The following is a 72089-nucleotide window of genomic DNA, read 5'->3' on the forward strand; positions in this document are numbered from 1 at the left end:
CAACATGTGTTTAGAAAACTGTTGGAAGGGGTGAAAGAGCAAGGATTGGGAGAGGACGAACTAACCTTTCTCTCTGGTGCCAAGTGTCAGGACAATACCATTGCACCCAAAGGTCATGAGACTTTGGGAAACCACACTGCTGTCAAAACTGCCCCCACATCACTTTCAAAGTTTGTTACCACTGACGGGTAACAGGGTAACAAAAGTCTTCAGTTGAGAGAGTCTAGGGAAATGCATTTCTAGGGCTTCTGGTCCCTGAGATATCAGAGAGAAGAGAGAATAGGGTGGCAGTGGATGATTTCCAGCAAACTCTCCTCTGGAATGTCTGCCTGCCATTGCATTCTTCCCAGCTGTTGATGTCTTGGTCTGCGTTGGGCTTCCACACAAGCTAAGGGAGTAGATGAGACTGAATTGTTTCCTGCTGTCAAAAGAAAGGGAGCCTTAGCTTGTCAAAGATGTATGTTCATGTCCACATTAAATGGCACAACCACGGAGATTGCCTTAACTTTACAATTCACAATTTTTACATTTTTCCTACATAGTTTTCTGTCTCCCCTCCCCCACCCCACACACTTCAACAATAGACTTTTACTCATCAAATCAAATGGACTTCTACTCATCCAAGTATTGCTGAGCACTTTTTCCTTGCTATGGGCCTCAATTCATGCCAAGTACTAGACAGTGTTAAAGAAAAAAAAAAGTAAGAAGACAAGGCAAATAAGAAGATGCTGGGTGAAAATATATAACAATATAAGTTTAAATAAACTCTCCAAAGCTCTCTATAAGTAAAACAAGAGTGCAAAAAAGGAAAAGTCCACTGGAGGCTTGTGTACTCGCAGCTAAGGTTTCATAGAAAAAGAGAGATGAACTGGGTTCAGAGGGAAGATCTGGATAGAGGGAGAGAAGACAAGGTATTTGAAATGTGTCTAAGTACATGGCTATGTCTGAGTCAGTGAAGAGATCTACCATGTTGATGATGAAGGTGGTCCCCTACTATGGTGGTGCCTTTACTATGGTGGCCCATAATAAGATCCACTGGTGGTTCTTTGCTACTATTTTCTACTTCTGTATAGAGCCAACATTTTTGTTCCTTGTAAGATCAAAAAATGCCTTAAAATGATACCTAAAAGGGGGTATTAGGAATTGTCAGGAATGGAATTAGCTGTCAGTTCTACCCTTCACTACATGTAGTATTTGAGATGGAATTAGCTGTCAGCTCTATTATTTGACCTAAGTCTTACTTTCTAGATGTATGGAATATGGGGAGCTCCTCTCTCTTGTTCTCTCTTTTCCTCAAGATTGCGTTGAGAAATACATAAGGTAAAGGATGCATTTCTCATGGTGCCTACCATATAGTAGGCATTCAAAAATTGTTAACTTCAACTTTCCCCTTTTCCCCTTAGTGAGTGAAGAAACTAACCACCATCTAGATGTATGAGAATTTCTAGCTACCAGAATAATCCCAAGAACTACTGTCTTTTAGTTTCATTTAAAAAAAAAAACCCAAACTTCCAAAATGAAATACGCTGGGAAAAGTTTCCATAGTTTGGAGTTTTACAAAGCCTGCCTACATGCCAGAACTTCACATAAAGTGTCTGGGTTTTGCACTTAGGGAGTCAGTGTCTCCATGATGCACATAAAATATGAAGAGTTTGCTTCTCATCTAGCCATGGAAGAATGACTGATTGTAGAATGCCAGACGAGATAATTAGATGGTACAGACAATAGCTATTATCACAAGCACTAACACATGGTAACTTGCATGCTACTGTGCCAGAACTGTCAAGAATCCTCAAACTATATATCCCTGGAATACACTGAAGGAATCACTTCATAGCCTGAGCATCTGCTGGAGCAAATGAGGGGCAATTACTTCACCTCCAAAATAAAGAGAGTGATTTGATTGCCTTAACTTACACTTGCTTAACCTTCTTGGCTGAAAGGATAGCACAATGTAGAAGTGCCCTCTAACGTTGCTTTCGGGGCAAAAAAAAAAAATTGGCTGTGGGTGGGGAAAACCTGGCCTCTGATACTTGCAGGTGTATTTTTCTTGGGAAGCAAGATTGCTAGAGAAACAAAAGATTTGGTTCGTTTGGCTTGGCAAGTCAAAAATGCAATCCTAGAAGAAGACTTTATTTAGAAACTTTATTTTTCCCCTGTTAACTTGAATAGTTTGTGGAAGAAAAAAAAACTATAAATGGTTCATAAGTTCGCAATTATTTTTGTTTTGGTTTTAAAAACAAAATATACTATCCCCACCCAGGTAGATCTTTCTATAGATTAATTTCAAATTTAATTGGCTACTATTCAGATCCCCACAAAGCTTTAGTTTAGACTGAGAGATATGATTTTAAAGCATGTGAATACATAGAAGGGTTCTGCTCCCTCAGTATCATTACTCTGTCCTGAATCTTCAAGTCCTCTCTCACCTAAGCTTTGTCCTAAGTCTATAAGAATGTCTATCTCTCCTTTTAAATATACTCCTTCCTTGATTCTGCTTTCTTTCCATTAATCTCCAAATCACCAATTCTTGCTTTCCCCCCCACCTTCCATGCACTCTTCAACCCACCATCATCTAGGTTTTGCCCCATCACAACCATGATACTGAATTTACTGAGATCACTCGTAATTACCAAGTTTAAAAGAGACTGTATATTTAACTGATGCCTCTGAGTAATTAAATACTGTTGATCACTACCCCCTCCTTGGAACTACTTTTTCATCAACTCTTTTCTGGTTCTTCTATCACTGTGACTTCTCTTCTTCCATGTCCTTTCCTGACTTCCCTCCCACATGTATAGAGTACATTTTCTCCCTTTCTATGTTCTTGCTGGGTGATCTTATCACACCTGTGACTTCAACTTTCCCCTAAATCCTAGTGACTGCCAAAACAATATTCCTAATCCTTTTAGCTTTTCCAAGCCCTAGTCCCATATTTCTAGTTGCCTAGAGGACAAGTCATTCTGACTACCCTATAGGAACCTCCAATAGAGTGTGTTCAAAACTGAACTTACTGCATTCTCTCACAACCTGTTGCCTTCCTATATGCCAGTTCCTATATGACGTCATCCAGTTGCTTAGGCTAGAAATCTTTGAGTTGTCTATGAATGTCTTGACCCCCAATATTCAGATGCAACCAGTCACCAATTCTTATGAATTATATTTCATCAGTATATGTTGACTCTTTTATCTGTTTTTGCCACTTTAGTTCAAGCTCTCTTTCTGAACTAAGACTAGTCTACAATCAACTGTTTTTTGTTTTTTTTTTTTTCTATCACTACCTACCCTCTCTGCAATCCATTCTATATGTCATAGAATAATTAACCCTTTAGGACACATTTTTTAAAATGTCTCTCTGCTACAAAATGTATAAATAAAACCAGACAGTAGATCCTGATGTACATGACATAAATTCTAAAATTCTTAATTTACAGAAGACAGCAGAAAAATCTGTTCATAATCTGGTGATGCCCAATGCTTCAATTCCCTTTTAGCATCCTCTATTTACATCCCCATTCACTCCACGCTTCAGCCACAACTTTGCCATATCACATTCAATTCATTCATGTGTATGCTTTTCTTTCATGCCCTTCTCTTCAGAAGAACAGGCACGCTTCCCCTTCCATCTGGTGAACTCCTGTTTATTTCTCAAATTATAACTCAAATGTTGACACTTCTGAAAAATGATCTGACACTTCTGAACTGAACTGGTAGTGACTTCCTTTGAATTTCCTTTTAATTTTCTATTCTACAATTACCTATTTTTGCCATCTGATTGTTGTATTAAATTGCTTACATGTAAATGTCCCAGCTAAGTTCTTTAAGTCCTGGAATGAGGGACTGTGTCTGATTTCATTTATACCTCTAGTGTTTACCACAATGCCTGCCATTTGGGAGTCGGGTGAGTCTGGTGAGTCTGCGGAATGAATGAATGAATACATTCTATAAAAGTGCAACACTACAATCTTTGGTTAGGCCTATAAAAAAACAAAACAACAACAACAAAAAAGCAACTCAAGACTTCTAGTGTTCCAAATCATAGGTCTTCATTCTTTCCCTGTTGGAATGGTCTTCTCCAGTGGCTTTTTCTTTCTTTAAGTATGCAAATGACTACCTTGTGGTACTTGTATTTAATCTATTTATCTGGCTTTATTTAAATAGTGAATAGAGGCTCTACATTCTATAGTTCTAGTACAGCATAGTGGGAAATAATTTTATATGAGTGAAAAGAGACAATTACTTAAAAAATCTCCATAAGAAGGTGAAATTAAGCTTCCTTAGCCCTTGTTTGAGAGAGATATCCCCCATTGGCTGCTCTGTAGGCCCAAACCTTTTCTACCTACCTCCATCCTTTCCATGAATCCAATTTCTTTAGAACACATTTCTTTTCCTCACCTTCTTGAACTCATTCCCAAATTTATTAACTTAGTTAATGAGATCACTTATTAATCAATCATTATATGAACATTTCCAAAGCCCACTTTTACATATGGCATGGTTTTTTTTTTTTTTTTCCCACCTATTGGGAAGCATGGGATTACCATTCTATATAAAAATAAGGGGGAGAGAATTTCCTTTATTCCATTATTTTATTGTTTTTCCCCAAAATCTTATGAACTAAATCCCATGTCACTGATAAAGCAGCTACACAGCTAATAGGGGCTAATGGATTCCATTTGACTCAAAATTGCAGGGCTGAGAAAGTAATTTAAAGATCCAGAGCTGAATTACTGACCAGTCTTCAATGGCATCCTTAAAGGGCCTCGGGAATTGAAAAAAAAAAAAATCCTCACAGATCTAATTAACCTGTGAAAGTGAAGGTAAGGGGAGAGTCATAGCAAGGAAACCTCTTGAGCGTGGCTTGTAACTATAGGGAATGAGCCAAGAAAGATTTGAGATTGCATTCAGATATGTTATCAAGAAATAATTCATGCTTTTAATAAAGATTTGGGGCATATTTTTTTTTATGATAGGAAATAATATCTAGCCAGGGAATGTAATCTGTGACATCTCTTTTAAAAAGTCTCTGCCTGTCCTACACAAAATATGAGTTGTGTTATGGTAGCCAGAAGACATTTTTTTGTGCCAACCCAGTAAAATGGCAGAATTCAATAAAAGAATGTTCTAGGCTGCGTTCTTTACCAGCTGCTATCAGTGACTGAGTGGGCTCAGGTCAGCTTACAGTTTTCCTTTCCCTCTCACCCTGAGCCAACTCCTTCTGTACTTTATCCAATTCTGAGCCCTCAATTGGTTTTCCCTTCCTTCCTTCCCTTCCTTGTTTTAATCTAGAGAATTTTCCCCAGCTTAAGCACTACTCCCAAACAGGTTCACTTAAGTCCTTCTTTTTTCCTGCCCATGCAGAAATAGAAATCTTTTCATCAGCACAATTACCTTTGCCAACAGAATATCTAATCCTACAGAGAGGAAAGAGGCAATATGAAAAGGGATGCAGAGACAAACTCATCAAAAATGACCAATAAGAAAGAAAAACATATGGGACCCCTGGGTGTCTCATTCAGTTAAGCATGACTCTTGATTTCAGCTCAGGTTAGGTCTCATGGTTCATGAGTGTAAGCCCTGCATCAGGTTCTGTACTGGTAGTGTGGATCCTGCTTGGGATTCTCTGTATCTCCCTCTCTCTCTGCCATCCCCTACCCCCAAAATAAATAAATAAACTAAAAAAAAAAGAAAGGAAAACATATACTGACAATAGTCCATTTTCCTCTTAGAAAAGAATAAAAACTAAAATGGTATTTTTACACTCATGTTAACAGTGTTTCCTTTGTTTTTCAAACATGTAGTGGAGCAAGGCAAGGGGCAGCAGGGGTGGTTACTGAATCTTATCAGTAAGCAGTGTGGAAGGCTGGGCATAGAGGATGTGACCTGAGCAGTTTCCACCCCCCAGGACAGTGAGCATTTGGAAGAGACCCTAAGGCTTTTTCTGCACTCTTCATTAGCTCTAAGAATCCTTGTCTGCAGAAAGATGGTTTGTTCACAAGGCCAATTTTACTCCAAGTTAGTTCATGGGCATCTTGTCCTTACAAAGAAGGAAGGGGTGGTCATGCAAATAATCCTAAAGACAGCTGATTTCTACTGGAAAATGAAGTGAAAGGGATGATTTGACTCCTTAGCATAAGTGTGTGCAAAGTGCTTTGAGTGAGAAAGGCACTGCAGGGATTTTCAAGGACATTCAGCACAGCAGGACATCTTTCCCAGGCCTGGTCTGAATGATTTTCCTCCCTTCTTCCTGTATTCTTTTCCCACCTTTCCCATTTCTTTCCTCCAATCTTTGACAATTATGAGGATGACAAGCTGATTAAAATTTTTTCCATGAAAGACTAGATAATGGTTACAAAGGTTATTGAATTCTCATTTGCAGAGTTTTATGTGTTATCTATTGAATCCTCACCCACGCTCTTTGAACTATTTTTATTATACCCATTTATGGATGAAGAAACAAGGCTCAGAGAGAGTAATGCTGCCTTCTATCAGCAGACTCCTTCAATTGGATGAGCCAGGAGTCAAACTCCAGTGTGTCTGTCACCCAAGGCGATGCATTCCCTACTATGTTATACGTTGTCTGAACTTGACCCTTCTGTTTTATCAACCATACATTCGGTATTTGGAATGATATCATTTGCTTTGTATTGTTTTATGTTGGACAATATCATTTGCTCATTGTGTAGAAAAATAGAAACAAACTCATTATTTTGAGAGGGAAAATAGAGATGTTTTGCAGTACCCAAGATAAAAAATGCACAGCTCTCAGAAGGAGAGAGAACCAAGGACTGGAGAACTTGGATCTCTTTCTACCTCTCAGCTCTTAGATGTTAGCTTCATCCTTACCATTCTCTGCAGACACATTTTCTCTGCATTCCAGTCCAACAATTAGTGAACAGGTCTGATCACTATGCCTGGCTGACACCAATTAAAACTAAGTGCCAAATCCTATCATTCCATTTCAAAATTTTTAGAGAAGGGATTCTTATTGGCTTATCTTAGGTGTGGACTCATATTCTAGACCAATCAACTATGGTTAAGGGGCTAGGGTCATATTGTACAAATGGATGCTTTCAGAGGCTCACTGTCTTTACGTGTATTTTTATAGGAGACCATTAGGATACCCACCCAGTATATGGCAGACAGGTATTAGGTCTCCACTAAGAGTTGAGAACACATGCATGAATGGTAATGAATCACCCAGTATCTTAGAAACTCAAGATGCTTTGGCTGTGGAGTACAAACGTTCAAAAGTCAGCAGTGTAGATAGGAGTACCTTATTTGTCTGTTGTCTTACCTTAAGCCTCAACTTAGTTCAGCCAAAACTGGTAAATAAACCACTTTTCTTCCTTCACATGCCCCTGAATTCTTGGGTCAACTCTTGAAAACTTAATGGCAATTTTAAAATACCAGTATATTTCAATTCACTATTATAAGCAAGGGCATTGAAGACCCTCATCATTCAGGGAGCTTGAGTGGCTCTATCAGTTGAGCATCTGACTTCAGCTCAGGTCATGATCTTATGGTTTATGAGTTCAAGCCCCACATTGGGCTCTCTACTGTCAGTGCAGAGCCTGTTTCAGATCTTCTGTCCCCCTTTCCCTCTGCCCTTAACCCACTCATGCTTTCTCTCTCTTAAAAATAAATAAATATTTTTTTAAAACTTTAAAAAAAAAGGAAAATTCTCATCATTAGGCATGATTCAGACTAATAAATGGTGGGGTTTTTTTTGCCAAAAATAAAAGGAGCCTAACCAAATTGTTCATTGACATGTTTCAAAAAATTGAAATAATACTATGCACAGATTTTCCCACATTTGTATTCTCTGAAATACTTTAGTTAGATGAGAAATTCTGTATAATACATCCCCTTTTTGGATACTGACAAAGGGTATTTTTAAGTTTCAGAGAAGTCTCTCAGTAATGAAACTTATTTAACTTTGTGTAATCTAACATCTGTCTACTGATTTAATGAAGGAATATCTTATGAGTATTAGTATTATCATGAACACGGTTTGGAAAACACCACTGCAAAGGCTATGAAATAATTTCATGGAAAGATAGATTTCCTGTAGTTGAATACAGTTGAAAACAAATCCCATTTTACTGAACAGAATTTCATCAGAATTCCAGGAAGATCAGTTAAGGTAGAGATGACCATCTCTATTTTTAAAGATAAAGCTGTCAAAGAAAGTAAATAATTTTCCTAATGTTCTATTACATAATAAGTCTAAAAGGTCTCTAACTCTTAAGCTGGTGTTCTTTCTACGTGTCAACACATGGAACAAGAGCTTGTTTGAGATCTAGCAAAAGGAAAATAGTCAATTCAAATGGCCTTTAATGTTTTCCACAAAGCTCATCAGTGATTTCATAACACAAAGGGTCAACTCTTCAGAGGTTGATTTCTACAGAAACCATGATTACTCCAAAATATAAACTCACCAGCTGACCAAACTCTAGCAATGTTTCAGATACCAAGACTATTTGAAAATAACAAACATAATAATAATAAAAATAGGGTTAGATTTGTTTTTGTGTTTTACCTGTAGAAGAAATGTTAGGTAATTAGAGAATTTATCTGTTCACCTGGTACTATAGTAATTTCACCCTCCTGAACTTCCACATTCACCCCCCTGAATTCTGGGAGTTCCCTAGATGATTCCCACAAATACCCTTGGTACTTCAACATTTGTATCCACTTATTCCCCAGTCTGATGCCACAATAAAAGTGACAACTAAGCTACTAAATGCCAAGTGGAGGCATATGTATTTGCTGCTGCTATCTGCATTGACAACATCGATGCCTAAAACCGAAACAACTGATGTCTGCAAGTAGGTGCTTGCGATCTGGTCAACACCCCACATACTACCATTGCCACAGTGGGCAACCCACTGCCATGGAGGCTGCCAAAGCCAGTTTTTCTGACATCCCTGCCATTTTCACCTTGAATTATCAGTATCTCACAGAGACAGTGGAGAAAAAGATTTTTAAGTTTCACTGGACCTTTGGTATGGTCCATTCACCCAGTGACTCAAATGGAAGACAACAGCAACAAGGCCACAGGCAAAATTCTCTCTCCCAGTCCTGGTTTCTGCAACTTGATCCAAATCAGGGCATGTTGGATTCTTTTTGCCTTGGAATGATGTCTTTCCTGAGTGGCTACTCAGTCTTCTGTGGCTTTGCCAATCAGTTATTTAATTTTCTCAGATGCGGGACAGAATCCTCGGATGGACATAGCAGAGCATCTGGCTAGAGCCCTGGCTGTAATAGCCTACACCCAGCTGTTCTCATCTAAAGGAAGACGGGATCTCTCCTTCAGTGACTCTATTAAACAGTGTGCAACCGTTATGGGTTGGGCAAGCCCAGCTGCAATGAGAGTATCATTTTCCTAAATAAACATCAGTGTTTAAAGTAAGAGCTCCATGAAGTGGTGAAAAGGCCCTGGCCTGAGAAGAGGACATCTGGACTCTGCTTCTTATTAGCTGTTTGGCCTCAGTTGAGTCCTTTAATCTCTCCGGACTTCAGCTTCCTAGCTTCTAAAACCCAGTGCTCATTCTGGTCGCTAAAGCTTCTATCTAGCCCTGACATTTGCTACTTGAATAGGTGAATCCAGGTCATCTCATTTCCACAAAGGCCCCTAATGCATTTATTTGTCTTGTTGAATAAAACATTTATTATTACTGTTCCATCTTAGTGATTATTATTCACCTTGTTTAATAGATAAACAAATTGAAGTCAAAAGTCTTATGTTAACATATACACAATGCTAGTATAAGGTTTTTTTTTTTCGGGAAATTAAAGAGTTATGCCAATTTGCAGCTGATTTTTTCTTCTTTTCCATATATTTATTAGTGATTCTTTATCGCCCTTGTCTTTCACAACCAAGTTATGTCAATATTTCTCGACAGCAGCACATTTTGCATTCTCATTGCTAACTGCCTGATTTGCACCTTCTTTGTCTCAGCCCTCGAGCAGCTCATTGCTGAAGTACCTTCTTAAATGCCTTCTATTCTTCTAACCTCTTCAGCACCCCCCATATACCCTCCATCGCCCTGGTAGATAATTTTATTGAGTACAGACCCATTCACATTCCTACTGTTCATAAACCTCCAGAGAACCTTTATCAATCACAGAATAACATCTACACTCTTTAACCTGACATTTAACCTGACATTTAACTCTCACAATGTGGCTTCAACACACTTGTCAATTTTTATTTTTCTAATCACCTTCCCTTATATTAAGCAAATGGATTTACTTCCAGTTCCTCTAAACACTTTGGAATACTCACACCTTGCGCCTCTGTTCATGCTGTCTGTACCTCTATCTGAGACAACATTCCCTTTTACTTAATACATCCAAATCCTCTCTGTCTTCAAAAACTGAGCTCCAATGAACTCTTTTTAAAAGCATTCCTCTATACCATTGGAAGTAGTCTTTCTCTTTGAATCATCTAGCACTTTATAAGTATCTCTAGTTTGAAGTCTTTATACATCTTTGATTTTTCATTTATTCAATCTTTCTTCTCCCTCTAGCAATAAGCTTCTAAAGGGCAAGAATCATGTCTATTTTTGCTTATCATTCTGTTCCTCAGGCCTAGTACAGTAGACAATTATCAAACAATTAGTTGAATGAACATCTTAAGACTCATTTTCTAACTCATGAGGATAAGTATTTGTATCCATGTCTTGTCTTCTACAATCAACTCTTAGCTCCTTGAAAACAGTATTTATGTCTGATTCTGTTTGGGTATCTCTTAAAGAAAACTGGCTTACATGTTGAAAATATTTATTTATAAAGATTATTAAATATTACTTATAAATATTTGTTAATTTATAGTTGACTAACAAAGAAAATTTAGGGGGAAAAAACTTTGAGGTCATAGAGCTCTATGTTCAAATCCTGGCTTTATAAACTCAGATGAAAATGTTCCAGGATATTTTCCAATTAACATATTGTTTTTACAATCTGCAAAGAACTTTCATATATATCTCAGATGATTGCCAAACAATGTTAGATAGTATTATCCCTAATTTATAGATGAGGAAACAGAGAAGTAAAAATAAGACAATTCAGGCTTTAAGAGGCTAATGGTCACTCAGGTATTAAATGGAGGAACAGAGAGTCAAACTAAGGTTTTTGGAGACAAAAACCAATGTCTTTTTTTTAAGCTTATTTATTTATTTTTAGAGACAGAGAGAGCATAAGCAGGGGAGGGGCAGAGAGAGGGAGAGAGAGAGAATCCCAAGCAGACTCCATGCTGTCAGCATGGAGCCCAGAGCCCAATCAGGCTCCAACTCACAAACCCTGAGATCGTGACCTGGGCTGAAGTCAAGAGTCGGACACTTAACTGACTGAGGCACCCGGGTGGCCCTATGTCTTTTCCATTCTCATGAATATATTGACAGTACATAGATGCTGACAAGTGGATCTGTGCCTTTGGATAACAATGTTATAACAACATTGTTTCTAGAATTCAGGCCTCTTTAAGTCCTTATCCACTGTTCTGACCTCTGAAGACACAAGAAGGAGCTTATTTGGAATTTCTGGTCTCAGGATAGAAAGATAGTCCCCCCACACCTGCCCTTATCTGTGGTTTTACTTTCCATGGGTTCAGTTACCCTTGCTCAACTTCAGTCTGGAAGCAGATGACCCTCCTTCTGATATGTTGTCAGAAGGTCAAAAGTAACCTAACAGTACATCACAATGCCTATGTCCTTCACCTCACTCCATCTTATCATGTAGGCATTTTATCATCACACATCATCACAGGAAGAAGAGTGAGTTCAGTATAAGACACTATTATGATAAAGAGAGAGACACCATATCCACACAACTTTTATTACAACATATTTTAATAATTAGTTATTGTATAATCATATAATAATTTATAATTATATAAATAATACTATCTATTTTGTTATTACTTATTTTTGTTAATCTCTTAATGTGCCTAATTTATAAATTAAACTTTATCATAGGTATGAATGTATGGGACATAGTATATATAGGGTTCGTTACTATCTCTGGTTTCAGGCTGGGGGTCTTGGAACACATCCCCTGAAGATAACAGGAGATTACTGTATGTGATACATTTTGGAGAAAGAGCATAAATAGGCCTATTTTCATACTTGACACAGAAATTACAGAAGAACTTCAAGAATTTTTTTTTTCTGACTGAAGCCATCTTCACTAAATAGGTACAAAATGGAAACTCATCACTTTTATTTAAACCAGAGACCCTTCTTTTCTTTTTGTAAAACATCTCTATCTCTATATTGAAGCTCAAATCCAAGTCAAGAGAAAAACAAGCTATTATTTATTATGCAGTTTGCTCTCATTATGTTCTTCCCAGAAATGAATCTCCATCCCTCTCAGACTTCCTTTCACAGGACGCTCTGATCTGGCTCACCCTCACAGCACTGGGCAAGTTGTTTTGCCTGGCTTATCCCACCCATCAATAGAAGGCTCAGCTGCCTTTTCTCACACTCAGAATCCAGCAGACCATTTTCCTTGGTCATCAGCAGAGAAACGGGGAGTCTCTTCTCTTAATGGGCTGAGCTCCTGCCAAGTTCCAAAGTGCTCTCGCCCTTTCTTAAAGATGCTGAATATTTGCTCCTCACTCAAGACATCTGGACACCTTGTGTGAATAGCCCCCTCCTAAGGGTGGTGGGTTTTTTGAAAGCTGATCGTTCCAGTAAAAAATATTCAGGCACTTTCATACAATTCTGATAGAACTTGGAAACTTAAACAAAACAAAACAAAAACCTTCCCAGTTGTAGTTTCTACTCAATAGCAGGTGAAACAATAAAAAAAATTATTGAGCAAGCAAAATTAATCCGCATCCAGAGAATTTTAATAAATTTTAAAACAAATAAATCCACATAGATCCTCTGGGGTTTTGCCAGCAAGTCTTTAACAATCTGTTTTTAATAGCCAGGCAGTATCCTACAACAGCAGACATGGAAGAGTAACGAAGTACTTTGTAAAAAATAAATAAATAAAAGTGATAATGCTGAACACAATTTCAAAAGAGAAACAAAATGTTTTGACTGAAACACAAGGAGTACTAGAAGTTATGCTGGTTAAATACCTATCAGCTGGATAATTGAGTTCAATGGTCCTTAAATTCTTACTTCAGAGAAGTGTGACAGGTATGTGGCTTGACTAGAGGGCATATACTACTTACAAGCCAGCCAGCCAAAAGTCAATACAGATCTTATTAACAGTCACATGGGAATCATGAGATTTGGTCTGTTTTTCCTTTTATTTTTTCACAGCCTGAAATTTGCCTCCAAACTTCAGAAAGAAAAAAATAATTTTTAAAAAGACACTTTTTTGGTAACTGTTATTCCTCTAAAGTAACACCTCATTTGTCCATCATCAATGAGGGAATGCATATTCTTCACAAATTCATTTTCCAATAAAAGAAAGCAAGTTTAGTGTTCAAAGGAGTAAATTTCCTTGAGATATTTTTGCTGGAACTCTTTCTAAAAGATATTACATATTGAACAGGATTTGACCTTTTCTGGTGATTCAGAGTTATCATCATGAGCATCAATCACTATGAATCGCCACCACCTCCTTCCTCCCAGAGTGCAAATATACTGGAATCTCTCACAAGCTAAAAGAAATGCTCCTTTTGACCCTATCTACCTTTAACTATTCCCTTTACTTTTTTAAAACAGCTGTATCAAGATATAATATACATACCATATAATTCACCCATTTAGAGTGTACAGTTAATAGCTTTCATGTATTCACAGGTATATGCAACTATTACCATAGTCAATTTTAGACTATTTGCAGAAAGAAACTTGTACCCATTAGCTATCATCCTCTCCATTCTTTGCTACCACTCCCACCCCCTCCAGCCCAAAGAAATAATGCTCTGCTTTCCATCTCTAGACTTCCCTCTTCTGGACTTTCATATCAATGGCATCATATCCTGCAAGGTGTTTTGTGACTGGTTTCTTTCACTTAGCATGACTTTTTCAATTTACATCCACATTATTGTATATATCAGTACTTCATTCTGTTTTATGGCCAAATAGTACTCCATTGTGTAGATGGATATACCAGATTTTTTTTAAGTTTATTTATTTTGTGAGAAACAGAGACAGCACAAGTAGGGGAGGGTAAGAAAGAGAATCCCAATAGGCTCTGTACTGTTAGTGCAGAACCTGACGTGGGGCTCAATCCCACACACTGTGAGACAGATCATGACCTGAGCTGAAATCTAGAGTCAGATGCTCAACAAACTGAGCCACCCAGGTGCCCCAGATATACCAGATATTTTGGTTCACTTTTCTATTGATGGACATTTGGGTTGTTTCTACCCTTGACTCTTGAAGAATGCCACCATAAACATTTGTGCACAAGTTTTTGTGTGGACGTATGCTTTTATTTCTCTTGAGTATATACCTAGGAATGAAGTTGCTGGGTCATATGGAAATTCTATATTTAATCATTTAAGGAACAGCCTGACTGTCTCCCAAAGTGGCTGCAACATTCTACCTCCCTTCCAACAGTATATGGGAGCTCTAATTTCTCCACATTCTTGTCAAAGCTTATCTGATTTTTGATTCCAGCCATTCTAGTGAATGTGAAGTGGTATCTCATTGTGATTTTGATTTGCATTTCCCTGATGACTAATGATATTAAGTATCTTTTCATGTGCTGATTGGCCATTTGTGTATCTTCTTTGGAGAAATGTCTATGCAGATTCTTTGCCCACTTTTAATTAGGTTGTCTTTTTACTATTGAGTTGTAATCGTTCTTTATATATTTTATATATGTCTGACAAGTCCTTTATTGGAGGTATGGTTTGCAAATATTTTCTCCCACTCTGTGGGTTGCCCTTGTACTTTTTGGTGATCTTTTCCCTTTTCTTCTGTTGTTGCCCAGCTACTTGAAAGAAGTTCCTTGTAGTCCACTATGTCTTGCTTCCCATTTATTCCTAAAAACTACCACAGTGTGGTTCCCACACCCTCCATTCCTTTGAAACCCTCTTACTAAGGCCAAATTGCTCTTATTAGAGCCAGTGAGGGATTTCTCCCTGTTAAATCCAAAGGCTTTTCCTTAATGGCCTCTATTTGTCATTTGACATTTGGCAATGCTCAATCTTCATTTCTTTGAAAAATTCTCCTCCTTAGCTTTTATGATACCATTTTCTTCAGATTTTACTCCTATTATAATAACAATTCCTCAGTTTCCTCTTCTTCTCTTTTCCTACTTACACTCAAATGTTGATGTTCCTCAGTTTAATCTGCAATCATCTTTTCAGAGTACATATTCTTCTAGAATGATCTCACTTATTTCCATGCCTTTGACTCTATTGATAACTTCCCAAATAAATCACCAGACTGTACCTTGTTCTAGAGTCCAGAACTGTATCTTTAACTGACTGTAAGTAATCCCTCTTAATCACTTGGAGGCAGTTAAACCATTTCTTTTGCAAAATCCAAAATAATCTTTCTCTGTAATTGTTTATCTTCTCTTATTCTTATGTCATGGGGGCAAGGAAGTCTGGAATCATTCCCCATTAATCTTTTTCTTTCATGTTGGTTTCATGTTGGTCATGTCTGTCTTACCTTCTAAATATTTTTCTAATCTTTTTCTTTCACTTATTCACTACTGTCATTGTATTTTGATAAACTTACATAAACACTTATTAGGATTATTTCAGTACAGGCTGAGTCCGTTATTCCATCATCTCTCCTGTTCAATCCATCTTTATCATTTTGGCCAGCATTAACTTTCTAAAACATAAATCTGGTCCTGGTACCCTTTACATTATCTACTTTTAATGACTCCCTGTAAACCACATGATAAATTTAGACTTCTTTTCATTATATATCAGACTCTTAGTTTTTCTCTTGTCTACATTTCTCTTGCTGTCTTGTTTATCTACCCCACAATCCTGAAATCTTAAACTTCTCTTCCCCCAAATGCTGTATCCATTTCTTTTTTATTGGCATGAAACAAATTACCAGACATTTAGCAGTTTAAAATGACATAAATTTATTATCTCGCATTTTCTGTGAATCAGAACTCTGGCACATTTTAGTTGGGTTCTCCACCAAGGTCTCACTAAGGTGAAATCAAGGTGTCAGACACCTATGTCCTCATATGGAAGCTTAACCAGGGAGAGATCCATCTCCAATCTCTTTCAGGCTCTTTGTAGAATTTATTTACTTGCAGCCATATGACTGAGGTGGCTGTTTTATTACTAGCTGTTGTAGGGCCCCCACCAGTAGGGGCCACTCACAGCACCTAGAGATGACTCTTGGATCCCTATCACAGACTCTATCTACAATGCAGAGCCTGTGGATATATCCTTCAAGGCCAGGAGAGTATCTCTCTCTTTGAATCTCTTAACTTCTTTTAAGGGTGCACTTTTAAGTCAGACCACCCAAGATAATCTCAATGTTTTATTACCTCAAAGTCAACTGGTTAGAAACCTTAATTCCATCTGTAAAATCCCTTTTGACCATTCATACAACATAATCATGTGAGTGATATCCCCTCATGTTCACAGGCTGACCTGCTCACACTCAAGGGGAAGGGGCTATACAAAGCATGTTCAGCAGGGGTGGGAATCTTGGGGACCAAATTAAAAGTCTGCCTGCCATACACATGCTCTTTCACTACTCTATGCCTGTGTTCATACTGTCATTTCTTTCTATTATATCCAGTCCTCCATTATTAGTTTGGAAAGACCCTGATTGATTTTTAAAACCAGTTTCAAATATTACTTATCCATTAAGCCTTCAAGACAAATCAGTTTTTCCCTTCCTTATGCTCCTATTGCACTTGCTCTTTCTATCATAATTCTTATGTCTCTGATTTCCCAGCTGAACTGTAATATTTTCAAGTACATGAACTACCTTTTACTTGTGTTTGCTTCCCCAACCCCAGCTATGTATTAAGTTCTTAACAAATGTATATTGAATGAATTAACCCACCTCTTTGCTGTGCAGTAAGGCCATGATATCTCATTGGCTGTTCACGTGAATAGAGCTTTGAACCACATAGCAAATGTCCTCAGTTTGACACTGAGGACCAGTTAAGCTGGTTTTTTGTTTTGTTTTGTTTGGGTTTGGGTTTGGGTTTGTTCTCCCTCTCTCATTGTATTATCAGATTGTCAAATGTTACTGCTTCTTAGAGTCAGGAGACTTAACTGTAAAACTGCTTCTTTGGAACTGCTACATCCAAACTGGTGTGGACCAGGAAACAAACAAATTAAATATATTAGAATTAAGAACAAAGTCTGAGTACAATGGTTGTACTTTCATTAATTGTCAGAAAGTCTCTTTTATGGTTGTGGTACATGACCTTTGGCACAGAAACTGCAAAATCAATTTTGAATGTTTTTGTAGGCATTCTTCCAGATACTTGAAAAACAGCTAGCAGTTTGCTGGGTAAGTGACCTTTGAATAAGTAAGAGCCAATTTTGCATTCACAAGATCAAAGATTTTGAAAGGTAACTTTTAATAGAAGGCAGCTAAAAGCAAGAGAACTTGTCCAACACTTTACTGTTCTGTTTACATAACTACTAACAAATGAAGGTTTTCAATGAACTTAACAGAAAGCCTTGAAATTTGAAAAATTACCTAAAAATGCTTCTTCTAATCTTAAATATTTAATTCACTTGTTTTGGTCATTTCATTCATTGAGTGTCCCAAGTGGAGAGATAAGATCATAAATGTACATTTTAGAATTAAGCATCAAGTCCCCAGCACACCACAAAAAAAGCAGAAGTCAATGAAACAGACCTCAGCAGAAAAACCTATACATTTTGAGCTGCCCAAATTCTATACTTCCAGCGGCTACAATGGCAACTTGCCAGAAGCCTGAGGGCCACAGTTAATTTGCACATACATTTATAAAAAAATTTTAAATTGTGAGCATGCATGCACAAGCTTAGCACTCATTTGTATTATAAATGGAAATGTCTTGTTTCCTTTTACTAGTTATGAGAACTCCAAGATGGATAAGCTTTGTCCCCAGACTGCTATAATGCAAAAATGGTACCTCTGGGCTTTTAGTCATATAGCCTAGAGACAAACCTTCAGTTTGGTTTGACATTATTCTCAAACCACAGACTCTCAAAGACATCTTTACTGAATGAGTTATTCAAATGTGTTTTGTTTTTGTTTTTTTTTTTTTTTTGGTAAATGATGGGTTAGATTGGGTGTTGACTATGTGTAGATACCAGTGACACTTACATAGAATATTTTTAAATAACAATTTTAATAAAAAGCAAGTACTCAACTCTTAACATTCATCTGCACCCAAGAAGACACATAAATTAGGAAACAGAAGATAACTATAATATAAAGGACTTACATGGAGTTGGGAAGGATATGGGTCAAGGTGCATTCCCCTTGGATTGTTCTCTTCCTGCTCAAAGTCAGAAAGATCTGTAAAACCCTATTCATTTAGGTAATCTAATAAATGAAGCATTCACTAATAAATATTATATGAAAATATTTCCTCAAGGAGAGAGTAAGCTTTCAATATTTCAATATTAAATGTGCCCTTACAGTGTGAAATAAGAATAAAAATAGTTGAAACAACAAAAAAGAGTTGATGATAAACATTGAGCAACTATGGACATAAAATTCAGTACTTTTTTACAGTCTATATGCCAGAAAAGAATAGTCATTAGAATGTGTGTGCTCTAAGAGTGAGGACTACATCCAACATGTTCACTATATTATCTCCTCTGCTTGGTCCAATTTCAGCACCATTAAATCTTTATTGAGTGAAAGAATGATGGCAGATCTGATATCTAACGCTGTGACTCAATATGAGTCTTGAACTGAAATATGTGGTGTTAGAAGGGAATCAGTGGATAATAGAGACTCAGCATGAGAGGTGATGGAGAAGACTTTAATCCAAACATGGAGATACATTTTCCCATTCCTAGTGCAGTATTTCATCTTCTCTAGTGGGATTGATGGTTATAGAGAGACTCGAATGCCAGTGATGCCTCCATATATTATTTATAGCTATTGTATGTATTGCACATGTATGCTTAGGTTAACAGAAGACTACTCCACAATATTACTTTTGTCCTTTATCAATTCACCTAAGTCTTCAAAACCTAATTACACTAGACTTAAGTGAATCAAACAACACTTTTCTCAGCAGTCTGTTGGCCAGAGTATAAAGGCAGAGTAAGAAGAACTCTTAGGATGATTCATAACAAGAGCCTATTATCATTTTGTACAGGCTGATCCCTTTAAGCTTAATCAGGATAATGTAAGCAGAACACATATCTATGCTAACAGTCCCTATGGTATAATACTAATTTCAAAACTGAATAATTTTGAGTTTTTGAGTATTTCTAGGAATTGGGGAGTGGGGTGTATAACTGTAATTAGAATAATTTTATAGCAAATAAGCTATAGCCACTCAAATGATATATAGGAAATTCACTAGATTGAGTAATAAGAGATCTCTGCAAATAGCTGTGTAATGTTTGTTGGAGTCATTTAGTCTCAGGACGACTCCGTTTTCTTGCTGCAAAATGATAGTTGATCCACATAATATCTAACTTCCCTTCTCTAACATTCTAAAGTTCTGATCCTGATTTTTGGTTGTTGTGTTTTACCACTATTTCATTTAGTAAGTCCATGATACAGTTTTGTCATTCTCTTCCATTTCTGCTTGGCAAGAATCATCCATAGGCCTGAATTATTTCTCACACATTTGAAGATCATCATTTGTTGAGTTTAATTGGCATTTATAATCATATAGTTCATCTAGACCACCAAAGGATAGGTATGACCAAAAACTGGGTGGACATAAAAAACAGGTGTCTGGTAACTCTGGCTGAGATGGAGTAATAATACTACCAGTATTGGAAAGCCAGTGACAAATTAGAAGCCAGTGACCACATAAAGCATCCAGGTAGATATTGAACATGATATGTATACTTTATGAATATAAAATGTTGAGCATATCTGTCTGTAGACAGTAAAGACTATGAAAAAGCCTCTGAAATCAACCTCAAACACAAGAAAAGCAGAATAGAATTTTGAATGTCTTTCTTCCCAATGCATCTAGTATGAAAGAAGAGGATTAGTAAATTTTGGAAATGGCTTAAATACTTCACATAGTTGCCAAAATACATTAAAATCAATAAACTACCCTGGAAGAAAGACTATATTATCCAAATACTTATGCCCAAGAGTTCTGGATTCTAAGGTATGGTTATTCCTTCAGGCTTTCACCCTACTGAATTGATTTGAACACTATATGTGGCTATTTCATCAAGGGCCTTGGTATCAAATTTTAAAAGCCTCTGAAGATGCTTTGTGAAATGTCTTGGGCAGCAAGAGATGTTTACTCTGGGAATATCTCTTTGGGAAATTCAGTCACTACTTGGGAAAGGATCACTTCCGAAATCATAATGACTTTGACAATATTCATGCATGTCTTTGAAAGCTGAAAAAATAGGGTATATTTTTAATGAAGTTCTAAGAGAAATGGTCATCAAAAAACAAGTCTTCCCATTTATTTTGCCAGAATGATTACTGTATTTGGAATGGCTGGGGTTCCAATTTACTGGTAGGACTTCTATGAGAATGTCAGTCTTCCTGCTTCACAGATTTTTGGCAGTTGCCATTTGTCCTATATTTTCCATTTAAGCATACCACCCAACATAAAACTCACATCTAAAAATATAGTATAACGTCACCTGTGAGATCTCAGTAAAAGTAAATTAAATGGTACAAACCTCTCATACTGGCAGAGTACACGTGGTTCTTCAGTAAACCAATCTGCCTTTAAAATCATTTTCGCTAAACCTACTGCTTTAATATTTTTTGTCCTTCCCTCAGGGGCCATTGCTAGCAAAAGTCCATAGCAACCTTTTCGATATTTATAAACTATGTTTGTAGATACAATAGAAACTTGGTGCAGTCAGCTAAATAAAGCACCAACCAGCTGCCATATCTTCTGCCCTCTGAATTTGAATGAGATGTGGCCCGTAAAGATTCTGATGGGAACACAGGGAAAGAAAGGGTTGCATGCTAAAAGTCAAATTAGTTTTTCTAAATAATACCAAAATTCAAACACCTTTATTTAATGAGATAGCATAAAACCATTTCTTATACCAAAGTGAAGTGTCTTTTGCCATGAGCCCTAAAGTGTTTTGAGGTCCTGAAACTTCCACAAAAGAGTAAGATAAAGTCTAGAAATGCTACATACTAAATTCTCTTCTTTTAGTATCACAATATGTGTTAGGGTATTAGAAACTCTGAGAAATCCTGTTCCAAAGAGACCCATTTAACTCGTTTAAGCCTTTATAAAAACTTATCTTACCTTTTTTTTTCTTATAACACCTATTACTGTTGAAAGAAACTATTTTTCTGCAATCCATGCCAGGGGGGAGGCTGTCTTTCCCTTTGTGGAAATGAAACATAAGTGGCCACAATTTTCTTTACTTGGCTAAAATACTATTAAACTGGCACAAAATAATAACACATAACTGCCATTCTTTTCATGACTTAGATTGCCTCTTTCTCCTAAGGAAAAAATAACAGATAACCCAGAGCTCATTCCAAGTCCCTCTATTCACCAACCAACCCCTTGATTTGGAATTACTAGTGTTGAATACTGAGCCCTAGAACTTTTGAGCCATTTTTTCTTCCCATATGTGCCTGCCTATCAGGTGTTACCTTAAAGGTTATCAGATTAATGGTGTTTCATTATCAACAACAATAGCAACAGCAACAATATGAAAAGTAATAATGCAGCTTTAAAATCAACTGTCTTAGTGGTGAGTGGAGGATATGTGATAAAAATCTCCACATAGTATTCTTTTCTTCTCCCTGGAAAGAATATAACCAGAATATCAAAATAATATCTGAAAGAAGACAGTTTAAGAAGTAGCTAAAACAATAAACTTTGATTATTGGAAAGGGTACTCACTACTTTGGTTATCGTGTTATTACCGGTGTATTTGAACAAACTTCTCATTTTATTCACCTCTAATTATTTCTAATTATTCTTGTGTCCTTACAATTGTTGAGGGTCTGAGTGAGCCATAATGACTTGTAGGAAACTGCTCAGCAGAAATAACAAAATTGACTTCATGGTGAGCTAAAGGTGGAAGGCAGACAGGGAAGTAATAATAGTTATTTCATTACTAAAATTTTGAAAGAACGCCACAATATGTTCTTCCTGAAGTTCTTGACATCCAGGAGCCCTCTGGAATTGCTACTTTAAAATACAAGCATGCAGACCTTTGAACAAAAGCAGAGGACAGTGATTATTTCAAAGTGGCATTTAGGACATTAAAGTCTAGAATTCTTTAGAAGGTAAAATGCTATGTTTGAGGATGAAGACTTTGAAAATTCTACCTCTTATTGGAGCCACCATTAAAAAAAATGGCACTTGAATCCTTATGTATTTGGTTGCCTGACTTTGAAATTATGTTCTGTAGGATTAAGGCACAAAACCAAGAAGATATATTAAAAATCCTACTCTCAAATGTATGCCTGTGGGACCTACATGAATTTAAAATGCTTACAATATATATAAATTTTTTATGGAGTATTTCTACCTTCAATGGCACTAAAAGCTTGTACATTTAGAACTTATAAACCAAGTCCCTTCAAGTCTATTTACGTGAATGAGAGCATTAGAGGTGCATGCTTCCTAAGATGATTGTTGAATTTGGCTTAGGTAATCTTGGCAGAAGGTTGCCACCTTCCAATCTTTGTTCTACCTGACTGAAAACAAATATGCCATTTTCCTGATTAAAAACCATCAGAATTTCCTCCCTGCTTTTTCTCCAGGGAAGATTGTATAGTTAATGGTTCAAATCCTGCCTCTGATACTTCTGGCTATGTGACTATCACGTTTTCATCTGTGGACTAGGTATAATAATACTTTCCCATGGTATTGTTGTAAGAATACAGTGAAGAATAGAATGGGCCCATTTTCCTCAAGATAACTCTAAATTGACTTCTTAGTTGACAAACTGGCTCATGGGGACCCCCTCTCCAAGAGAGATCAGAACTGCTTTAAGGATGCAGGAAAACCCCTGTGACCCAGGATGTGGGGAACCAGGCACCCTATCCCTTACTCAAGGAAGAGTTTCCTGCAGGTATTTAGGAGATTTCATTCTTTCTTCCCAAGGAAGAGTTGCCTGCAGGCTGTGAAAGAGCCAAAAACTCTAAGGATGAGAACAAGCCTGGCAAAGTTGCCCTGCCCAGCCCAGCTGGAGGCCACTGGGAATAATATCACCTAATTCAGAATCTCCATGAGAATGGGAGTGAAGTGAATGTCTTTTGAAAACAGGACTGGTCACTGCTCATGATCATCAGTCAGCCACAACCAAGAGCATGGAGGCTGTCTATTTGTACATGCAGTTATCTTCTATGAATTAGGAAGGCACCCCTCAGAGTCCCCATCCCAATGGAACCTCCCCAGGCTCCTTCTTTCCCAGTCTTTACTAAAGTGTTAGCTAATTGAAAAGGGATATGCTAGTAGGACCTGGGTCTTTTGTTCCCTGAACTCTTACACCTCTTTCCTCCTCAAGATATCCAGTACTCTCCCTTCACAGAGGAGATCTGAGCTGCTTTCAAGCAGCTGAAGAAGATATAGCCCTCATGGGTCATGGTTTCTTTAAAGGTCAGGGCTCACACAATTGCTCAGTAGAGAAGGCTTGGCATGAACAGGAACTTCTCTGTAGGATTTCTTATCAGTGAAGAGGATGGGTCCCTTCCCCTCATCACTCTTTTCCCCTTTATCCCAGAGCTCAGCCTGGACCAAAAGACTCTTCCATTTACCATTAACATGAAAACTTGGCTCATCACATGGATGTATTCTTCCTCTTTTGTGCACTCTCTTATTCTTCAAAACTTCCCCTCCATGAAGGAGGCCTGTGGAGTCAAGGGGCCTGGCCAGTCACCCAGAGGTGACTGAGCCCCTCAGACCTCAGGTTTGGTAGACAAGTTTAATAAAGGCCTTATGTCCTTGAAAAAAAAATGAAGAATAGAATGAACTATGTGTTCAGTTGACGTTATTAATACTTTTGTTTTCATCAAGTCATGCTTGTTTGCCTTCTTGCCTTTCTTAATTTGAGTCTCTCGGCCAGAAATGGCTTTGTCATACTTTTTTTTAACCACTGAAGTTCTAAATATCTTTTAAGTCACAATCTAATTATAGTTTCCTTTATAAGCCTTTCTTTAATGTCTCCTGGTACAGTTAATTGTCCTTTCTTCTGTGTTTCTGTAGTTTCCTTTTAAGTATCTGCATTATTTAATTTTTACCAAAGATCTATTATATGTGAAGCACTATGGAGATACAAAGAAGAATGTGACCAGATCTCTGTTCTTGATGTATTCTGACATATTACATGAAGGCTTTTTGATCTCCCTCACCAGACTGAGAACAGAATAAGGCATGCTCCAAGCCTTTTTTTAACTTTTTTTCTCAACCCTTCCAAATTTTATCTAGCTGTCTATGATCTAAAACAGTATTCATCATAAACTCTGAAATGTTACACAAATTTCCTCTCCCACATCCCTCTCCTGGGCCTCTTTTAGAACATAGCCTCTGTTCAGTTCAAGTTGAGGGTGACTAAGCTCTATCACTTGCTCTAAATAGGAAAGAGATGGCATTGAAACTAAATATTTTATTTTATTTCTGAATACAAATGTCTCATTAAAACCATAAAATCTTCATGGCAGTTCATTTTCATATCTCTTTGCCAATCCAGTAGAATAAATAAAGAGACAAGTGAATGTTAAATCACACTTTAAAGAATGGAATCAGTCAACCTTTCCAACACAATCATCAAGAGGAACCATTAATAACAATTTGGTTTTGAAATATAAATGCAACAAGCACGTCCTTAAGAATGTATCATAAAGAATATCCCATTTGAAAAATGATTAGAAAGAGAGGTCCCAAGAGGTCCTGGAAATGACTGAGAAGAAAAGGAAAAGCAAAAAAAAAAAAAAAAAAAAAAAAAAAAAACAGAAGAAGAAGAAGAAGGAGAAGGAGGAGGAGGAAGAGGAGGAGGAGGTGGGGAAGGATACACATCTTAGCAATGTATATGGGTTTTTTTTATGATCTGTCCTATGGCTTCTTTCAATCTGACAAATTATACAAATCATTTGCAATCCCTGTGCACACCGAACTCCCTCAGGTTGCTGTAACTAGTTGATTAAAGGCATTAACTTAGTTGGGGCGCCTGGGTGGCGCAGTCGGTTAAGCGCCCGACTTCAGCCAGGTCACGATCTTGCACTCTGTGAGTTCGAGCCCCGCGTCAGGCTCTGGGCTGATGGCTCAGAACCTGGAGCCTGTTTCCGATTCTGTGTCTCCCTCTCTCTCTGCCCCTCCCCCGTTCATGCTCTGTCTCTCTCTGTCTCTCTCTGTCCCAAAAATAAATAAACGTTGAAAAAAAATTAAAAAAAAATAAATAAAGGCATTAACTTAGTAAGGTACAAACAGAAAGTACAATTATTCTTTGTCACCATTTCCTTTTAAAACCCATTCAGTTGAGTTGTTCTTAAATGTACTTCGGTGAAATCTTGTGCTGACTCCTTAGCTTATTCAGGTCATTCCTAAATCAACAAATATTCTCCAGTTTCAGATAGTAAATATTCTAATCTAACCCAAATGAAGATTTTGATCTTTAATCCATACTACAACATTTCTCATCCCCTTGCTCAGGTTTGAAAACCTCCATCTAACAAGCTGGATGTTCCTCCTCTTTCCTCTGGGCTCTGATACTAATGCCTATACACTAAGATGTTTCTGAATCCTCTGAGATTAGAAGAAAGAAGGCATAATTGGAGAGATGTAGAAGTTGAAAAATTTTTAGATATCAGGTGATGTCTGTAGCTTTCTCTTCAGTCATGGTAAATGTCCAAAATCTTGTTCTTTTTCTAGGAGGGAGTTTTATGATTACTCTCAGGGCCACTTCATATTCATCATTAAGTATATTTGATTTATAGTTTTCTGATTCAGAATATGAATCCTCTGGATGTCCTTGCAATGCAATTCTTACTTTTGGTGGGCCTCAAAGATTATTTCTGTTAGGATAACCTGTCATCTCCAACTGGACCACTTAGATAGGACCACTGTGATGGTTAATTTTATGTCAGTTTGACTAGGGCATGGAATGCCCACATAACTAGTTAAACATTATCTCTGGGTGTGTCTGTGAGGATATTGCTGAAAGAGATGAACATTTGAATTGGCTGTCTGGGTGAAGCAGATTGCCCTCCCCAATGTGAATGGAAATCGTCTAATCCATGGAAGCTCTGTATAGAACAAAAAAGTGGAGGAAGGCTGAATTTTTTCTCTGCTGACTGCCTAAGCTGGAACATGGATCTTCTGCCTTCTGTGCTTCTGGTTTTCAGGCCTACAGATCTAGACTGGAATCTCCACAACTAGCTCTCTCATTCTCTGATCGTTGAACTATTCCACTGATTTTCCTGGGTCTCCAACTTGCAGATAGCAGATCATGAAACTTCTCAGCTTCCGTAATTATGTGAGCCAATACCTCAAAATAAACGTGTGGGGGGTGGGGTGGGGTGGGGTATCCTATTGGTTCTATTTCTCTTGAGAACTCTGACTAATACAAACACTTCCAAGTCTCAATTTTGGCTCCATGACTAGACCATGGGACATACTCACTTTTTTCCCCCAGCTTTAGTGAGGGAGCCATTCACTACCACTGTAATCCTTTCTCACTGTCATTGGGGGCCACTTCAGCTAGCTTCTTGCCTTTAAATTATTTTTAGTATGAGTTAGATTTAAGTCCTTATCTTTATCAAATGCCAGGGATCTCTGTTAGATCTCAGAACGGTCTTCTAAAGCATTAAAAAGCATAGGGAAAGCACTTGCCATATGTCTCTAGAAAGGTTTGGGAGATCTTTTAATTTTTTGATTCTTCACAGAGGTGATGATGTTAGAAATTCACTTTCTAAATGGTAAAAATAGCTTCTTTTTTGAATTTTTTAAAATATTTATTTATTTTTGGGAGAAAGAGCATGAGCAGGGGAGAGGAAGAGAGAGAGAGAGAGAGAGAGAGAGAGAGAGAGAGAGAGAGAGAGAATCTGAAACAGGCTCCAGGCTCTGAGGTGACAACACAGAGCTTAATGCAGGGCTCTAACTCATGGACCATGAGATCATGATCTGAGCCGAAGTCAGATGCTTAACTGACTGATCCACTCAGGTGTCCCCAAAAAGCTTCTTTTTCATGTATAATTTTTTGAGTGATCCCCAGCAAATGAAACTTACTAATGTAGATGCCTTTCAGAGGCCTCAAGTGCACAAGAGTTTGTGGCCTTTTCTGCAATACACTATAATTGTGTATTATAATAAGGATCTCTTTGGAAATAGTTTCCCAAATAATTTCCTGTCTAGAGTACTTCTACAATATCCTACAAAGATAATAGTTTTTCTTTTTCAAACTCTTCCAGTGATGTTAATTATATGAGAATAAAATAATGCAATATTGTTTTGTAGCAACGGGTCAAGTGTTAATTTTAGTGTTTAAGGACTTCCTCAGGAATTATTAACCAATTGCCATTCAATAACTGAGAAAGAAGAAAGAGATGTGAAAGATGGTAGAGAAGCAGAATTTTAAAAGGATTTTTTGAATCTTTTTTGCTCAAAGGACCCAACTTATATCATTATAATTTAGTTAAGAATATGTACTGAGTTGTCTTCTAAGTGTTAGAAATATAGTGAACTTTTCTCTGCTGTCACCAAAACTCAACTTTTATTGGGAAAGATAGACATTTAAGAGACAATTGCAATTTAATATGATTAATGTAAGTACATAACATCAGGATGCCACAGAAGCATATAGAAGGATCTTTTGAAATGAGGAGGAGATAGTGAAGCATATTAAGGAGTGATTCCATTCTAAGCAAAAGGAAATGTATATTCAGTTAGAAACAAGAGGATAAAATTGTCCATTCAGAAGAAGTAAAGTATGTCTGAAATATAAAAGTATAGAAACAATTCCATGTCTTCTCATATATCACACAGACATTCTTTTTCCCTTGTTCTAAAAATAATTCCATTTTGAACCACTAACCAACACCCATTATATAATGGTATTATATAAAATGGCATTATGTAAAAGGCATGCATGCAGGATTTGTGATTATTATTTTTGCCTTCCCAATATTATATTGATGTCCTCTTTTGTAGTTTAGTGATTTATGAATATCTCAGGATCTTTTATTGCTGCATCATTAAAAAATATCAGATTATACAGACACATCTCCGAAAGTAGTAGAATAAAACTTCTCAATTTTTTTTCATTCATAAAGGAAATGAAACACTGGTAAAAATTTTTCAGGATCAACCTTTTCAGAACTCTAGAAATTAACCAAAGTCTTACAGAAATTAAGTAAGCATTTATCAAAGAAAAGTGGCTGAATCTCATTAAGAATAGTATTTGCGGCAGTTTAACTTTTCCAACTTCCCTTTCCCCAACTCCATGCTTCAACCATATGCTCTGCAAAAGATACATTTTATAATCAAAGACAAAGATAGGTTGAAAGCAAAATGATGTGAAAAGACCGTGCAATCAGTAACCTAACAGGGGTGGGAGTGGCTATACTACTGTCATAAAAAATAGACTTCAAGACAAATTGTAACTAGAGACAAAGAAGGACATTTTAAATGATAAAAGGGTCAATATATCAAGAAGATACAACAATTATAAACACATATGTACCTACCAGAGAGCTCTAAATTACATGAATCAAAGACAGAACTGGAGAGAAATTGACAATTCAATAACAGTAGTTGAATACTTCAATATCCCACTTTCAATATTGTATAGAACAACTAGATAATAGTAATAAGGAAATAAAAGGTTTGAACAGACTATTAAAAGAACCCTAGACCTATCAGATATCAATACAACACTCCACTAAACAGTAAAACATATAATCCTCACAAATGTAAAGGAAACAATTATAACTCAATAATAATAACAACCCTGCCAAATAATCCAATTTAAAAATTGCAAAGGTTTGGATATATATTTCTCTAAAAAAAATTAAAAATGGACAAAAAATATGTGAAAAGATCTGTGACATCATTAGTCATTAAGGAAATACAAATCAAAACCACAGTGAGATACTTCACAACCATTAGCATTGCTATATTTAAAAAGACAGAGAGTAACAAGTGCTGTAAGGATGCAGAGAAATCAGAATCAGAATATACACTGTTGGCGGGTATATGAAGTAGTTGAGCCATTTGGGAAAACAGTCACCCTAGGCCTTAGGCAGACAAGGGGAAGTATACGGGTGGGTGCTAGGGATAAGTCACCAGAGCGGTAGAAAACAGGGCTCTGCTCCAGAGCTAGAAGAGCCAATAGAATCAAGGAAAATAACATGAACACCAAGACAGTGAGAGATGGGATGATTGTGGGCAAAGGTCTCTTTCTGCCTGGGCAATCCCTGTACGCAGCTGAACTCCAGGACTACAAAGCTACAAACAGGCTCTGTGTCTCCTGTTTAGTTTTTCCGCTTACCAAAACCAGAAAATAGTTCCTCATATACCCCAACATTTCTGGTTCCAAAATATAGAGACAAAGAAGATTGGAAAGTTGCTTCTGAAAAATAACCTGCAGGAACCTCTAATTACGCTTTGCTAGACAGATACCATGAACTGCCTGGCTGGCTCTGTAAGGAGGGGGAAAGGTACTCTCTTCCCTTGACCTACAGGTCATTATGCTAATGGTTCTCTCAAATTATCCCTTTAAACATCTGATCTTTTCTTTTATCGGCTAGACATGAATGACAGAGAGTGATTGCAAATTGGATGTGGTCAGCTGTACTAACTTCCTATTATTCTCAGTTCAGGGATTGTAGAAAAAAATTCAAGATAAGAAAAAACATCTCAGCTAGTTTATTTCTACTTACCAAATCATTCACTGGTTCTATACATGCTGTTACTTTAGACCCAAGTACAAAATGAACCCATATTCACTACTTTAAATCTCTTACTTGTTCCAACTATAATATATCATGATGTCCTAGGAGCTCTTTTGCTCTTAGGAGCAGTTTAGATGCCATTTTCTCAGAAAAGCCTCTGCAGATCACCCTATTCATGGAACAGTCCCCCCACCCCCACCCCACCCTGGCCGGCCAGTCTCTCAACTACATCTCCAAGTTTGTATCCTTTGAAGTACTTCTGAATCTCTGGGGTCACCTTACTCATTTATTCACCTGTTTATTGTGCTTCTCTCGCCACTAGAATATGCTTCATTATGGTAAGAAGACCTTATTGTCCTGTTCATTCATGTGTCTTAAATGCCTAAAATAATTCCTGACACAGAGTAAGTGCACAGTATTTATTGAATGAATAAATGAGTAAATAACCAAGATTAAAAAAAATATGGCCCAGTTTCATAATTTCATCTTGCTCCTGGAGTTTTTGCCCCTTGATAGAAGAGTTTCATAACCATAGTAGTATCTGTACAGTAAGTTATCTACTATACTCAGCAAGCCACCAGGTAAATTACATTGAGAACATTTGCTTGAGGAAATATGTCCTTGCCTGGAACTTTCATAGCCCATTGAGGCAGCTTTTTCAGGAAACTCTGTATTCACGAGAAAACACTGAGAATATTTGTTATTGAGTCACACTTTTGCTGTATATACATCATCATTTTCAGGTAGTTACCTTTCAAAATAGGCCTCAAATCTGACCATCTCTTTCCAGTTTTTCTAACTCTACCTCTGCCAGGATTACTGCAACACCCTCCAAACTATCTCCCTAAATCTAGTTTTGTCTTTCTCTAATCCAGACTGCAGTCTGGATGATCTTTCTGAAACAGAAATGCTATTGTTCTCCTTCGCTAAAAACATAAAACCCTCCAATATTTTCTACTGGTTATCAGACTAAGGTCCAAACTTCTTGATATAGTTTGCAAGGAACTTGTGACCCACTGTCCTCTGCTCTCTATAATTTTATTTCAAATCACTCTCCCAACATTCTTTCAGTTCATAGAAGAATATTCTCATTTTCTCTCTCTTTCTCTTCCCCCCTCCTTTTCCTCCCCCCACTTCTCCCTCTCCTCCTCCCCACAGTAATATTCTTTATAAATGGAATCAATTTCTTAATTTCATTGCTGGATTGCTCATTACTAGTATATAAAAATATAATTGAGTTTTGTATATTGATTGTTGGTCTTGTATCCTGCAACCCTGCTAAACGCACTTATTAGATTAAATTTTTTATAGACTCCATAGGATTTTGTCTACAATCATACTATCTTCAAATACAGTTTTACTTTTTCCTTTCCTACTCATATGATTTTAACTTCTTTTCCTTGCCTTGCCTCTCTGGCTAGAATCTCTAGTATAGTGTTGAATAGAAGTGGTAAGTGGACATTGTCACCTTATTCCCAATCTTAGAGGGAAAACAACCAAGCTTTCACCATCACGTGATGTTAGCTATATATTTTTCATAGATGTTTTTTATCAAATTGAAGAAGTTCCCTTTTGTATCAGTTACCTACTGCTTCATAACAAATGTCCACAAACTTAGCAGCTTAAAGCATCATATATTTATTATCTGGACAGCATGCAATGTGTTCTTGAAAAGAATGTGTGTTCTCATGCTGTTGAGTGGTGTTTTCTCTACATGCCACTTAGGTCAAATTGGTTGATAATGTTACTGAAGTTTCTCACTCTCTCACCCTGCTGGCTTTCAGGAAGCCAATAGGCATGTCAGAAAACACCATTGGGTCAGGAGCTGAAGGTGGCCTCTGGCCAACAGTCTACAAGAAACTGAGTTCTCAGTCCAACAACTTCTAGGAACTGATTCTGCCAACAACCTGAGTGAGCTTAGAAGAAGATTCTTCTCCAACTGAGCCTCAAATGATACTGTACCTCACTTGATTGCTCTTGTGAGATCTTCAGCAGAGGATCCAGTTAGGACATGCCCAGATTTCTGACTCAGAAAAACTGGAACAATCATGTATAGAACATCAATATAGCTCTCTTACAGTCACTGTTTGTGTTATGCCATTTGCATGGCATATCTTCTTCCATCTTTTTACTCTGAACTTATTTGCATCTTTGATTCTAAAGCATATCTCTTGTAGGAAACATAGAACTGTATTATTTGTATCCAGTGTAACACTCTATGTCTTTAGCTGGAGTATTTTGTCCACTTACATTTTGGTTTTGTATTCTATATGTCTCACATTTTTTTTTTGTTCCTCTATCCCTCCTTTATTGCCATCTTTTGGTTAAACAGATATTTTTTAGTATATAATTTACATTTCCTTATATTTTATTAACTATATGTTTGAGATTTTTTGCTCTGGGAATTACAAAAAGAATCTTTAATTTATTATAAGCTCATCAAAATCCACTTCAGGTTACTGTTTATTTAATTCTAATAAATATAACAATGATGCAAAGCTGTGAGTTTCTGTCCTCTGCTACAAATCAAGCTTGCCTCCTTTGGTAGCAAAGCTGAAAATTTTGAAGTTATTCCCAAGCTACTAAAACTATAGTTATCATCAAGTTGTGGGGGGGGGGGGAGGAGGATGGGAGAAGCCCCTAGCAAATAGGCCATAGACTCCCGTGTTCTTACCTGACACTCTAGGAGTTTTTCAGCAATAAATGATTCTTAATTTATTGTCTGTCAGTAATCAACAAGAAATGTTTGCTCTGAAAATTTTGTCTAGTTTGGGTTTTTTTTTTTTTGAGGGGGGAGGGAGGATAACAAACCTCACCACAATATAAATGGAAGTACCAGGTGCCCTCTTCATTTTTAACCTTACCTCCAGTCTTCTTTAACCAGGATTGTCACAGATTCATGCCTGTTATTTAGCAATGGTAAAAAAAATCCATCAATTTAAATAAGACTGTTTCCCAGCATAAAAATTCACAAGACTGGGGCTGATGTCAGCAAGAAGTCAGAATAGGAAGTACCCTGTTATATCCTCTCATAGAAACAATAATTTGGCAGCCATCCATGGACAAAAATACCTTCATGGGAGCATTAGGATTCAGGTTGGGAAACCCTGGTGGAAACCAAGATTGAGGGGTCCATTTTGGTAAGGCACCCACAAGCAGGTAGCAGGCTTGCTGACCCTGGTCCTGGCCCAGAAAGAGCTCTGCACCACTGTGGATGCAGCTACAGCTCTGCTTAGCCTTGGTCTAGCCATCAGCACCATCCCCAAGGGACCTGGGAGAACCCATGTCCACCCATTCCTTGGGTAACTGACATGTCGACCTTGGTCCTGAATATGAACCCTGAGGCAGCTCTAGCTCCTCTCCATGGTCTAGGAGTAGTCGTGCCTCCCCACAGCAAGAGACACTCCCATCTGTAACCCTAGAGGTAGGCCTGGTAGCCTGTCTGATTGTTAATCCTGAAGTGGCCCTATGCCTGGACTCCAGTCCCACTCAACCATGGTCCAAAAGTAGTCCTGCCCACCAATGAACCCAGCAGCAAGATCACCCATCTGGAACCAGGCCTACAGACCTTAGTCCTGGCTATGGATCCTGAAGCAACATTGTGACTTTATTCTAGCCCCTATCAGAGGCAGTCCAGGCCAGTTCTGTCCACCTAGGCTCTCACCAAGTGACATGATAGGACCCTTCCAGGGTCCTGGTTAGAGCTACATCCATCTGTGGACATGGTCACAGGCTTACCACCTGCAGACCTGTATGAAAACCAAGTGATATGAAGTATCTTTTCAGACCACAATAGTATGAATCTACAGATCAATTACAGGAGGAAAATGGGAAAATTCACAAATATTGGAAATTAAACAACACAATCCTGAACAACCAATGTGTCAAAAAGAAATAAAAGGAAAATCAAAAAGTATCTTGAGACAAATGAAAATGGAAACACACACCAAAATTTATGGAATGCAGCAAAAACAGTTCTTAGAGGAGAGTTTAGAGTGATAAATCCCTACAAAAGAAAAAAGAGATCTCAAATAAACAACTTAACTTTATACAATTTTAACCTAACTTTATAGTAGAAAAAAGAAGAAGAAACTAAGACCAAAGTTAGCAGAAGGAAGGAAATATTGAAGATTAGAGAAGAAATAAGTGAAATGGAGACTTGGAAGACATAAAAAATATCAACAAAAACGAGTTGATTTTTTAAAAGATAAACAAGGTAGGGGCACCTGAGCAGCTCAGTTGGTTAAGTGTCCAACTTTGGTTCAGGTCAGGCTCTTACAGTTCATGAGTTTGAGCCCCACCTCAGGCTCTGTGCTGACAGTTTGGAGCCTGGAGCGTGCTTTGAATTCTGTGTCTCCATCTCTCTCTGCCCCTCCCCCCACTCACATTCTGTCTCTCTCTCCCAAGAATAAATATTTAAAAAATTAAAAACAAAACAAGACAAAAACAAAGTCAACAAAATTTTAGCCAGACTAACCAAGGGAAAAAAAAAAAAAGAGAGGATCCAAATAGATAAAATTATAAATGAAAGAGAAAACATTACAACAGGCACCAGAGAAATACAAAGGATTGTAAGACTATTAGAATATCTCTATGCAAACAAATTGGACAACTTATAGGAAATGAATAAATTCCTAGAAACACACAACCTAATAAGACTGAATCATGAAGAAACAGAAAGTCAGAGCAGATCGTTAAGGAATATGGAGATTGAAGTTATAATCAAAAACCTCCCAACAAGGAAAGGCCAGGACCAAATGGCATCATGGATGAATTCTAGCAAACATTTAAAGAAGAATTAATACCAATCATTCTCAACCTCTTCCAAAAAATTGAAGAGGAAGAAACACTTCCAAACACATTTTTTATGGCCAACATTACCCTAATAAAGCCATATAAGGGTGCCACAAGAAAGGAAAATTACAGTCCAATATTCTTGATGAACACAGATGAAAGATGTTCAACAAAATACTGGAAAATCAAATTCAACATCACATTAAAAGCATCATACACCATGATCAAGTGAGATTTATCGCCTGGGATGCAAGAATGGCTCAATATATGCAAATCAATGAATGTGATATACCACATTAACAGAATGAGGGATAAAACTGCTATGATCATCTCAATAGACAATCATAGAAAAAACATTTGACAAATTCAATTTTTTATGATAAAAAAATCTTGATAAATTAGGTATAGAAGAAATGCAGTACAAAATAATAAAGGCCATATATTACAGTTTATATCACACTCAATGGTAAAAAGCTGAAAGCTTTTCCTGTAAAATCAGAAACAAAACAAGGATGCCCAATCTCACCTAGTCAACATAGTACTGGAAATCATAGCCAGGGCAATTAGACAGGAATAAGGAAAAAAAGGCATCCAAAATAGAAAAGAAATTAACTTGTCTCTGTAGATGACATAACATTCTATATAGAAAATCCTAAAGACCCCATCAAAAACTATTAGAACTAATAAAGAAATTCAGTGTTGTTTCAGGATATAAAACCAACACACTAAAATCAGTGCAGTTGTATTTCTATACACTAACAACAAACTATTTGGAAAAACAATTAAGAAAATGGCACCATTTACAATAGCATCAAAAAGATTAAAATAGGAATAAACTTAACAAAGGAGGAGGAAATATGTGTACACTGAAAACTATAAGACATTGGTGAAAGAAATTGAAGAAAACACAAATAAATGGGAGGATATCCTATGGTTATAGACTGGAAGAATGAATATTTTTAGAATACTGCCCAAGCAATCTACATATTTAATGTAATATCTATTAAAATTCCAAGGGCACTTTTCATAGAAATATAAAAACTAGGGCGCCTGGGTGGCTCATTTGGTTAAGCATCTGACTTCAGCTCAGGTCGTGATCTCATGGTTCCTGGGCTCTGTGCTGACAGCTCAGGGTCTAGAGCCTGCTTTGGATTCTGTCTCCCTCTCTCTGTCCCTCCCCTGCTCATTCTCTGTCTGTCTTTCTCAAAAATAAATAAACATTTTTAAAAATTCAAAAAAAAAATTAAAACCAGTCCTAAAAAATCATATGGAACCACAAAAGACTCTGACTAGCCAAAGCAATCTTGAGTGAGAACAAAGCTTGGAGACATCACATTTCTTTATTTCAAACTATGGTACAAAGCTATAGTAATCAAACAATATAATACTGGCAGAAAAGCAGATACATAAACCAGCAGAACAAAATAAAGAGCCCAGAAATAAACCCACACATTTAGAGTCAGCGAATCTTTGGCAAAGACACCAAGAATACAAAATAGAGAAAGAATAATCTCTTCAATACAGGATATTGGGAAAAATGGATATCAACATGCAAAAGAACAAAATTAGATCCTTATCTTACATTATACACAAAATTTAATTTGAAATGGATTAAAGACTTACGTGTGAGACCTGAAATGATAAAACTCCTAGAAGAAAACATAGGGAAAATTTCCTTGACATTGGTTTTGGTAATGATTTTTTTTTGGTATGACACCAAAAACACAGGCAACAAAAGCAATGACAAACAAGTGGGACTGCATCAACCTAAAAAACTTCTGCACAATAAAGAAAGCCATCAACAAAATGAAAAGGTCAAGGCTGGGGGTGGGGGAAACAGGTAAATGTTGCCCAGAGCATACAAACTTTCAGTTATAAGATGAAAAAATTCTGGAGATCTAATATACAGTATCATGACTGATGATGAAAAATACTATATTGTATACTTGAAATTTCCTGAGAGTAAATCTTTTTTTTATGTTTATTAATTTTTAGAAGAGAGAGAGACACAGAGTGTGAGTGGGAGAGGGGCAGAGAGAGCGGGAGGCACAGGCAGGCTCCAGGCTCTGAGCTGTGAGCACAGAGTCCGAAGTGGGGTTTGAACTCACGGACCACGAGATCATGACCTGAGCTGAAGTCGGACACTTAACCAACTGAGCCACCCAGACACCCCTCCTGAGAGTAAATCTTAAGTGTTCTCACCACACACATAAAAATGTTAACTACGTGACATCATGGGTATGTTAATTACCTTGATTGTGATAATCATTTCAAGACATATATGTATATCAAATCATCATGTTGTACATCTTAAATATATTCAATTTCTATGTGTCATTTATACCTCAATAAAGCTGGACAAAAATTAATAGTCATGATTTAGGGAAAAGAATTTCTAAAACCTATTGTTTTATACATATCTGCTATAACTAAATGACTAAACGATTAATTAAACAATAAAGACTTCTTCTTGGCTCTTTTGCTATTTTTGGCATTCTCAGATGCCCTTTTGTGGGTGTTTGAGTTTAGAACATATTTTTTATTTTCAAATTTAAAGTGAATTAAAGAAAATAATTAACTGCTGGATCTGGAATATCTGCAATAGAATATTTCAGCATTAAACATGAATATGTATAATTTTTTTACTCTCAACCAAAATGGTGAGTCTGAACAAGACAAGAAATGACATTTACAAGATTTCATGAAGTTAACGAGAAAAGATTTTTAGTTAAAAAAAACACTAAACTGAGTTTACTGAAAAAATGTAATTACATTTCTTACAGCATATTCATCTGAAAATATAGGGGCATGTTGCCCTTAATGAAGATTCAGTACAGTATTTCCAGCAATCTTTTTGCATACGAGAAAGAAATACAAGTTAAGGAAAAGAAAACTTCAAAAACTTGAATACTCTGATACTAATAAATTTTGAAAATGCCAGTTGTTGGTGACAATAGTCTCTCTATATAGGGCAGAGTCTTTGCAAAGACTTAACCAATTCATTAGGACCATTTCTGCAGGGTCACCTGATCACAGGGAAGTTGAAGCACGTGAGAATGCAAATGACGACTTGAAAGGAATTCAAACATATTTAGCATCAAAGGCATGTAATGCAGATTGAAGGGAGGCCAGACATTGTGCTATGTTTATTAGTTTACATTAAATCATCGACATATTATGTCATTCGGTCTCCACACCATGGCTGTGGGACAACCAGCACTTTGGGGCACATTTCATTGAGGAGGGGATTGGCAGTGACCTCCCACCCTCGGAAACTCTGCCTAGCACCTTGGGAATGTTCTTGGCCTGCTAGGCGAAGGTAATGTGAAGCTGTTCTTGGGCCACAAGCAGTGCAGTTAGCAGTAATTACCTGGAAACTCAGCAGGACGATAGAGCTTAAGAAGCCTCCACAAATGACTAAGTTTTTCCTAGAGAATTTCTCAAGCCCTGGAAAAAGGTAGCTTATTACATGTAAACATTGCTGAGGGTGTTTCTGTGTGAGAGTGAAGAGTGAAGTGTTTGGGTGGCAGGGACATGAAGGGAGCACTGAGGGAGCTACAAGACGAGACCTAAACAGGAGCAAGAGGATGAAAAGATGGCCTGCACTGGCAGGCAGATGCAGTGGATTGAGGAGTCTGGGGGCTCTGAAGCCAAGTCATGGAAATTGAACTCCCAGGAAAAAAAAAGCATTTGAAAATAAAGAGTAAGGCAAGAGCCTCAGAGAAACATCCAGAAATTTCGGGAGGGAATTAGGTTACATCTCAAAAATAGGTATCAGAAAGATGGTGGTGCCAGGAGGGCAAGACCAGCTCTAGGAGGAAAACATCATTGCACAGTGATGGGGATGACCCCCACAGTTCTAAAGAGGACTCTCTGTAAACAGCTGCTGGCCAGATGTCTCAAAGCGAATGGCAAGTGATAACACGCCCCTTCCCAGGCGCCCCCCAGCCAAAGAGCCCAGTCAGAACTGAAATTCCCTGCAGAAGCCGCCCCAAACCTCAAGTGTCAGTGCCTCCAATCCTGCCAATTTTTCATTGGGGAATTTGTTTTCCAACCCCAGTGAGGAGTTTCCTGAAAGAGCAACAAACTCTATCCTCACCAATGTGACTCACGCTGGGAGTGGTGAGGGGAGCCAGGTCTCCCCAGGCTACATGCTATCTGGGCTCCCAAAGGTGGCCTTGGACTGTTTCCCAGGGGTGGTGCCAGTGTGCGGCTTCCCCGTGGCCTCTAGAGAGGAATTGGTTCTCGGCGTGGGCAGCTGTTGTTGGCGGGAGATTCCCGGGCATGTCTCATCACCAAGGCACCATGATGGCGGCGCTTGTTGGCATGACCTCCCTTTGGCAGTGGCAGCACATTCTCTGTCAGCACCGTTCACGGGGCCCACGCTATTTTTCTGAGTCTCTTGCTGTTCCATAGAGACAGTTAAGCGCCACCTCCCACTGTTGCCTGCAGCAGGGACCTACCGCGCGTTTCAGTGGGAGTTACTCTACACCAATCTGTAAATGAACTAGTTTAACAGCCTCCATAGGTGTAATGGGGTACAAACCTAAGTAACACTGCGTATGTCATTTCCCTGCGTTAAGCTCAGAGACACCAATACTTGGCTTAGGTTGAGTGCCTGTACTCACAATGATGCCCTATCAGGAGATAGAGCCCATCACTCTCTCGGGCAAATGTCTACACTTGTTAAAAGACTCCGATCAAAGATCATATCAGCTAGATATGAATTTTAATCCAGTCTGTCCCACATATTAATGCTGTTTCTTTTTTAGCTAACTTATTAACTTGCTTAGCTCAGCCTCAGTTTCCTCATCTATAAATATTTTATCTCACAAAGGGGTTATGATTGAATTAAATTCAATAATTTATAGTACAGTAAAACCTTACTTTGCAAGTGTAATTCATTCTAGAAACATGCTTATAATCCAAAGCACTTGTATATCAAAGCAAACTTCAAGAACCATTGGTTTAGTCATGATCATGTGACATTAGGTGTCATGTACTACTCGTATTGCAAAGCATAGCTCGTTTGGCAAGTTAAAATTTATGAGAAATGTTTGCTCGTCTTGTGGAACACTCACGGAACAAGTTACTCGCAATCCAAGGTTTTGCTGTACTTATTTTAGACTCTGGTTGTATACTTCCTTCCCTAATAAAAAGAAATGAACCTGAACACAACAACTCCCTGAGATAAGAGATTACTTGGCAAATACTCTCTGGGTGTCCCTGGGAGAATGTCCATCTCCTTCATGCTGGGTCAGGTGCATCTGCAGCAAGGAGACAGCTGGGGTGGCCCTGATGAGCCCCATTTGACCACCTCACCTGGGAGCCAGGAAGCCTGGCCTGGGCCTTAATTTCCCAGAACTTCAAAAGCAGTAGGTGAAATGTCTCAGGAGAGGAGGCAGCTACAGGTTAGAGGCCTTCCCAGGAGAGAGGCAGGGAATGCCATACCTCACACCAGCAGGCAGAGAGAGGAAGAAACACAGAGGCGCCTCCTCTCCAATTTTTAATAACATCAATCTTTGTAGAATCCATCTATCCTCTGGCACACCTGAACACATCTGGTGACTTGTTGACCAGATCTTCCAGAATTTGCATGAGGAACTATGGAGAATTTATCATCCACTTAAAACTATCAATATTTATTAAGCATCAATTATGTACTAGCTGCTGTACAAAGCCCCCATATACAGTGATGTGAACAAATAGTGTTGTGTAGGAAGAGAGAAGCAGGCAGAGGAGCATGCCCAGTAGTGCAGTCTTGGCTGAGGGGTGATCGGGCTGGCACACGGTCACATGATGTGGACCTTCTTTTCAGCTCCAGAGGCATGTGGAGAGGAGGACCGTGAGGGACAGTGTCCTTCTTCTCACAGACTGAACAATCTATAGCATGCCTTTAGTTCCAAAGGACTTCCAGGAACACTGTGTTAGCAGCCACCTGGCAGACAGAGAAGTTTTCAGGGGAAGCCACAGTTGTGACTGGAGGAAGTATTTGTGGACATAGTGAAGGGGTTTGAGAAAGGGGAAAATTGGAGGAGAAAAAGGAAAACAGAGGGCCCCAAGCGGGAGCTAACAAGACTTATCTATGAACACGGGAGACAACTGTGTGGATTCCCAGACATAAAAAAAGCGGGACTTTGGCTTTGGCTTTGCAGTGTTTGGAGAACTTCAGCAAGAGGTGTGTTCAAGAACCAGGGAGAGCCATAGGGGGCGCTCTTCTACTATCAGAGCAGGGGCTCACACCGGGCTCACAGCACAGTCTCGGCGGTGGCTGTGGCAGCCACAGCAAGAGAAGAGAATGCTTCCTCCTTTGACTCCATCAAAGACAGTACCTCGTTAGCTGTGTGGGGTGAAGAGGGTGTAGACACTGAGGTGTGCGCACTCAGGGTGGGCTCTGACGCAGGTTGCTCCTGAGAGTCAGGGTGGAGGGCTGCGAAGCTATGAACATGGAAGGGGCCCACTCCTGTACACACCTGTAGGGCCTGCAACCCTAGTTATATTCCTAAACTTCCGCCAACCTATGTGTGCCCTGCACGATGCTCATGTTCAGTCTTACCTTGTGTAATTTATAAAATAGTATTGTCATTTACTTCCAAGGATACACATTTTAGATCCTGCTTAATACTAACACTGACTAAGCTAACTCCTGGTTCAACTAGTATCTAAATGCATACCGGGGAGGGGCGCCTGGGTAGCTCCTTGGGTTAAACGTGGGACTTTTGATGCCAGCTCAGGTCATGATCTCACGGTTCATGAGTTCCAGCCCTGCATGAGGTTCTGCACTGACAGCGTGGAACGTGCTTGGGATTCTCTCTAAAAATAAATAAACTAAAAACAAGATTTAAATGCATACCTGGGGCAACTTCTTAAACCAGTGCTTCTCTTACACAAGAATCACCTGGAGAGCCTCTTAAAATGCAGATGCTGATTCAGCATTTGTGGGGAAGAGCCTGTCATTAGGCGTGCCTTGCAGGCAACCAGGTAATGCTGCTGCTGCTCCTAAACCCCACTCTGAGTAGTGGGGACTTAACTCTTTGATCCTCAGTTTTCTCATGTGTAAAATGGGGATAAGAATGGTTAGGTTGTAGTGAGGTTCGAACAAGATGGTGCACTTAGCACAGTGTCTGGCAACTGTTAGGTATTCAATGGGACCAAATATTTTAGGACTATTCGTTAGTTGCACTTTATGGAAAACCCACAAAAATATACCATATTTGGTGTATTTGGTATAATTGGCATAATTGATATAAATTTGTGTGTTCTAGAACAAATATCTCATTGCAAACTTTCTATTTTACATTTCCAAACATTGCAGAAATTCCTTTAAATAGTTATTTTTTGTTGCTAATATAGTCTCTTCAGTGCAATGAATAAATTTATTATTAGTAGTAAGAATAAAAATAATAATGTATTTACCTTCTACATAGTAATGTATAGTAATCCTTGTAATCAAACCTCTGGGACAAGCTACAAAAAAATCAGACATTTATTCATCCCTGGTGGCTTTACCTCTGGTAAAGCAAGTGAAAATGTTCTGACCTACTTTCTAGAGTTAACTTTTAAGTATGGAATAACTAGTTATGGGTCCCCCAATACTAGTAACAAACTGTTATTAGATTTACAGAGTTTTTTTTAACTAAAAGCAAACACCATCATTGTGCAGATTCTTCCAAAAAAGATAATAGAGAACTTTCAACTTACATTTATCTCAAAGTAGCTTAAAACTGTCTTTAAAAACCTATATCCAAACTTTTCTAACTGATTTCTCATTTGAAGTTTTATTTTTAAAAAATCAAGTGTTTTAACATTTCTATATGACATATCTGTAAATTCATATGTAGCAATTATTTTTACTCATTTAAAGTGGATTTTCCCTTTAATTTTACATCGGATTTTTTAAACCACTATAGTAAAATATCTCTTAGTAATAACTACTGAAAAATCGGTTTAAAAAAATCTTGCTTATATTAAGAATACTGATCTCTGCTCTCTCCATAGAGTCTATAAAACCACACCACAGGCTTTTGTACATGCAAAGGAAAAAAGGAATGCCATATATGATTCTCTTTTCTCCAGTGCTGCTGACCACTTGAGGGTAAGTGAGAATGAATGGGTTATTTTTGTAGTTCAGAGACTCTCATCTTCTTCCTGGTGGCTGAAGAAGTGTTGCCATTTTAAGTTTCCCAAGAAGTTAGTCATCCTCACTCTCGAATGATGATTGCTAACATTCACTGAGCTCTCATCCAATAGTTTTTAACACTGGATGCCCATTAGGATCTTCTAGAGGCTTTAAAAAACACCACTGTCCGATTCCTACCCTAGACTGGTTGCATCAGAATCTTTGAGGCTCAAGTGTTTATATTTTTTTAAAGTGCCCTAGGTGATTTTGGTGTACAATGAGGTCTGGAAAATAACTTAACCTAATTAATAGAACAGATTCAAAATCTAAATACAGGCTAGTAGAATGAGATTCACTTTGTCATATAATCCTTCTCACAATTCTGTGAATTCAGTATATTTGGTCATGCCATAAATTTAAGCTTAGAAAGACTGATTAATTCAATCAAGGTCACAAAGCCAGGACCAGTTAAGTGGTAGTTGCATAAATTGAATCCAAGTCTGTCTAACTCTCAAGTCTCTAGTAGTTCCACTAAGCTATATTGCAGGGGAAAAATAATAATAAAATAATGAGAATAATTAAATTTTAAAATAAGTGAAAAGTAGACATTCCTCTTTGACATTGCAGTAAGATTAAACACCGTATTTCTGTTTTCTAGAGAGTTTTATCACAATTTAGGCCCAGAAAGACCCAAACTGATTCATGTTCCAGAAAGAAAAAGAAGACATCCAGAGAAGATGGTTTTAGGCATAGTAGTAATCAAGAATGATAGGAAAAAAAAAAAAATTATAGGTCCTGAGTAATAACACGTTCTGGATGTGCAAACATGTATAGCCACATTCATCTGAGGTTGTTTAACATCCCCCAGTTGCTCAAGAAGACATTGAGATGGTGACTGCTTAAAGACAAACCATAGTCTAGGTTAAGCCCAATATATGAGAAATGTGATGTCTATGTAGAAGATGAAAATATCAAGAAAGTCAAATGAAACCATGTTTAGCATTATGTTGGGAAGATAACACAACCACTCCATATATTTCAAATTCCACATTTCAAATTCCTGCTTCCAAAGTTGTCCAATATTCAAAGAGCAAATCTAAAATCTGCTTTGGAAGCAACATTTTCAAAGCTCCTACTTAATTAACTTCAATGTGGTTTCATTTTAGACCACCATTCTAGTCCAAAGAAACCTCATTTGATAAGCCAATACTGAATTAGTATTTGCCCAGTCACCAGAAAACTGACTTAAGACTAAGACTATCCCCATATAGGCTATAACAATAGAATTGCTATGGAAATGACCCCACCAAGATTATGAAGGCAAACATCCTTTTTCTTTCTTTCTCTCCAACATCAGTTTCCCAACTTAAAGAAAAAAATTCAATGCAGATATACATTGACTAAAGTTGAATTAAGGGTAATACTTGTTGAACAATTAACCAGGATATGAGTATCTAAGAGAGACTGCAGACATAATGAGACAGAGAAAATTGAACATATGTGAATTCCTTTTAGGCAGAGGACGATATGAGCCACATGGATAAGCCATTAAGAACTCCCACCACCTCCACCAGCTGTACTACTTCACTTACAAGAGCATGTTTATGCAATAAAGAGTGCCTGAAATAATTTGCAAAGGGTTCTAGTTAACTGCAAAGCTTTCTTTATCCAAAGCTTCTCTTTTTTACCAAGTGGGAGATTGGTAAAGCTTCTCTTTTTTACCAAATCCTCTTTCTGCAAATTTGGGGCCAAAAGAGTCACTATCACCTCTGGTCCTCTTATCCCACCCTTTGATATACCGTCTCACCTCTCTTCCAAATAAAATTGAACTGAAATACCAGTTTGAAAATGTCTTCCCAGAGCAACCAGCCATTGGTCTACCTGGGCCATTGGTCAGTCTGACTCTGTTGCTGATTCTCCCATCTTATTGCCAGTCTACTGAACTAGATGTTGATTAAAAATAATTTATAGACCAGGCTCATTTCTAGCCAAAGGAAATTTTCATTCCTATTTTTTAGGAGCTATGTGCCAAGAAAAAAGAGGAGTTATGTGTGAGCCTGTCCATGAGGAGCTCTCAATCTAATCATGGTTGGGATCAGAATTTTAAAATTCTAAATTTTGAAATTCTAAATTTGGGTTGTTGTACAGAAACTGGCAGGAAGAGAACTCATCTCCTTTAATAGAAAAGTCCTACTATATGTGAGGAAAAACTGATGTTTCTCAGAAAACAAAAGTTCTAAAGAATAGGATGTTCCCTCCTGTTGTTTCACATTTAAATGCCTGTGATTCTAAGTCACCCATTCTGCTGACATTTACTGAAAATCTCTTGTAGTCTAGGCACTGTGGGATAAGGGGAAGCTAAGACTGCTCAACCATGGTGGATGACCACAAGCTCAAATCATGAAAGTAGAGAAATTTTTTGAAAAAAAAATTTTAACAGTTATTCATTTTTGAGAGTGAGAGAGACAGAGCATGAGCAGGGGAGGGGTAGAGAGAGAGAGAGACATAGAATCTGAAGCAGGCTCCAGGCTCTCAGCTCTCAGCACAGAGCCTGATGCGGGGCTAGAACTCACAAACTGTGAGATCATGACCTGAGCTGAAGTCAGATGCTTAACTGACTGAGCTACCCTGGCACCCTGAAAGTAAAGAAATTTTTAAGAAGATATAAAGCAGAGAGGACAAAGAGAATAAGGGAAACAAGAACAGTAAAAAGAAGGTCAAATACAAACTAAAAGAGGCCTAGGTGTAAGATTCTATAGTGAATGGTATCTCAGCTTTGCCCTTTGGGGATGCTGGCAGCTAGCCATAGATCATTCCCAACCCTACCCTCCACAGAAGACTGGTGAGGTTTTTTTTTTTTTCCTTTGGTGAAAAAGAATAAAGCAAAAAACTTATAGATACTGATATTTGGAGGTCCCCTAATTGATTAGCCCACGATTTGGGCTAATGATGAAAAGTAAAAATGAAAAGTAGAGACCACAAGAATGAAAGAAAATAATGAACTTGAAAGAAATATGACTACCCAGGAAACATAAGACGACTTTTAAAACTGTGACTTTGTTAAATATATTTGGACAAATAAAAGATGATATTGCATCTGTTAAAAAAAAGAGTAGGGTGTCATAGAAAGGGAAGGAACAGAGAAAAAGAAGTTTTTGAAAATTAAAAAAAATTGATGGCAGAAATAAACAATAGAAGATTTGGAAAAATAAAGTTAAGGAAATCATCAAGAAAGTAGGGCAAAAAGAGAGATGGAAAATTGGAGATAAAGTGTAAGAAAATTAGAGAATCACTTCTAGAGGGCCAACAGTTAGTGACTAGGTATTCTGAAAGAGAGCAGAGAAAATGGAGTATATTGCTAAAGAAATAATAGAAGAAAACTTACCAGCACAAAAAGACATGAGATTCCAGCTAAATAAGTGAAAAAGACCAACACCCAGGCACACTCACAACGTGAAATTATGTAACACTAGGGATAAAGAGAAGATCCTGAAGACTTCCAGAGAAACAATTACATCGTGGAGAAAAAAGAGGGAATAAGTATGGCTTATGGTCTAGTAAAGCTAACAGATGAAAGTAAGGTAATGCATTAAAAATTGTGAGGTGTGTTTTAACCTTATCATTGAGTAATTACAAATTTTAAAAAATTAATATTTCAACTATCAATCATATATGTGGATACAAGAAAAATAATTTTCAGTCATGTTTGAAAATTACTTACCTCCCATCCCTTCTTTCTCAAGAGACTTCAAGGAAATATGCTTCACTAGAATGAGGGAATAAATCATGAAACAGAAAATTCCAGAACCAGCAAAAGGAGAAATTCAGCAATGGAGCAAAGCCTAGGTAAACTCACTCACTCCTTTTCCTTAATTAGGGTAGGGTTATAGCTCCTGGGGTGACAGGACCATACTCCTGCAGAAGTCCCTGGAATTTAACCATAGCTATATGTCCCTGGGACACAACCATTGTCAAACACTAGTCTCCATTGTTTATCTTAGTAGCATATTCCTTACCTAAAAGAATGCTCAGTAGTCTGATAATCTGCAAGGGTCATCACTTATATGTAAATATCCAAAAATGACTCAATGTAAGGGTACACGTACCTTAGAAGCTGTTAATAGTGCAGCCAACCTGACTTTAACTTGGAAAAAAAGTCACCATTTCATACCCCTCACCTATTTACTAAAAGGCAAAATAGTGGGGTGATTGTACTAAGTCAGTGTTTTCAAAATATGGCTCAGAATGGCCTTAGCATCACCTGGGCTATTTATTAAGAATATAGATCATCAATAGCAATCTGTCCTTCTGGTTTTTTGTTTTGGTTTGGTTTGTTTTCCTTACTAATTTGCACTACAAGATGCTCTGGACTCATCTTGGATCTTCCCTGTCACAATTTTTGGAATCATCCATTTCTCCAAGTCATGTATATTTTAAATAAAAATATTTCAGTACCAATACCATTGTAATGAATCAGCACTGCCTAGGTGGAGGTTCCGTAGGAAGGTCTGACACAAACCAAGACACCTGAGTTCCCCCTAAGTTATACAGTATAGTTCTAGGTGAGCCACTAAAGTTTACTTCAAATCTAATTCTGGGGTCCACCTCATTACATGGCCTGTATTTGGACTACTTACTTCATGGTGATGGAGGCTTTTTCCTGAGTCTTTGTTCCATACATTTTGATGAGAGCATCCAGAATATTTCCCATCTTACACACCTCACCTGCATGAGCAGAGCAAGAATCTGACATTTGGGGCATGTGTATACTCCTGCCATGCACACCTGTGCTCGCAGAAACCACACCTCATTTGTACTGATGAATGAAAACTAAGGCAGCTTGTGTCTATTTTTTAATTATCACAAAGATCTGCATTGTAACTTAAAAAAACCCTTGGCATTCTTAAGTGTGAACAGATTCATGTAACATTAGTTGTTCCCCTTTTTTGTTTATAAACTGTGATAGTATCTCTTTCCATCTCTTCCAATTGGGTGCTGCCAAGACTTATTAAGCTGATATGAGTTAGTCATGCCTGGTACTAAATGAGTTAGCATTGTAGTAACTTTAGGAACTTCACTGGGGCATGATTTATTTTAGATAAACAAACTTGCCTATAAACATTCCAAAGTTCAAAGCATGTTTTTAAAACCAAAATTTAATAATAAGACACTCTCATTTGTGTTCGATCTTTTCACAGTAAATAGTCACTCAAGCTATTTGAGAACAAAGGAGTTAAAAATACTCTTTCGCAGTTCTTTCTCTTTTCTGCCCATTTTATTATTACTTTGTATCATAGAGAAAAGGGATTTAAACATGGTTGGTTGCTTATTTGTCAACTTTTGGATTTCAGATGACTTGTTTTTACTTTAGGCTCATTTTGTTTGTCAGAAGACTGCCCCAAGCAGTCTTCACTGTTGATGACTCTTTCATAGACAACATCAATGGAGTCTATCTCTGCTTTGATGTCTGCAAAGGGGACTCCATAAGACTACTAGATATTCTTATATGGCTTGATAGAGGTCCTCACTTCTTAGAAACTTAATTTTCAAAATGATCTGGTTACCATGTTTCAATGTATTACTTCTGAATGTTAAGAGTTTGGAGTACCTTCCATAATTTAGCTCTACATAGAATCACATAACTAAAAGAACTTCAAAACATATTGCTGAACACTATTGTGTTAAAAAAAATGTATCACAGTCTGAACCTGAGATGGATCTGTAATGATCACGTTTCCTGGGCAATACTAGTCTCAGCACATGATGGGGATATTGTTAACCAATGAGCAAGATTCTGTGCAGCCTCAACCTCAGAATAGGAGAAGCCTGATCCAACCCTAATTTGTCCTCACAGATTCTAGAACTCAGGAAAGACCTCTCTAGGAAGGTTATCTTTAAGCAGAAACCTGCATGAAATGAGACAGGAAGTGAGGTGAAGATCTGGGGAGAGGCAGGCTGGTCAGAAGGAAAGCCAATGCAAGGCCTGGAGGCTATAGTAGATTTGGTTTGCTTGAGAAACAGCAGAAGAGTCATAATGGCTGAAGCAGAAAGGGAGAGATTATGAAGGGGTAGAGCTGGTGAGGAAGGGAGGAGTCAACACACAGAGTTTTGTTCACCTTGGCAAAGAGTTTCAGCTTTATATTGGGTATGGTAGAAAACTACTAGAGAATTCTGAAGAGTGTAATAATGTCATCATGATTCAGACAATGGTGGCTTTAAGTCCTCTGTCATTTTGTGTGGTGACATACATTCTTCTATTGTATTTTCCAGTGTGCTCCTATAACCTTTTTAGTAAAGGGAGGGAAAAAATCCTTTATATGTAACTAGCATTGCATATATGTACCAGTATTTATGTGGATATATATCTAACAAGTATAGTACATAATGAGCATCACCTTGAATTCAAATGTCTTACAGCAATTTTATCCATATATTCCTACTTTTTATAGGCCCCTGTCTCCAAGTATCTGGTCCAAGTCCCTGCATCAGACTCTGCAAGGCTTTAGAAAAATAAAGTAACAGATATTCTGCTATTCTCAAAATTCTCCCTTTAGCCTCACCAGTAGTTTATCGTCCCTGTAATAACGTTTCCCAGTGAGTCCTCTTCTGTTCTTGGGGTTAGGTTTCCTTACACAGTTCCCTGGAATCCCTGTGAACAGAACTGTGACAGGTCCCTCCTTCTTGCCCTTCAGAAACAGGAACTCACATTCATCCCCTGGCATCCCTTCATAATACATGTCTAACATGAATGATGCTTTAGATGAGTCTTGGTCTCGGATCGGTAACTCATAACATCAGTCCATTACAACACAAAGGGATTCTTCTGTATCCTCTGCAGAGGGACTCCCTCTAACCTTCCAATAAGTGATGTCATGATACCTCTTGAATAATTAACTGTCAAGACCAAAATGTCCATTTTCCTTACCCTGGAAATTTTTGCCTTCCGTTAGTTTCCCATACCTTCATGTCTTCAAGGAAGATGAGTCCTTTTATTTAATATCTACTCTCTACCCTGTTATTGTTTGCAAATACTTATTAAAGTGACTCTGTATTTGACATCTGGTGAAGAATGAGCTACGCGTGTAAACTGAAAAGTCAGAGATGATAAGGTGCCCAAAGAACACATGGATTTCTCGAGTTGAACTACACCACTGAGGATTTGTTTGTTCATCTGCAGATTTTGTTATTGTTTTGCTTTTGGCAAGGAAAGACTCATTAGTGGCTGAGGCAAACAAAACCTTCTGCCACTTTGTAGAGGTACATAGAATGAAATGGTTCTCTTTTTCAACCAGCAGCATAACTTTAGACGTGATTGTCTGATCTGTTCACCTGGAGAGTTCACACAGAAAGTGATGCTTTTATTGCTGTTGAGGAGCTCATGGTGCTGTACTCATAATGCATTCAAATGCTCAGAGAGAATGTTTCCTTTTTTCCATGGAAAGCTTGTCTGAGAAATGGAGCCATGACTTAGTACTCTATTAGAGTTTTAAATGTCATAATCTTCTGCTGGACCCACTTTGATAGTATTTATCATTTTACACGATCTTTGATGTCTCTGTCCTATTATCAACAGCCCTTTTTTTATGAAGTTGGTTCCTTTGGGGAACCTAGGTGGCTCAGTAGGTTGAGTGTATGACTTTGGCTTAGGTCATGATCTCACAGTTCATGAGTTCGAGCCCCGCATCAGGCTCTCTGCTGTCAATGCAGAGCCCACTTCAGATTCTCTGTCCCCCTCTCTCTCCCCCCCCCCCCCGTATGCCCTCTCTCTCTCTCTCTCTCTTTCAAAAATAAAGAAACATTAAAAATAAGAAGTTGGTTCCTTCTTCAGTTTTTATGTCATTTCAAAGTTTCACTCTTTTACTTTTGTTTAAAATCTAAAATATCATATCCAAAGAAGTCTTCATTTTCTTCCATAAGGCTGTCCTCTGCAATGGATATTGTGACCAAGGATACGGAATAATTTTAAAACACACGGAGTTCTTAGAAAATATTCATTCTGCAAACTGACTTGAAATGGTAACAGCCAACAGTCCTGCATTTTCTTTAAAGCTCAGGCTGTGTTGTGGCAGAGAATGAGATGCCAAGGGGGGACTTGCCTGCAGCACTCTGGCAGCATAGGGAAGGACCAGCTGTCCGTTCCTGCTGCCTCAATCAGACAGCACTTGTGGGGCAAGATCCTAACATCGCTGTACATTTTTGGACCAATTTCATTTTGAAAAGCTCATACTGCTGCTTTTTTAAGGTTTCTTTTCTTTCTTTCTTTCTTTCTTTCTTTCTTTCTTTCTTTCTTTCTTTCTTTTTTTTTTTACATTTCCCAGTTACAACTGCTTTTCTGGCCCTCTTTCCTCCGCTCTCATCACATGCTCTTGGTTTTAGGGACATTTACATTAAGGACATTTATTTAATTCTGTTTTAACCTCAGGTTTCTGAGTGCTGTATTTTTACTCCATTGTTGCTTTTTGTTTTGTTTTAACTTGCTGCCAGATGTGCCACGTGGGACTGGAACACACCTTCTGCCAGACGCAACCCTGAATTCATTAATTTGCCATTTTCTTTACTCTCTGTGGGACCTGACAGACAAGCACCTCCATGAAAGGAGTATTTACCCAACACCAACACCTGCCAAGAAAAACAGAGAGAAAAACAGGATGCAAAGAAGGTGGAAAGGGTAGGAGTGCGCATGTGTTTAGAGACTGGAAGAACCTTTAAAAAGTTATTGTTTCGGGGTCTGGGAACATGATTCCTGCTGTTGCCAAAAGCATCCCATCAGTGACATATGGGCTCATATTTTAGCTAAGAGGAAAACCTTGAACTCTTTACTTCCGAGACAACATGAATTAAAATCACAGCAGACTTCTGACAGGGAAATGAACATTGTGATCTCAGCGGGAGTCTCTGTAGGGTGGTAGTCCGCTGGATTACAAAATAATCTCTGTAATTAAACACATTTGACCTCTTCAGTGTGTGGGAGAAGTCACGGATGAACAAATAGGAGGATTTGATTTGACGCTGGAAGGAGGGTGGCCCTGCTGAGGCAGGGTCAGCTATCGGGCAAGAAGGCAGGAGCAGAAGCATGTTGTTTGGCTGGCTGACATAACCCCTGGATAATTAGAAAACTGAAATCATGTCTTGATATTCTCATCATCCCACAGTCCCAGCACATGCAGAGAGAGGGGAACAGAGATGCACTCATCAGGCCACACTTATGTCAAGCAGAGGCCTTCCTCGCTTCTCTGTACCCACTGTTTTTCTGCCCAGTGGTTCCTCCTCCCACAAAGCTAATGAACGCAATACAGGCTATTCTTCTGTTCATCTCTAACACTGATAGAAAAAGGACTTTCAGAGAATAGGGATAAATGCACAAAATAAGAATGCTACCTGTTTTCCATTTCACTGCAGAGAATAGATTGTGCCACCTGGGCTACACCTTCCAGAATGATCAACAGTCAGCCACAGGAATGAGAAGCATGTTACATGCATCGCAGCTTTTTGAGACATTATGTTTCACAGCTAAATGTTCTCCTCTGTCATTGAGAACCATCTGGACATCTCCACTCAGGCAGGACTGATGATAGTTCCTCTACCCTCTCTCTGGGATCACGCTTATCATCCTTGTCCTCCACATTCTTCTGCACGGATAAACAGAGCCAGTGAGGGAGTGAATGCACTGGGCTGCTGGAGACTCCAAGTGTGGTGGAATAAAAACCAGTGGAACACACAGAGCCCAGACCTTTCTTGTTTCTCCCTAATAATTTAAGTTCCTCCATACAAGTGCAATGGCATTCCACTCAAGTGATGTTGAGGACCTCTCCTTTGGGGGTTAGACCTTGTTTCAGAGTATTCTGCATCTGTATAACTGCAAGTCTCTGGAATGCTAAGTGTGTCTCACGAACAAGTGTATCATAGGTCAGTCCTTCTTCACTGATGGATTTTCCAAATCTTTATGATGTTAACATGTAATGCAGAACTCTAAGAGTCCCACATTAGGTAGCATCTCCAGAATATACCTGACTATGAAGTCCTTATTGTTGTAGCTAATGAGAGTATATACCAGCATCAAGCTAACTGTTAAATTAATGTTAACTTGGAGAGATCTCTAGAGTGACTTGCATTGAGGCTCTATCCTTGATCTTATTCGTCTCAGTATTTTTATCAAGAGCTTGGATGAAGTCCTAGAATGCTTGCTTACCAGATATCCTGAGGACCCAAAACTGGAACGGATGACAAATTTGTTAGATGACAGAGTATGCTCTCACCCAACAGACAGGGTGATGGACCAAATCCAGCAAAGTGAAATATAATCAGAAGAATTTAAGGTACTTTCCTAAAGCCCCCAAATCATAAGTGCAGGGTGAAGAAGATGTGACAGTGTAAAAGAAATAAATACTCAGTGTCTTCATTTGGCTATACGATCAATATGAGATAATGATGAAGGGTTTGAAGCCACATAGAGGTTAGAAAAAGTGTGTGAAATACACAGTTTGAGGCAAGATGAAGGCCATTTGTGTAATGTCTGCAATTCTTCAAGAAGGGCCACAGGCTTGAGTGAGGTTATGTCCATAAACACTTCATCCCCTGTGAGTGAACAGGCCGGTATGTGCAAGAATGTGAATGTGCACCAGGTTATGCTCCCTGGTGCAATAAGTGCCGCGTGACTCACTGGAATTGTAGTTCAGGAATTGTTGCACATTTAAACAATACTTGTAACATTCTCTTCCAAATTCTTATAATTTAAAGTAACTCTGGTTCGTTGACAAGTCCTGACACTTTCCTTGGCTGGTAAAACCTCTTAAACTGGTACCTACCACTTCACGTATATGAATAATACTTTCACTGGAGTCTCACAACTACCCTGTTATAACTATCATCTCTCATCTTCCTGGCTTGCAGGTGTGTGTGTGTGTGTGTGTGTGCGTGTGTGTGTGTGTAAAGTTGGTGTTTCACCTGAATTATTAATAGATTATATTCACAACCTAAAGTAATAATTTTTGTCTTTTCCCTTATCAACACTCTTTTTTGGAGAGCCTAAACAATATTAATGGTAAAAATGAACATTTATGTAGTGTTCATTATGTGCCAGGCACTGTTATAATTGCTTAAAATAGATTCTTTAATTTTCACACCTCCCTATTTCCCTCTCCCTCTGGCAACCCCTGGCAACCACAGTTCTATTCTCTACTTCTGAGTTTGACTATTTTAGATACTCCAAAGTAGAATCATACAGTACTTGTCCTTTTCAACACTGGTTTATTTCACTTAAAATAAAGTCTTTCTGGTTCATCCATGTTGCCACAAATGGTAGGATTTTCTTCTTTTTTTAAGGCTAATACTCCATTGTGTGTGTGTGTGTGTGTGTGTGTGTGTACGTACAAGCAGTAAAACCTTGGTTTGAGAGCATAATTCGTTCTGGAAACATGCTTGTCATCCAAAGCACTTGTATATCAAAGCAAATTTCTCCTTAAGAAATAATGGAAACTCAGATGATTCGTTCCATAACCCAAAAATATTCATATAAAAATGATTACAATACTGTAAAATAATACAAAATAATTAGAAAATACAAAATACAAAGACAAATAAGTTAACCTGCACTCACCTTTGAAAACCTTTGTGGCTGGAGTGAGGGAGAGAAGAGAGAGGAGGGTTACTGTGTAAGACAACTTTCACTATCACTAACAAAATCACTGCTATCTATTGGTTTAATGGAATCTTCTCCTTTTCATGAAACTTTAACAAGGAAGCTATCCAAAGACACTTGCTTTTGCCTCCTTTTGAGGATTTTGCGGAAATGTGACATTGCATTGACAATCACCCACAATCCTGCAGCAAGAGAGTGAGAGAGAGAAAGAGAGGGGGTGACAAGAACCATTGGCTCACTTGTGATCATTTGACATTCGGCATCACATACTACTCGTATTGCAAGACATCGTTCACTTATCAAGTTAAAATTTTTTAGAAATGTTTGCTTGTCTTGCAGAACATTCTAGGAACGAGTTACTCACAATCCAACATTTTACTGTATATATATACATATATATATTTCTTTATCCATTCATCTGTTGATGGGCATTTTGATTGTTTCCATAACTTGGCTATTGTAAATAATGCTGCAGTGAACATGGGAGTGCAGAAATCTTTTTGAGACCATGAATTCAGTGTTTTGGGGTGCATACACAGAAGAGGAATTGCTGGATTATGTGGTAGTTTTGTTTTAATTTTCTTGTGGACACTGTATACTGTTTTCCATAGGAGCTGAACCATTTTACATTCTCACCAACAGTATATAAGAGTTCCAATTTCTACACATTCTTGCCAACACTTGTTATCTTTTGTTTTCTTTTTTGATAATAGCCATCCTGATAGTTGGGAGATGTTATCTCATAACCTGATTTTTAAAATGGGCACAGGACTGGACTAGACATTTCTCCAAAGAAGGCATACAAATGGTCACCAGGTATATAGAATGTGCTCAACATCAATAATTATCATGGAAATGCAGATCAAAACTATGAGATATCTCCTGTACTTGATTTTATCAAAACTTTTAAAATCAAGTTTTACTGAGGTATAGTTTATAAACAATAAAATGTACTCATTCTAAGTGTACAGTACAATGAGTTTTGACAGACGCATATCTACTTGTATCCATCAGCAAAATCATTTGTAAAATATTTTCATCACCTCCAAAAGATTCTCCTGTGACTCCTTCCTGGTAAAGTGCCACCCCATCCCAGGCTCCAGGCAACCACTGATCTTTCTTTTTTTTTTTAATATTTAATTTTTTATAATTTACACCCAAGTTAGTGAGCTCATGGTGCAACAATGATTTCAGGAGTAGATTCCTTAAGCCCCTTACCCATTTAGCCCATCCCTCCTCCCACAGCCCCTCCAGCAACCCTCTGTTTGTTGTCTATATTTAAGAGTCTCCTATGTTTTGTTCCCCTCCCTGTTTTTATATTATTTTTGCTACCCTTCCCTTATGTTCATCTGGTTTGTATCTTCAAGTCCTCATATGAGTGAAGTCATATGATATTTGTCTTTCTCTGACTAATTTCATTTAGCATAATACCCTCTAGTTCCATCCATATAGTTGTAAATGGCAAGATTTCATTCTTTTTGATTGCTGAGTAATACTCCATGGTATATATATACCACATCTTCTTTATCCATTCATCCATTGATGGACATTTGGGCTCTCTCCACAATTTGACTATTATGGATAGTGCTTCTCTAAACATTGGGGTGCATGTGTCCTTTCGAAACAGCACACCTGTATCCCTGGATAATTACCTAGTAGTGCAATTGCTGGGTCCTAGGGTAGTTCTATTTTTCATTTTTTGAGGAACCTCCATACTGTTTTCCAGAGTGGCTGCACCAGTTTGCATTCCCACCAGCAATGCAAAAGAGATCCTCTTTCTCTGCATCCTTGCCAACATCTATTGTTGCCTGAGTTGCTAATGTTAGCCCTCCGCTCCTGGGGATTCTCTTTCCCACCAGAATACTGCCAGGTATCTAGCTGTGGAGTTTCAGATTCTGCACTCCCCCTGTTTCTAGTCTTAATGGAATTTAAACCCTCTCCTTTCTCCTTTCTCCCTTTTTTGTTCAGTCCCCTGCATACTCTTTTCTCTCCAGCTGCTTTCAGGCAGGGGGTGGGGGTGGGGGATGCTTTCTATACTCCTCCCCACCCCACCCCCAGTCTCAGTCCTCTCTCCACAAGCAAAAACAGCTCCCTTTCCTCCGCAGCTTCTCTCTCCCTCAGTTCACCTCTCCTTGCCGCATACCTGATGAGTTCTCTGGTTCAGGTTGTACAGATTGTTGTGTGAATCCTCAAATCAGTTTTCTAGGTGTGCAGGATGGCTTAGTGTTGATGGCTTCATGATTTCAGGGGTGGGAGATGCATAAAAAAAAAAAAAACTTTCCATGCTGTTCCACCCTCTTGGCCCCTCCCTCCGTGATCTTTCTATTACAATACATTAGGTTTAGCTTTCCTAGAGTTTCCTATAAATAGAAGCCTACAGTATTTGCTCTGTTGTCTTTTCTTCAGTGTAATATTTTTATGGTTCATTATGTTGTCTATATTATTTCATTCCTTCATATCACTGTGTAGTATTCCACTGTATTATTTTACCACAATTTGTTTATCCACTTACCTATTGAGGGATATTTAGATTATTTCCAGCGTGGGCCATTGTGAATAAAGCTAATGTGAATGTTTGCGAATAAGCCCTTATGTGGACATGTTTTCATTTTTCTTGAGTGAATATGGATTAAAACTACTGGGTAGTATAGAAAACGTTATTTCCCTTTATAAGACACTGCCAAACTGTTCTCCAAAATGGTTGTGCCATTTTACATTTCTAACAGAAATTAATAAGAAGTTCAGTTTCTCCACGTTCTTGCCCAAATTTGGTATGGTCTGTCTTTTCAATCTTACCATTCTAATAGGTGTGAAGTGGTATCTCGTTGTGGATTTAATTTACATTTTCCCAATGAATATTGATATTGAGTATCATTTCATGAGCTGATTGGGCCTTCATGTAGTTATTTTTCTCATGTGTTTACTTAAATTCTTTTCAAATATCAGGTTGCTTGTTTGCTTATTAAGGAATTATAAGTTCTTTATAAATTCTAGATACAATTTCTTTAATCTATAGTGGAAAAAAGCAAATATTTTGTTCTTAAACTTCCTTTTTATTATTTTTATTTTATTTTTTATTGTTTTTTTTTTTTGAGAGAGAAAAAGGGCACAAGGGAGTTTGAGAGTGCAAGTTGGGAGAAGGACAGAGAGAATCTTAAGCAGGCTCCATGCCCAGTGGAGCCCCCATGCTGGCTTGATATCACGACCATGAGATCACGACCTGAGCCAAAATCAAGAGTTGGACACTTAACCAACTGAGCCACCCAGGCGCCCCTGATTTTTTATTTTTTAATGGTGTTTTCAAAGAACAAAAATTTAGAATTTTGATGAAGTCCATATTACAGTATTTTTTTCTTTGTAGTTCATGGCTTTTTGTTCTGATTTAATAATCTGCCTGCCCCAACTTTGCTAAGATTTTCTTCTGCTTTCCTTTAGAATTGCATATATTTAATTTTCTTGCATATATTAGTTAATGTTATTTCATATTTTAATGATATAAATTATATTGATTTCCTAATTTCAAGTTCCAATTGTTTATTGCTAATACAGTGAAATGCAATTGAATATTGTATTTTGACCTTGTTTCTTTTAACTTGACTAAAGTCATTTTTAGTTTGAGTAGTTTTTTTTAAGATCCCTAAATTTTTTTCCAAAAAGATTATGCCAGCTGCAAATGGAAACAACTTTATTTTTTTACTTCCTCCTTTCTAATCTACATGCCTTTTAATTATTTTCTTTCCCCCCTTATTGCATTGGCCAGAACCTCCAATACAACAGTGAATGGCAGCATTGAGAATTAATATGTTTGCCTTGTTTCTGAACTTAGGGGGAGATATTTCAGTTACTGTTCATTAAGTATGAAAATAGCTTAAGATTTTCATGGATTCCCCTTATCAGCTTAAGAAAGTGATCTATTTTTATTTTGCTGAAAGTTTTGTCATTGATGGGTTATCAAATGTTAAATGAACCTAGCACTCTCAGGACAAATACCACATTATCATTTTAATTACTTTCTTGCATCTATTTAAATGATATTATAAACTTTTATTATTTCTTTTATTAATTTGGTAAAGTTCATTGATGGGTTATCAAATGTTAAATGAACCTAGCACTCTCAGGACAAACACCACATTATATATATAATTTTTAAATATATATATATATATATATATAATTTTTAATTATATATGTACACATACACATACTTTACTGCTGGATTTTATATCTTAAAATTTTTACCATAATAATATATTATTAATATACATATATACATATACATTAGATATACTAAAATTATTTGCTCTATGCTTCATTGCAGTTGGCTTCTATTATTATGTCTTCAGCACAATGTAATCTGTCATTAATCTAATCCAATGAACTTGTCACTTTAGACATTTTATTTTTCATGTCTGTGACTTCATTTGGTTCTTTTTTATAACTCCATTTCTCTCATTCAGTTCACATTTTCCTTTATATATTGTAAGAATACTTTTAACACCTTTGTCGGCTAATTCCATCATTTCCATCTGTTTCATCATTTTGGTCCTTCTCTACTGAGTGATTTTTCTCCTAATCAAGGGTCACATTTTCCTGTTCTAAAGGTCTAATAATAAATGATACATTTTTTAAGTCTGGATTTTGTTGACTTTCTCTACAGACTGTATGGCTTTGCTTTTAAAGGTAGTAAAATTAATTGCAAATTAGGTTGATCTTTTTGAGTTTTATTTAAGCTTTGTTAAGGAAGGTCCCAAAGTAACCTTTACTGGAGGCTTTCTTTCTTTCTTTCTTTCTTTCTTTCTTTCTTTCTTTCTTTCCTTCTCTCTCTTTCTTTCTTTTTAGTAGAGTTGACACACAATGTTACATTCATTTCAGATGTACATACTGATTTGATCGGCTTATACATTATTCTGTGCTTGTCACAAATGCAGCTACCGTTTGTCCTGATACGTTGCTGTTATAAATTTCATTGACTATATTTCTTATGCTGTGCCTTTTATTCCTGTGACTTATTCATTACATAATTGGAAGCCTGAACCTGTCACTAGCCTTCACCCATTTTGCCTACCCACCACTCCTTGCCCTCTGGCAACCATTAATTTGTTCTCTTTATTTATAGGTCTAATTCTGCTTTTTGTTTATTCATTTTGTTGTTGTTGTTGTTTTTAGATGCCAGTTATAAGTGAAGCATACAGTATTTGGCTTCCTTCGTCTGATTTATTTCACTTGGCGTAATATCCTCTAGGTCTATCCGTGTTGTCTCAAATGGCACAATCAAGGGATGAAATCATCTTATTCATAAGGTCTGACCCATACAGGGTCTCTAACAAATACCCCAAGTGATCACTGTGGACTTACAACTTTGACTTCCTGAAACTTCATGTCCTGCATGAGTTCTTGGAATCATGAAGTTCACAGATTCCCCCAATTTTTTCCCCAACCTCATGGAATTTTACCCTTTGCATGCCTATCTTAGTATCAGAAGACTCAAGAATACCTGTGTGCAGATTTCTGGAGTCCATTTTCTGCATTACTCCCTTGTCTCTGAGCTCTGCCAATACAAGGAAATTCTGTTTCCAGCCATGACAGAGCAAGGCCCAGATTTACTCTCCCACTGGAAGCATATGAAAAACTGAACAAGATAAATGAAATGACCATTTTCAGGCAGTGGACAACAGTCAACCCCAGACTGTGATGCCTGAGAGAAAAAAACCAAGGTGAGCTCTCTGCCTAAAGTATGTTCCTTTCTGCACATCAGGGAGAATAATCAAAATCAATGTTTGGTTATCTCACTGAACTAAAGAAGTACAAATTGGGGCTCTGAGAGTGTGAGTTGGTTGGAATTTCTGGGGCAGTACAGGGAGGAAGGAACTGTGAGAAAAGAAAGAGCTTCAGAAATCTACTTGGGAGGCTCCGTTAGTTTATCAGACTTTTTGCTTTTTGCCGACCAGGAGGGTATGAAATCATAGTTAAGCAAGGTCTTCATTTGAATTCTGATTGCTGAGAAGATTGCATATCTTTCAATATATTTATTGGGCACTGTTTTCTCTCTTCTAGTAAAGTGCCTGGTCAAATCCTTTGTCCATTTTTCTTGGCCTTTTTTTCTTATTTATTGTTACTTCTACCTTACTAAACTCCCCTATTATATCTACTAATTTGTCTGTAGGTTGTTGGTTTTTTCTATGAAGGAAACCTTAAAATGTGGAAACAATACGTTGCCTCCTTGTTTCCAATTCTCATACCATTTTATGTTCCCCTCATTGTCATGACTCATAATGACAATAAGTGTTGAGAGCTGATATTCTCCTGAAGTAAAGGGTTTTTTTAACTTTTTTTTTAAACATTTATTTATTTGAGAGAGACAGAGCATGAGCAGGGAGGGGCAGAGAGAGAAGGAGACACAGAATCCAAAGCAGGCTCCAGGCTCTAAGCTGTCAGCACAGAGCCTGACATGGGGCCCCAACCTACACACTGTGAGATCATGACCTAAGCCCAAGTTGGAGGCTCAACCAAATGAGCCACCCAGGCGCCCCATGAAGTGAAGTTTTTAAAAATTTTGCCATTAAGTTTGATGTTTGTTCTAGGTATTTTGTTTTTAGATTCCTTTATTGGGTTAGGGATGGTCCCTTTATTCCTAGTTTCTCAAGTGTTTTTATTTATGTATTTATTTTTACCCAACAATCCTGAAGAGAACTAAAATTTCTCTGCCACCAACTTGTGCTGGCAGAAAAAATGTTTTTTCTAATTTCCCCTTTTAGAGTCCTGATTTGTATGACTTTCCAGTTCCATTTCTCTGCCTCATGCCGCTTCAAGGCCACCACCTTCTGTCTTCATGCAGGGAGTGAAACTCATGCCTGTGGATTAGTAAGATTAATAAACACCCCACATATACTTCATTCCTTGTTCTATATCAGATAATAAGCTCACTATCCTGATTTTCAGATTGCTCTTGTTCATGTATATGGATTTTCTTTTCTTTCTTATGAATGTACCTATGTGTTTAAAATAATGCATATTGTACCTTGTCCCAGTATCTTGGTGTGTTTGTAGCAAGTTAATATTCAAATTATCCAATCCACAATATTGTGAGAACCAGAAATTCTCCAAATGCATCATCATAATTCAGAGTTCTAGAAGAAAGGAAAGAGAAGGGATGGACTGTTAGAAATTGGAAGAAATACTCTAAAGTAGTTTGTAACATGAAAATTACCAATGTTCTAGCCATCTTCCTTCATAAAATCCCCATTAATTCCTCCCTGATGTTGTTGAATAGTGTCTCTGACAGACAATTTTCCACAGTTGCTGAGTGTACTTCTTCTGAATGTATCAATGAATTGATATGTAACCCAAAGCTTGGAAAGAAGTATTCTTTATAAACCTGTAGACAGCAAAGGAAGGAGCGAAGGAAGGAAGAAAAAATGAGAAGGAGAGAGAAAGAAAGAAAGAAAGAAAGAAAGAAAGAAAGAAAGAAAGGAAGGGAGGAAGGAAAAGTGGAAGAGAGGAAGGAAGGGAGAGAAGGAGGGGGGAGGAGGGGGGAGGAAGGAAGGAAAGGAAGGAGAAATAGAAAGAGAGAAGGAGACAAAGGACAGAGAAATTCACAGAATATGGTTGAATGCCTTTTATAAATGGAAACCTCAAACTCTAACCAGGAAAACCTTGTAAATGCATTCTTTAAGTCATTAGCTTATTCCTCTAAGGGAAAAATAGCTAAACATTCTTAACTTCTCTTTAAAAAAAAATGAAGTCTTAGCTTCATAACTATGTGTGCTCCCATTCCAGTAAGCCACCCTGTGACTGCTGCATGGGGATGCTTGCTCCAAGCTGAAGAAACACCACTCTGTACTCAGCTGACACTGAGATGCTCCATTCCACTCCCAAGAGTCAGCTGCTCATCTGAGGACATTGCAGCCTCTAACATGATTGAAGCTCCCTCTGTTCCAGAGTCATACTTGTTCCCTACATCACGCTCTTAGAGGAGGAAAAGTATGCAAGGATCAATTCTGTTCTCTCTGACCTCTCGTTATGGCCCCACATCTAGAGAATGGGAATAAGCATTTATGGTTCAACCTTTTGAAATTATTTTCTTTAGTGCCTTACTGCCCACTGAAAGGACATTCTTCCCTGCTCTTCAGACCAAGGCAAATGACCTTGATCTGGATGCAAGCCACCTTCAAAAGATATATTTGAAGACCTGTGCCTCTCTTTTCCTTTTTGTCATGGAGACTTACAATACAGATATGGCTCTGCCTACTAAAACTGTCACATGGATGGGTGAATCCAAGGTCTTCACTGACAGTTGGAGGAAGAAAATATGAGGTAGTCCAGCCATGGCCACAAACATCTAATTTAACTTCATCAGTTAAAAACAAAACTGATATTTTGTCTTCTAGATGTCTCACTCATAAGTCATATTTCTCCACTAAGTATTTGAGATAGGCAGAAAATTTAAGATTGTCAGCCTTAAATCTCAAGTCCTGCTTCCATTGCTGCCCTCCTCCAACTTCTTTCTCCAATCTTTAACCAGCAGTTTCTTGAAAATGCAACTTTGGTAGTGTTACTCTACTTGCTTAAAGCATTTCAGTTGCTTTATTAGTAATGTCTAATGCCTTAACACACCACCATTTGGCACCTGCTTTCCTCTGCAGCCTCCGTTTTAACTTTTCTAGTTACACTGTTTTCCTCAGTCGTAAATGTTCTAACCAAATCTCTTTCTGTTTCTCCACTTTTACACTGTTGTGGCAAGTTATTACTCTTGAGCCATAGAAAACTTTGAAAATGGCTTTTTGAATAATCCAAGACAAATCAAATGATGTTTGGCATTGACTAAGAATGCAGTTTCAAATCCAAAATATTTAACAATTCATTATTTGAATGTATGTGACAGCCATTTAAAACATTTTTATTATAAAGCAATATATGTTTGTTACAAATAGTTGAGAATCATAAAAAGTGAAAAATAAAATCCCCTCTCCCTTCTACAGTCTAACAAATTCTACTCCTCAAAAGAGATTATTAATCTTTTCTGATATTTTCTGTGCATTTAGAATACATATATTCAAGTGTTGTTACTTAAATTAAGTCCAATCTATACTTTTTTGCAACTTGTTTATATAAGATGTGTGTGCACACATATATATGAATTTTTGTGAACATCTGTATATTCCATAGTGAGGACATGATATTATTTATTTGTCATAAATTGCACTGTTGTTTAAATATTCTCTATTTTTTTTACTAATTTCAGTAGTCTATATTTGGGTTTTGGTTTTAATCAAAGCTAATAATCTTTTAAGTTTATCCAGTTTGTATTTGCTATAGTAGGTATATTTGGTCATTTTACTCTATGTGATTTTATTTTATATTCTATCATATTATTTTATGTTAGAGCTTCCCTGTTATCAATTCTTCTTCTGTCTACTTAAATTTTAGACATGTAACAGTTTTTGTGTTTCTTTTTGTACTCCTTTTATTCTCCTGATATGCAGTTCTATTACCGTTTGATTTTATAATTTTAAATAGCATACTTAAAACTCTTCCAATTTCTCAATTTTAAGCAGTACATATTGATTCTCTTAAAAGAATGAGTAAAAAATTTAAAAGATTACTCCTTCAGTAAGAGTGGAATATGACTACAGCCACAAACCATGGATTTTCAAACATTTGTAAAATCTGTGGAAATTAGGACCAAATTGAGGGAGTACAAATGAGAACCTATATGTAATCCTACATGTTAGTTTATGTTGACTTCAACAAATAATTGTTTGTATTTTGTGACAGAAACTAGGATTTGGGGTGGGCCAGAGAAAAAGTTTGAAACTAGTCTATGGAGCTTTAACTCCAAAACGTACAGAGTTGAGCAAGAAAATTCTGAACAAGATATGACAGAGTGGCGCCATCTTTGATTTTTATTGATTAGATTCCTAAACCCAAACCAGGTAGAAGAGAGAAGGAAAGTTGTAACCAGCTAGAGTTATATCCACTCCTATAGTGAAAATAAACACTAAGTCACCAAACAGAAGGACTTGGCAGAACTATGCTTCAGGGCAAGCCTTTTTGGCCTCCCTCTGAGCAATCTGCCCACTCCACAGTGTGGTAAGGGAGATGTGGAAGTAATTCCTGGAAGATGAACACAGCCATTCCACTGATGGCTTGAGATTCTGTATTTGGTAGCTTTGCCATCTTCCTTCCTGATTTTTGTAAGTGCAAGTCTTCTTAGCGCTGAGAACAGACTGTTTTCTAGCCCACAGATGAAGCCCTGATCACTCTTCCTCCCTTTTTAGAACTTTAGGTTAGGTGGGTTGTCAGCCCAAATCAACAGTGATTGTCCGTCTGCCTAAAGACAATAGTTAACAGCACTGTACATTTTTGGAAGTGGTTTACATGATCAATACATGTCATCATCAAAAGAACCATACGAAGTAGGTATTATTATCCAGTTTTATAGATGAGAAACCAAAGATAAAGATTAAGTGATTTGCCCAAGGGCACATGGCTAGCGGGTACAGAGCTGGGACTCAAAGGCAGTCTGACCCCAGAGCCTGAGAACCTCCTCAACTCTGCTTTCCTGCCTCTGAGTATACTGAAGTGCTTACTAAATGCTGCAGATTCCTGGAGAGCTAGGAATTTCTACCCTACCAATAATTTTCCATAATATTCAGCTTGTGTTGTAGGTAAAAATATATTTTCCCTTCTGCCATGGCTATCACTTTTCAATGGACACCACCTATTTCCTTTTCCCTTCAATGAACATCTGTTTCACAGCATCTAGGTGACCTGGTTAGAATATTGCAACTGGAGAGAGGTGGGTGGTGTTACAGTGAATCCCAGCCAAGGCAAACCTTAAAACCCGGCAGCTCTAATGCTCTCCAACACAGTGCACAATTTTGTTTGGTGGACCAGTTTCGGTTTAGCCATCCAAGTAACTTGTCACTGCCTGGTTTACATAAGAGAGTGTACTGTGTGTGAGCATGCATGTGCATAAAACTAAGTTTCTTTCCACCTTTATATCTGAGGCCAAATGGCTCCAGGGATATAACTTGAAAGCATTGTAAGTGGAAACAATTCTACTTAGTTTTCTACCACACATTTTCAATGTAGAAAGGGATTCTTTTCTGTTTTTTTTTAATGCTAGAGGACAACATTGTTTTAAATTTATATCATAAAGACAATTTATTACCTTTCAACTTTGAAGCAGTTAGCCGATGTAAATTGATTTTCACAGCACTCCTGAGTGTAATGCTAGTATGCCCCACTCTGTAAATACAAAGCAGAGAGAGTGGTTTTGAGTTGTGAGTGGAGTTGACATTCAACCAGTAACTGTAAAACTCTGTACTCTCTGTTAGAAATAAACTTTACCTTCATTCCTGCCCCTGGACATATAAGCCTCTATGTTCTGTCTGTGAAATCATAATGAGTGGTTATGTCTTGATTTCCACTCATTGCTCCATTCATCATTCATTCATTTATTCAAACAAATATCAGAGTTTACTCCAAGGACTGTGTCAGGTGCTGTGATACAAGTTATGACACTGCTCTGGAGAATCCTCTAGTCTAAAAGCTGAAACATACATGTATACAGTGTTACTACATGCTATGAGAACCCTGTTAGAACTCTGCAGAAAGACTCTGGATCACTGGGGATCATTCAAGAGGTACAGGGAGCTGACTGGTCAGAGGAGGGAGGAAAGCACAGAAGGCTTCTGAGAGAAGGTGATGACTGAACTGTGTCAAAGATAAATAGGAAATTTTTACATGGTGAAGGGTGGAAAGGTACTCTGATCAGAGGAGACAGCATGTGTAAATAAAGGACAATATGATGCATGTACCGTGGCACATTCTGAAAGAGGCTGGTGTGGTATGCTTGGAGTGAATCTAGGCTGTGAAGGGCCAGCACTGTGAGATCAGAACATTCTGAGGATGGATTGGGTTGAACCCTCTATTTTGTGACAAAGAGTTTGGATTTTATTCTGTAAGTTCTAAGGAAATGTGTGTGTGAAAAAGAGAAAGTGAGTGGATGAGAGAAACAGAATAAGCAGCAGGATGGTGCATTCTTTTTAATAGAAAACAGAAGACAAATCAGAAAATACAGTACAAATTATTCTTTTCACCTTTCAATTTGAATTTAATTTTTTAAATTAAGGAGCTTTTCCATGAGACAACATTATTTTTTACATGTTCATATATATTCAGAAAATGAAGGCCCTTTAATTTTTGTTTTTATTTAATTTTTTTCTTTCTTTTATTTATTTTTTTTTAATTTACACCCAAGTTGGCTAGCATATACTGCAACAATGATTTCAGGAGTTGATTCCTTAGTGCCCCTTACCCATTTAGCCCATCCCCTCTCCCACAGTCCCTCCTGCAACCTTCTGTTTGTTCTCCATATGTAAGAGTCTCTTGTGTTTTTGAACCCCCAACCCCCGTTTTTATATCATTTTGTTTCCCTTCCCTTATGTCCATCTGTTCTGTGTCTTACAGTCCTCATATGAGTGAAGTCATATGATATTTGTCTTTCTCTGACTGACTAATTTCACTTAGCATAATACCCTCCAGTTCCATCCATCTATTTGCAAATAGCAAGATTTCATTCTTTTTGATTGCTGAGTAATACTCCACTATATATATAGACCACATCTTCTTTATCCATTCATCCATCGATGGACATTTGGGCTGTCTCCACAATTTGGCTATTGTTGATAGTGCTGCAGTAAGCATTGGGGCGCATATGTCCTTTTGAAACAGCACACCTGTATCCCGTGGATAAATGCCTAGTAGTGCAATTGCTGGGTCGTGGGGCAGTTCTATTTTTAGTTTTTTGAGGAACCTCCATACTGTTTTCCAGAGTGGCTACACCAGGTTACATTCCCACCAACAATGCAAAAGAGATCCTCTTTCTCTGCATCCTCGCCAACATCTGTTTTTGCCTGAGTTGTTAATGTTAACCATTCTGAGAGGGGTGAGGTGGTATATCATTGTGGTTTTGATTTGTATTTCCCTGATGATGAGTGAAGTTGAGCATTTTTTCATGTGTCAGTTGGCCATCTGGATGTCTTCTTTGGACAAGTGTCTATTCATGTCTTTTGCCCATTTCTTCACTGGATTATTTGTTTTTTGGGTGTTGAGTTTGATAAGTTCTTTATAGATTTTGGATACTAACCCTTCGTCTGCTCTGTCTTTTGCAAATATCTTCTCCCATTCCTTTGGTTGCGTTTTACTTTTGCTGATTGTTTCCATTGCTGTGCAGAAGCTTTTTATTTTGATGAGGTCCCAGTAGTTCCCAGTTTTGCTTTTGTTTCCCTTGCCTCTGGAGATGTGTTGAGTAAGAAGTTGCTGTGGCCAAGATCAAGGAGGTTTTTGCCTGCTTTCTCCTCAAGGATTTTGATGGCTTCCTGTCTTACATTGAGGTCTTTCATCCATTTTGAGTTTATTTTTGTGTATGGTGTAAGAACGTGGTCCAGGTTCATTCTTCTGCATGTTGCTGTCCAGTTTTCCCAGCGCCACTTGCTGAAGAGACTGACTTTATTCCATTGGATATTCTTTCCTGCTTTGTCAAAGATTGGGTGGCCATATATTTGTGGGTCCATTTCTGGGTTCTCTATTCTGTTCCACTGATCTGAGTGTCTGTTTTTGTGCCAATACCACACTGTCCTGATGATTAGAGCTTTGTAATACAGCTTTAAGTCTCGGATTGTGAGCCTCCTGTTTTGGTTTTCTTTTTCAAGATTGCTTTGCCTATTCAGAGTCTTTTCTGGTTCCATACAAATTTTAGGATTGTTTGTTCTAGCTCTGAGAGGCATGCTGGTGTTATTTTGATAGGGATTGCATTGAATATGTAGATTGCTTTGGGTAGTATCAACATTTTAACAATATTTGTTCTTCCTATCGAGGAGCATGGAATCTTTTTCCATTTTTTTGTGTCTTCTTCAATTTCTTTCATAAGCTTTCTATAGTTTTCAGTGTATAGATTTTCCACCTCTTTGGTTAGATTTATTCCTAGGTATTTTATGGGGTTTTGTGCAACTATAAATGGGATCGATTCCTTGATTTCTCTTTCTGTTGTTTCATTATTGGTGTATAGGAATGCAACCAGTTTCTGGGCATTGATTTTATATCCTGCAACTTTGCTGAATTCATGAATCAGTTCTAGCAGTTTTTTGGTGCAATCTTTTGGGTTTTCCATATACAGTATCATGTTATATACAAAGAGTGAAAGTTTGACCTCCTCCTGGCTGATTTGAAAGCCTTTTATTTCTTTGTGTTGTCTGATTGCAGAGGCTAAGATTTCCAATACTATGTTGAATAACAGTGGTGAGAGTGGAAATCCCTGTCTTGTTCCTGACCTTAGGGGTAAAGCTCTCAGTTTTCCCCCATTGAGGATGATATTAGCATTGGGTCATTCACATATGACTTTTATGATCTTGAGGTATGCTCCTTCTATCCCTACTTTCTTGAGGGTTTTTATAAAGAAATGATGCTGTATTTTGTCAAATCCTTTCTCTGCATCTATTGAGAGGATCATGTAGTTCTTTTCCTTTTATCGATGTGATGAATCACATTGATTGTGTTGTGGATATTGAACAAGCCCTGCATCCCAGATATAAATTCCACTTGGTCGTGGTGAGTAATATTTTTAATGTATTGTTGGATCCAGCTGGCTAGTGTTTTGTTGAGGCTTTTTGAGTCCATGTTCATCAGGGAAATTAGTCTATAGTTCTTCTTTCTGGTGGGGTCTTTGTCTGGTTTTGGAATCAAGGTAATGCTGGCTTCATAGACGAGTTTGGAAGTTTTCCTTCCATTTCTATTTTTTGAAACACCTTCAAGAGAATAGGTGTTAACTCTTTCTTAAATGTTTGGTAGAATTCCCCTGGAAAGCCATCTGGCCCTGGACTCTTGTTTTTTTGGGGAGATTTTTTGATTACTAATTTGATTTCCTTACTGGTTATGGCTGTGTTCAAATTTTCTATTTCTTCCTGCTTCAGTTTTGGTAGTGTATATGTTTCTAGGAATTTGTCCATTTCTTCCAGGTTGCCTATTTTATTGGCATACAGTTGCTCATAATATTCTCTTATTATTGTTTTTATTTCTGCTGTGTTGGTTGTGATCTCTCATCTTTCATTCTTGATTTTACTTATTTGGGTCCTTTCCTTTTTCTTTTTGATCAAACTGGCTAGTGTTTATCAATTTTGTGAATTCTTTCAAAGAACCAGCTTACGTTTTAATTGATCTGTTCTACTCTGTTTTTTTTTTTTTTTTTTTTTTTTTTTTTTTTTTTTGCAGGGTGGGGGGATTGATAGCATTAATTTCTCCTCTAATCTTTATTATTTCCTGTCTTCTGCTGGTTTGGGTTTTATTTGCTATTCATTTTCCAGCTCTTTAAGGCATAAAGTTAGGTTATGTATCTGTGACCTTTCTTCCTTCTTTAGGAAGGCCTGGATTGCTATATACATCCCTCTTATGACTGCCTTTGCTGCATCCCAAAGGTTTTGGGCTTTGGTGTTATCATTTCATTGGATTCCATGTACTTTTAAATTTCCTCCCTAACTTCTTGATTAGCCTATTCATTCTTTAGTAGAATGTTCTCTAGTCTCCAAGAATTTGTTATCTTTCTTGTATTTTTTTTCTTGTGGTTGATTTTGAGTTTCATACTGTTATGGTCTGAAAATATGCACAGTATGACCTCAATGTTTTTGTATTTGCTGAAGGCTTATTTGTGTCCCTGTGTGTGATTATTCTGAAGAATGTTTCATGCGCGCTGGAGAAGAATGTGTATTCTGCTGCTTAAGATGAAATGTTCTGAATATATCTGTTAAGTCCATCTGGTCCAGTGTGTCATTCAAAGCCATTGTTTCCTTGTTGAATTTCTGTTTGGATAATCGGTCCATTGTTGTAAGTGGGGTGGTGAAGTCCCCTACTATTATGGTATTATAATCAATGAGTTTCTTTAAGTTTGTGATTATTTGATTTATATATTTGGGTGCTGCCACATTTGGCGCATAAATGTTTACAATTGTTAGGTCTTCTTGGTGGATAGACCCCTTGATTATGATATAATGTTCTTCTGCATCTCTTGATACAGTCTTTATTTTAAAGTCTAGATTGTTTGATATAAGTATGGCTAGTCCAGCTTTCTTTTGTTGACCATTAGCATGATAGATAGTTCTCCATCCCCTTACTTTCAATCTGAAAGTGTCTTTAGGTATAAAGTGGGTCTCTTGTAAACAGCATATAGATGGATCTTGTTTTCTTATCCATTCTGTTACCCTATGTATATTAATTGGAACATTGAGTCCATTGATGTTTAGAGTGAGTACTGAACGACATGAGTTTACTGCCATTATGTTGCTTGTAGAGTTGGAGTTTCTGTTGGTGTTCTCTGGTCCTTTCTAGTCGTTGTTGCTTTTGGTCTTTTTTTTCCCCTCTCAGAGAGTCCCCCTTAATATTTCTTCTAGGGCTGCCTTAGTGATCACGAACTCCTTTGATTTTTGTTTGTCTGGGAAACATTTTATCTCTCCTTCTATTTTGAATGACAGCCTTGCTGGATAAAGATTTCTTGGCTGCATATTTTTCTGATTCAGCACATTGAATATATCCTGCCACTCCTTTCTGGTCTGCCAAGTTTCTGTGGATAGGTCTGCTGCAAACCTGATCTGTCTTCCCTTGTAGGTTAAGGACTTTTTTCCCTTGCTACTTTCATGATTCTTTCCATGCCTGAGTATTTTGTCAATTTGACTATGATATGCCTTGTTGAAATAATGGGAGTCCTCTGTGCTTCCTGGATGTCCTTGTCTTTGTTTGATGTCTTTGTCTTTCCCCAGGTGGAAAGTTTTCTGCTATGATTTACTCATATAATCCTTCTACCCCTTTTTCTCTCTCTTCACCTTCTGGGACCCTGATGATTCTGATGTTGTTCCTTTTTAATGAGTCACTGATTTGTCTATTTCTTAAATCATGTTCTTTTGTCTTTTCTCCCTCTTTTTTTCTGCTTCATTATTCTCCATACGTTTGTCTTGTATATCGCTGATTCACTGCTCTGCCTCTTACATTCTTGCTACCTTGGCATCCATTTGAGATTGCAGGTCAGTTATAGCATTTTTTTATTTCATCCTGACTAGACATTACTTCCTTTATTTCCACATAAATGGATTCTAATCTGTTTTTCACCCCAGCTAGTATTCTTATTATTGTGATTCTAAATTCTGGTTCAGACATCTTGCTTGTATCTGTGTTGATTAGGTCCCTTCCTGTCGTTTCTTCGTGCTCTTTCTTTTGGGGTGAATTCCTTCATTTCGTCCTTTTGAAGGAAGAAAAGGTACTAATAAGGCAAAAAAATTACATTAAAAAATTAAAAACAACACACACACACACACACACAAATCGAATAAATGTTGCTAGATCCTGGGTTGTTTTGGTCTGTTTATTGAAAGGATCTTGATTAGAGAAAAAAAGGGGAGTGGGAAAGGGAAAATGTTTGAAAATTTGAGAAAATGAATACAATGAAATAGCATAAAATGAAATGATGGAAGTAAAATAGAATTTGAAAAGTTTATAAAAAAGTAAAAAATATAGTAGAAACAAATAAAGAAAAATATTTGTATAAAAATTG

The 72089-nt window shown here is 37.6% G+C and overlaps 1 long non-coding RNA gene across 1 annotated transcript; it reads left to right on the plus strand.

Moving 5' to 3' along the window:
* Positions 1-29327: 29327 nt before the first annotated feature.
* LOC125170906 (uncharacterized) lies at positions 29328-53982 on the plus strand. The gene is made up of 4 exons (XR_007154127.1): positions 29328-29338; positions 30514-30520; positions 42732-42828; positions 51337-53982. It is a non-coding gene; the product is annotated as an uncharacterized LOC125170906 (long non-coding RNA).
* The last annotated feature ends 18107 nt before the right edge of the window (positions 53983-72089 follow it).

This window comes from Prionailurus viverrinus, chromosome B4 (assembly GCF_022837055.1).
Source record: "Prionailurus viverrinus isolate Anna chromosome B4, UM_Priviv_1.0, whole genome shotgun sequence".
NCBI classification, from domain to species: domain Eukaryota; kingdom Metazoa; phylum Chordata; class Mammalia; order Carnivora; family Felidae; genus Prionailurus; species Prionailurus viverrinus.